General features: G+C 41.3%; 1 protein-coding gene across 5 annotated transcripts; it reads left to right on the top strand.

Annotated features, from left to right (window-relative positions):
* The first annotated feature begins 17,871 nt into the window (after positions 1–17,871).
* Positions 17,872–50,316, top strand: LOC147623657 (BTB/POZ domain-containing protein). 5 transcript variants are annotated; one of them, XM_086820241.1, is made up of 3 exons: positions 17,872–18,170; positions 18,286–18,422; positions 48,736–50,316. In XM_086820241.1, exon 3 carries the CDS (start codon positions 48,853–48,855, stop codon positions 50,203–50,205), a length of 1,353 nt encoding a protein of 450 aa, XP_086676367.1. In that variant the 5' UTR covers positions 17,872–18,170; positions 18,286–18,422; positions 48,736–48,852; the 3' UTR covers positions 50,206–50,316. The 5 variants fall into 5 exon arrangements, with proteins under 5 accessions (XP_086676367.1, XP_086676369.1, XP_086676370.1 ...); XM_086820243.1 differs by having other exon boundaries at positions 17,884–18,170; positions 48,752–50,316; XM_086820244.1 differs by having other exon boundaries at positions 17,897–18,170; positions 18,286–18,406; positions 48,752–50,316.
* Positions 50,317–72,089: the final 21,773 nt, after the last annotated feature.

Genomic DNA, 72,089 nt, shown 5'->3' with positions numbered 1-72,089 from the left:
GCTCATAAAGAGCCTCGTGCATACATAGAGAGCTTTATACATAAGGCAAGAGCCCTTAGACAAATTCATAGATCTCTCATGCATTTGGTAGGAGCCCTCTATGCATTTGCATAAGTGCTCTACCGTATATGTAGATCTCTCATGTATTTGGTAGGAGCCCTCTATGCATTTGCATAACGGCTCTACCTTATGCATTGAGCTCAAAGATAGATCTGTACATAAGGTAAGAGCCCTTATGAAAATGCATAGAGATCTTGTGCATTTGGTAGGAGCCATCTATGGATTGATGTAGAGGGCTCCACCCTACACATTTAGTAGGATCCCTCTATGCATTTGCGTAAGGGCTCTACCTTAGAACTCAAAGAGAGCTCTATGCGTAAGGAAAGATTTCGTATGCAAAAAAATGCATAAATCTCTCATGCATTTGGTAGAGCCCTTTATGCATGCATAGAGGTCATAGAGAGCCCTATACATGCATAGAAAGTCGTATGCATACATAGGGATCTCTATGCATAGACCACTCTATGCATGCATATATTATGTATAGAGAGATCTATCCATAAGGTAGAGCCCTCTATGCATGCATAAAGCTCATAGAGAGCCCTATGCATGCATAGGGCTCTCTATGCATAGAGCACCCTATGCATGCATAAGGTAGAGCCCTTAGTATGAATAAAGCTCATAGAGAGCACTTATGAGAGCTTTGTATACATGTATAGAGATCACATGCATGCATAGAGTGCTCTCTATGCATGCATAGAGAGCATTCCTCTCTATGCATGCATAGAGATCATAGAGAGATCTCATGAATGTGGAAAAAAAAAAGTACTCCCATAGCACCCAGGAGTGTTGCATTAAAGGAAAGAGCATTGAGTTTAGAGCTTACTGTAAGAGACCGTAAGAGAATGGAGAGGGAGAATAGAGACTACGCAAGATAGATTGAAGACTTACACATCAAAGAAACATGAGTTATATGAAAAACATTATGTATAAGAGAGCTTCTGAGAGCTCATGCATATAACTCATGAGATGTTACACATATAACTCATGAGATCTTTCTTTATGCATAGAGAGCTCATGCATAGCTCTCATTATGCATATAAGAGAGCTGATGCATAAAAGAGCTCTCTAGGCATGCCCACCAACCAAAGGAATATAACATTATACTCTATGTATTAAACATCTCTCTTTATATTTTATGCATTCCCCCATCAACAAAAGGAATAGAGCATTATAGTCTATGCATAGAGAGTACAAAGTATAGAGCTCATGCATAAAGCATTGGTAAACATGTGTGCATACCTAAACATAGAACATAAAAAAATTAAAACCATAAAATAAGAGCATTGGGTTTAGGATTGGAGCTAACTCGAGCTAGCTAAAGGAAGGCTAGAACATGTCTTAAAGAGTCTTTACATTAACACAAAAACAAACACAAAAAAGAATATTGAATCAATAGAGAGAGGGATTGTAAAGGAGAAATGGAGAAGAACATAGAAAAAACAAACATTTTGATTGAAAAAACATAGAAGGGAGGAGACACACACAAAAAAGAATATTAAATCAATAGAGAGAGGGATTGTAAAGGAGAAATGGAGAAGAACATAGAAAAAACAAACATTTTGATTGAAAAAACATAGAAGGGAGGAGACACACACCTTGTGATTAAGAGCACTATGCTTGTGTAAGAGCACATAAGGAAGAAAGGCAAATGAGATAAAGAAAGAGGGCAAGGTAGGTTGGTCATGCAACGAGGGTACTGCAATGCATCATGGCCTAGGCAGTAGAATCTAATTTCAAGCGGCTATTTGCATGACTATTTACACATGGCTATAAACGTGGCTATACATGCGATAGCCGTGCGGCCACATGTATTAACAAAATAGCCATGTTAGAGTTGGTTCCATCAATATCAATACTTGTGCCTCTCTCACTATTTTCTCACTACTCCACAGCTAACTTTCATGGTTATGGCCATCATTCTCTTATGGTGTGGCTTTATTGTCTTCTTCCTTATAGAGAAGACAAAAAATGTTGAAACAATATCTTATCTCTTTCTCCCTTATCTTCTACTTAGCAAACAAAAAATGTTAAAATAATACCTTATCTCTTTCATGCTTCATTTTGGTATAAGATATAAAGTTTTAATTGGTATTTTATTTTTCAAAGTAATCTTGTTGCCGAGTGTGTTTTTTGAGGGAGCTTGGTGGAGAAAGCTTTTACTAGCAACTCTTCTCTCTTAAAAATGTGGACATTCTCTCTCCAATCCCTCCACCACTACCTCTAGCCCAGCCCACCACCACCTCTCAACCCAACCCACTTTCTCTCCTCTAGCCCAACTTATCTCCTCTCTCTCTCTCTCTCTCTCTCTATCTATCTATCTATCTATCTATCTATCTCTCAATCTCCCACCCTCTTCCCTCTCTCTCTCTCTCTCAAAAAGCACTTCAAAAAGCAAGCTTAAGGATGGAGAATTTCAGCCTTCCTTTATTGAAGATCTGAATACCATCAAGGAACAAATGAGGATCATTCAAGAGGAGGAGGAGCAACATAAAGAGAAGACATCTTCATGGGTGGAGGTGATCACAAAGACACAAAAGAAGATGGACGAGGCGGAGAAATGGATCGAGGTCGCCAAGAAAGGGAAAGGTAAAGAATCGCCACCCATCCCCACTCCCACCATCATCAACATGACCCTTGAAGAGGAGCAAAGGAGGAAGACCCGGGCCTTACATGCACGAGTGTCCGGTCTAAAAGACCGTGATGATGCGGAAAGGGAAACCAAGGAGCTCTTCTCTATGATGGGCATTGAAGCCACGCACACAAAAGCATGGAGAGTGGGAAAGAAGAGAGAAGGTAGTGGCGAATCTTCTAAGGAGAGAGCACTTATCATTCGTTTCCCCTCCATGGAAGTGAAGAAGGACTTCTTGAAGAGACGTCCTACACTCAAGAAGACGGGAATATTTCTTGGAGATGACCTCACACTCTTGCAACTTGTCCACATGAAAGAAGTTATGCCCGAGATAAGGGCAGCCTGAGAGAAAGGGAAAGTGGCCTTCTATAGAGATGGTAGAGTGGTGATTATGGAGAGGCGCTCTTCATGATGGCGCGAGACCTATGGGACTACACTCAAAGTTGCTACTTGGAATTGTAATGGATCTCTATGCCTTGATGTAGGGGCTTTTGAGGATAGTTTCACTGGGAGGGACATCATCTTCTACTGTGAGACGCATCAGGCTCCTGGACAGTCCATGCCACATGTTAGTGGATACCGATGGGAGACAGCTCGTAGACAGGAGACTCATTTAGAGCATAGAGGACAGGGCTCAGGAGGAGTGGCAGTATTGTTTAGAGAGGAGCTTCAGCCACTGATATTCGCAGCCTAGGTACATGTGGGTTAGACTGAGGGCAGAGACGGGCAGATATCTCTACATTGCTATATGCTATTTTGCTCCTAGTACATCAGTGTATGCATCACCTAGCAGGCAGTCTCCCTTTTCTATTTTGGATGATGACATTTGGGAGTTCTCCCCAGGGATGGTGACATCATTCTCCTGGGGGACTTCAATGCCAGGACCGCCCATAACCAGACAGTATTTTTATGATACCTAAGAGGAGATGTTGAGGGAGCTTGATGTCAGGGATATGGGCCTATCTAGACTCTCACAGGATGAGGAACATACAGTGTATGGGCAGTATTTGATAGACATGGGGACTGCACATGGATTGGCCATCCTGAATGGCCTACAGAGATTCCCAACATCAGGCGGTTTCACTAGCTTTCCACATCGGCATGGTGCTAGTACAGTGGACTATGTTATGGCTCAGCCCAGTCTCATTCCCTCTTTTCAGATTTTATGGTAGGCACTAGGCCGGTTGGAATAGCAATGGATCATGCTATCTTGTCCTTCACTCTCACATTTTAGTTCAGCACCGCTCCATTGGGACAGGTCTCCACACACACTCGTTATACCTTTACGAGGGAGACTGACAGCATGTACACGGATGAGATATGCATACGCTTATGTGCCGAGGAGCCGGGACGGCCATTAGATGAGCTCGCTCAAATATTGATAGAGACGCTTCATGCTACAGCATCAGAGGCATATCCCCATAGTCAGCCTACACGGAGACGATCTGGGAACATGCCCCAGAATAGTTGGTATGATGAGGAGTGTAGAGAGATGAGGATCAGATTACAGAGAGAGGTGCTCATGGGTGTTACCACTCACAGACAATCACGGATTACCTTCCGGCACCTAGTGCAACGGAAGAAGAGGGCTTATCTTGCTCAGTTAGAGAGGGATTTGTATCAGTTATTTATGAGTCAGGACTCAGGCGAGGCATGGAGACTATTCCATGAGCATTCACCATCACCAGCCATTACCTCCACAGAGATTGGGGTGAGTATGCAGCATCCCTATACACAGCACCAGGACAGCCACCCCTGCCAGACCCATCGGCCCAGAGACATGTGATTTCTTGATTGCTGAGATGGTAAGGAAAGCTATTGACAGGATGAAGACTGGGAGAGCATATGATCATGATGGTTTGGTAGCAGAGCACTTTATTCATGCCAGAGATATGCTTGCAGAGCTTATTGCTATGATGTTTAACCGAGCCATGTGTGAGGGTTTTCCTGAGACTTGGAATATGCCCACGATTGTGCCTATCTTCAAGTCAGGGGATCCCATGCTTCCTGGGAATTATCGTACCATCATGATTGGTCACACATTGGCTAGATTATATGCATCTATTCTTGAGCAGGAGTTGAGTAGATGGGCAGAGAGAGAGGGCATACGTGCATCAGGGCAGGCAGGGTTCAGGAGAGGTTTCTCCTCTCTTGATCATATCTTGACACTCAGAGCTATTATTGAGGAGGGCAGATTATATGGCAGGAGGATTTATTGTTGCTTTGTGCAAAGCTTTTGACACAGTACTGATAGCCAGACTGATGCGCAGACTACAGGCGATGGGAGTGCCCACAGAGCTAATTTGGGGAATCATGGCTTTATATAGGACAGTTGTGGGGCAGGTACGTACTACTCAGGGTATATCTCAGATGGTTCACTCCACTATTGGGGTGAAACAGGGCTGCCCCTTTTCTCCCACCTTATTTGGGATGTATGTGGATGAGGTTTCGGACTATGTAGAGCAGGAGGGTGACAGAGGAGCACAGCTAGCAGGAACATGGATTCCGCTGTTATTGTATGCTGATGATATTGTGCTGATCTCAGATTCTCCAGAGGGGATGTAGCGTCATTTGGATGCATTGCACACGTTTGCACAGGACAGTGGATTGTCTGTTAACCTTGGTAAAACCAAGGTGATGGTGTTTAACACCACAGCACAGTGGGTTAGGAGGTCAGTACCCACCTTTACATATGGTCAGGAGATAGTGGAGTATACAGATGCATATACTTACCTTGGTGTGGTTTTTAGTGGCCCACTATTTTCCTTGAGGAGAGCAGCAAAGACCAGATTGACCAGAGCTTATGCAGCATTGGGGAGACTAGAGAGGATGTGTTCACAGGTTAAGTTTCAGGAACCTCGAACAAAGCTCTGGCTCTTTGACACTTTGGTCACTTCAGCCATGTTGTATGGAGTGGAGATATGGGGACCCTCAGTGGATCACCACAGCCGAGCTGGTAGCACTGATGGATGGAGACGTATGGAGAGGCCCTTGGTTTCTATGATTTCCCGGATGATTAGGGCCAAGGCCTCCGTACCACATGATATTATTCGTGCAGAGATGGTTGCCCCCTCATTGGTAGTAGAGGCACTCACTCGATCAGTCTCCTTTATACATAGCACTTGGACTCTCCCTAGAGACAGATATGCTCGCTTAGCCCTAGAGTCTTCACGACAGTTGGCATCACAGGGAGACGGATCATGTTGGTATGCACAGATGACAGCTTGGTTCCAGCTGCATGGCTTTAGTATGGACAGGCTACCTCCATTTCAGTACTCCCCTGGTGGATGCACCCTCCCTCTCTCTCACACGGGCAAAGATTACCAAACTTATCAGGCAGGACTTGATTCAGCTGGACACTAGGAGGACATGGATACAGCCGACACATGAGCTTGGTACGAAGATGGCTTTCTATAGAGATCATCTTCTCCAGCTCACGCAGGATGGGTTTGTGATTAGACCCAGCTACATGGATACTCATCTTTCTCATGGGGTACGGTGTGCTATTGGTCAGATGCGCACATCCTCACACCAGCTAGAGATTGAGACTAGTAGATTTAGAGGAGTACTAGCTAAGGCCAGGATTTGTCAGCTGTGCCACATGGAGCCAGAGACAGAGTTACATTACATATGTCACTGTCCAGTATATTATGAGATACGAGGCTGTTTTCACTGCCTGTTAGAGGGTTTCGGACCACTTTCTAGAGTCATGAGATACCAGGATCAGAGATGCCTCGGATTATACTTGCTGGAGCTTCGTAGACATAGAGAGGGTCTCTTGAGAGGGAGGGGATCAGAGAGGGAGAGACACCTACAGAGGTAGATTACAGACTTCTTTCGACGAGAGATTGAGCAGTCAAGCCAGCAGGCATTGCAAATAGCCCCAGAGTATAGCCGCACCAGAGGTACACTGATTGATCGGGCTATAGAGTTGGGGCGGTCCAGGCACCCCAAGATGAGAGGCCCATCTCGACATCGGCGGAGACTACAACAGAGGATCAGGACCATACTAGCACGGCATGGGAGACGTCCAGTCAGAGTACTCACCCCATGGAGGACATTGAGGATATCCGCCATCGACCGATGAGAGACATCTTTGGATAGTGATGTGTATGATGCTTACCTTTGTTGCTGGAGTGTTCCTCCCAAATGTTATCCATTAGGAGCTCCTAGTACCGTACTTTTCCTCATAGTTGTTTCAGTTTCAGTTAGTTGTTTAGTTGTTTTTAGCTTTTCTTACACAGACATTGTATCAAATCCACCAATTGTTGTAACCTTTTTGGTCTCATAGGTCATTTTGGCCTTCTGCCTTCCCCCTCTCACTCTTTCTCCCTTATCCACCCTCCCTCTCACTCTCGCTCCTTCCCTCTATCTCTCTCTCTCTCTCTCTCTCTCCTAACCTCTTCCCTTTCTCTCTTCCTCTCTCTCTCCTTCTCCCTCTCCCACCCTCTTCCCTCTCTCCTTCCTTGCCCTCTCCCTCCCTCCTTCTCCCACCCTCTTCCCTCTCTCCTTCCTTACCCTCTCCCTCCCTCTCTCACCCTCCCTATGCATAATCTCTCCTTCCCTCTCCCTCTCTCTCCCTCTCCCTCCCTATGCATAATCTCTCCTCTCCTCTCCCCTCTATCTCTCATCTTCCCCCTCTCACTTTTTCTCCCTTCTCCACCCTGCCTCTCAATCTCTCTCCTTCCCTCTCTCTCTCTCTCTCTCTCTCTCTCTCTCTCTCTCCCAACCTCGTCCCTTTCTCTCTCCCTCTCCCTCTCCCTCTCCCTCTCCACCCTCTTCTCTCTCTCCCAACCTCGTCCCTTTCTCTCTCCCTCTCCCTCTCCCAACCTCGTCCCTCTCCCTCTCCCTCTCCACCCTCTTCTCTCTCAACCTCGTCCTTTCTTTCTCCCTCTCCCTCTCTTTCCCCTTCTCCATCTCACACCCTCTTCCCTCTCTGCTTCCTTTCCCTCTCCCTCACTCTTACTATGCATAATCTCTTCTTCTTCTTCTTCTTCTTCTTCTTCTTCTTCTCTCTCTCTCTCTCTCTCCCTTTCCCACCCTCCCTTCCTCTCTCCTTCCCTCTCTCTCTCCCCCTCTCCCACCCTCTTCCCGTTCTCTCTCTCTCTCTCTCTCTCTCTCTCTCTCTCTCTCTCTCTCTCTCTCTCTCTCCCACCTGCTTTTTGGGAATCAAGAGATTCCCTCCTCCCTCCATCAAGAGAGAGAGGGGTAAAGGGAGTTGAAGAGGGAGAGAGAGTCATGACATAATTATTTGAGAGGGAGAGGGCGAGAGAGAGCGAAAGGGAGTGAGAGTGAGAGAGAAAAATGACATTACATCCTCAAGATCAAGGTTATTGTTTCCAGGTGGAAATAAAACCAAGTTCATTCACATACAACTTCCAAATAGAACTCTTCTATCATAACTATTGTACACCATCATCTTTACTTTTATGGGCATCGCTTGTCCTCCAGGGTGAAGGCACAAAGTAAGCAAAAGATGTTCGTTCCCTTCTACACTTCCTCAAGCAAGAGACGCTCAGACACATCATCAATAAAACCATAGGTTCACCATATGCCAATTAAGCCCACCACTTTGGTCTTCACTTGAGAAATATCATCATCACTACCAGGAAGTTGTAAGGATGTGAGACCTTTCCATGCTTGTGCACCATCTAAAACGGTCTTTTGCTTGACCTCCGCATTGGTGGCCTCCCTAGTGATATGCGCAACAACAACTTCAATGCTAATATTTGATGAGCCCATCATAAATAATATGGAGGGTTGTGGGTGGTGTACTCTACTAAGAAGGCTTAGCTAAATGGTGATTAACAAAGTTCTATGGAGGTTATCTCTATATTTATAGTAGTGGGAGAGGTGTACCCTACTTTTGCACACCAAACAAAAAAAATACCTTGTTTCTTTTTTAATGTCAATAATAAAGGCATATTCCCTCAAATTTCTACACCCCAATAATGAAGGCATCTTTTCCTACTTTTTTGGGAAAGAGCAAGTATGTATTTTTTTTAAAACATCCCAAGCTTCGTGTGCTTCATATACATAGGTGCTCATAACACGAATACCATTCATTTTATGCACTTCAGGAGTATTGCATGTCATTATGTGCCTGCACATGTCATTGGATACCTTTGTATGTTGTTACAACAAACAACTTAAAATTTGACAAGGCGATTTAAAAAAATGACAAGGTGAATTATAGTTAAAAGAAGACTTTATTCCATAAAGGTTGTTACATCCTCCTTGCATGAAAGACAACATGACAGCCTCGCGTAACTACATAAAGGTTCCTACAACTAAGTACTTGTAAGGGCTACAGCCTTAAATACTGTTTATAAAAGACAACTTGACATAAAGGTTCCTACAACTAAGTACTTGTAAGGGCTACAGCCTTAAATACTGTTTATAAAAGACAACTTGACATAATTACATAACGGTTCCTACGCCTATGTGCTTGTAAGGGCTACAGCCTTAAATACTGTTTATAAAAGACAACTTGACATAATTACATAACGGTTCCTACGCCTATGTGCTTTGAAGGGCTACTCCATTCTTCAACTTCTCTTGAAGGGACTCCTCCTTTCTTCAACAATGTAGCCATAACTCCGCCAAGTGTCGATGATGGCACTTCTAATCTTCATATTCCAAACATATAGATCTCCGGAATCAATGGGCTCATCCGCTAGAAGCTTGCTCGAAAGATTATGGGTCTCTATTGTGATTTTCAAATGTTCTTACATACCTCCACAGAGAAATACAATGAGAGAGAGAGAGAGAGAGAGGCAATGAGATATGGGAGTGAGGGTTAGAGTAAGAGCCACGGGTCATATATATAGAAACATCATGCTAAAAGCAAAAAGGGATTTTGCATGGATATTTCCTAAATTTAAAAAAGTAATAGTATGGATAAGTGCAAAAGTAATTGCATTAATTAATACTATATTTAAGAAAATCAATGTAGACATCAACATTGAGAAGTCCTTAAGATAATAAATGAAGATATTCCAACCATTGAAATATAACCATATTGATTGTTCTACTATGACATTAAAAAAACGAAAGGTAAGTAGACCTTCATAGAGAATTGATAGAACCATGATATAAATGACATTTTATTATTGCAAAATGAAGGAAATTTTCAAAACAACAGCACAATGTCATCAACAGTATACAAGATCCTTTTTGGATTGTTCTCCTATTGCTGAACATTATCATTAAGTCCTCCTTTTTTAGAGTGGGTTGATGTATAAACATATTATGGTTCGCATCTAACCCAAATAAACAAAATAAAGGTGCTTGCATATGCATAATATGGTCTACCAGCCCCTACCCTGATTTGAAAATCAAGACATGTACATGATAGATTATTTCCCATAGTTACCCTATATTTTTCATTGCGTAGTAGTGATTCCTCGGTATCAATTACAAACACTTCCATCTTCCAACCTTAATGACCAAATGCTCTCAAAAACCGTAAGCTATGTTTGAAATTGCCGAATCTATTCTCTTGGCCGCTATTCAATATGCCACTTCTATACTTTGTTGACCGATGGGCTGTATGATTTGCTTCTTGGTGTAGTCCCTTTTACAACACAAATCTACTTTCCTCCAATTCTCGGATCTCATCCACATTAAGGTTTGTACCTCGTCCAACTGGCATACAACTGAGGGTCTAGTAGGTGATTTGACAGATAGTATTACATACTCTCCAAGTATGATTCATGTTGTTGTTTACAAAACCACATGAACTAACGTCTCTATCCCCCTAAACACTCTCTCATACCATAGAAAGATGGAGGTAGAACACATTTCTCTCGCAGTTCTTAATGCTCTTCTTACACTTGCTATCTTAACCACCTAACCATTCTTGGTAAGTGACCTTGTTGTGTAGTGGAGTTTGACATATAGCCCACATTGAGTTGTGTATGCCATTCTCCACAATTTCCTACACCTCTGCTTTAGTTTCTAATCCCTCTGCATTATGCTGACCACCTTCTGTAGAGCTAAAGGAATAGTGGGTGGAAAGTTTAATCCATTTTTTTTGTTTCTTACGTGGCTGGTTTTCTGTGACATACTCTGGATTATTGATGACTTGTCTTTCTCAAGCTTTATAACTGTGGGTTTTTTATGCCGGCTAGCTGTAATGTTATCACTAATATAGTTTGGTTGTACATGCATTGGTGTGCCACTCACTACTTCCCCCACCAATTTGTTAGTTTTTGATGAACTTGGATCTTTTGATGTTCTAGCCTTCTCCATCAACTTTATTATTGTATGTACATGTAACACAGCTCCAAAATCGTCCAAATCTTGCCTAGGAAATTTATTACCATGGAAGAACTTAAAAGTGCATTGTCTCTTCAATTCTAGGATACTGGACTCTACACCTTGCACTGTACTATGGATTCTAGAAGCACCCACCATCCTCCTGAATCTACAAGAGAATTAGATAACAATCTATGTAAAATTAAGTTGATAAGAACAATAACAAAAATTTAAAATCAATATGGAGTTAACATTACCTGTGACATTGAATTAGGGGATGCATGTGTTCAAATAATAGTGATCCATGTTGCTAATATTTGATCCATCCTTTGTATGCTTCCTAACAACTGCATCCAATACAAGTTGTTTAGTGATAACCATTTGTGTCTTCCTTGGACCACTTGTAGCCACCTCTGAAATTGCCTCTTGCTTAAGTTCTCTTAGCTTTTGCAATGCTTGCCTTGTTGTGCCCCTTTGCACCTCATGTAAATGTTCCCCTTGATGTATCATCAATCTGGTTGTCAGATGTGGGCCATCAGGCATATAATAGTACATTATAGCACCACACATGCTTCTACATATACAGGTTTGTTCTTAAGTAGAAATACACCAAAGAGCTATATCCATCCGATGTCAAGCCCAGGGAGGGAAGCTTCTGTGTGAGCTTGCTTATTGTTTTAAAAAACACAAAGTCCCAAATAAATACTCTTATTAATCAAGATTTATTGAAATTAAGCTAAGATAATAAGCTTACCAATCCATGATGTTGTATTCGGTGTGCATTTCATAGTCCTACTTCCACACAAGGCATAAGTGCACTCAAACAATCCTCCACAAGAACTCTGTCGGACTAGAAACTTTACATGACTCTCCCACAGGTTTCACCCAACAATGGCCATCATGTGCTTGCTCCATTCCTTGCATCATTGGAGAGGCTGAAGGATCATGTACATAGTCAGTAATTCAAAAGCCACATTGCCATTGTAAATTTAAGGAATCTCTTCCACCTTCTCAATAAGCATGCATGCTAATATCATTCTACGAAGGACACATGCATGAGATTCCTCAGATAATAAGTATTTGACCACGCTCTTCTGATAGGGTGTACCTGTGGGAGAATATTTTTTTATAAGATCAATTAATGACTTGCTCTGGTGTGCTTGTTATAGTGTTGCTTGACTCTCCTTTTTGGAACAATAAGGTATTTTGTTGTTATATCTTTATCAAAGATATAACATGGTTTCTCTCCAGCGAGTCTAGCTAATTGGATAGATATAAGATGATCTACATCATCATATTGTGGTTTGATTGCAAAAATTTTCAATCTAGAATAAGTAGATAACATTTCAACATAATCATCAAGTTTAGTAATATAAAAACGTCCCTACACATTCCTAATAATAGGATCACTCTCTAAGCCTTCAAAAATGTGAAAAGTATTCTCCATGTCGATAAACAAAAACACAAACTAAAAGAAGATAGAGGAGAAAGAGATCTCTATTTACAAAGTATAATATCTCACAAAAATAACTCACAAACAAACACACAACAAAGCAATGAAAACAAATTTGAATTTTAAACACTTAATCTATACATATTAAAATAAATTTAAAAAATATATTTATTTTTCATAAAAATATATTTATTTTTCATAAAAATATATTTATTTTTCATAAAAATATATTTATTTTTCATAAAAATATATTTATTTTTCATAAAAATATATTATTTTTGACAATCATAAAAATATTCTTCAATCATTATAAATAGTGTCATTAATACACAAAATCTAAAATTCATTTTCAATAAGAATATTTGATAATAAATGCTTACATAACTAACTCCCATATATAAATTATTCAATCATTATAAATAGTGTCATTAATACACAAAATCTAGAATTCATTTTCAATAAGAATATTTGATAATAAATGCTTACATAACTAACTCCCATATATAAATTATTTTAATTATAGATAATATTATTTTATCTTTAATATTTTATTTAAATAACTTTAATTAATAAAAATTTAATTAAAAATTTAACATTATTAGTGAGGGGGGTGAGTCACCCTTAGTGACCTTAGTGAGGGGGGTCACCGCCCTAACCAGTCACCCTTAGTGAGGGGGTCCACCCTCCACTCCCCTCACTAAGGGCGACACCCCTCTCATTAGGGCGACCACCCTTCTCAGCATGCCCTTAGTGAAAGGGCACACCTCCCTCGCTCGCTCTCTTGCTTGCCTCCCTCTCTCACTCTCTCTGTCTTGCTCGCCTCACCTCCCTCCCTCGCCTCGCCTCCCTCCCTCCCTCCCTCCCTCTGTCTCTCGCCTCCCTCCCTCCCTCGCCTCCCTCTGTCTCTCGCCTCCCCTCTCTCTCTCTCTCTCTTTATGAGTGGCAAGTACAACCTCTGTGTGTACATTATAGGTGAAGAAATCCACTCCTTTACCACCTATTCCCTTGTGCAGACCTCGTGTAGACTTGTGCCTAACCCCTCTATACGAAGAGTGCAGTTTAGGTACAAGAAGCTGGCAAGGGAATTCTTCACAAATGCCTATGTTGTCGATCGATGCAGGTTCATTTTCTCTATCTTTGCATCCACAATCCTGTTAGAGAAATATCGCAGGATGATGTTATTAGATGGGATGACATATGGTGAATGAAAAATGAGGAGTTCAAGAATGTGATTAAAGACACGGAGTGGGCATTCTTGTCCAACAAGATGATTTATGTGTGGGATGGTAATCATCGCGTTGTGGCATGGATGGAGGAGATTAGTAAATGTGAGTCATCTTAAATTGCTAACTTTTTGAATGTGGCATTAAGTTTTTTAAAATAGCAATGAACTAACTAGGTTTACACTGAATATAGCATTCGTATCAATACATCCATGTGTTGACGCTATCCTTATTGAATTTAATGAGGATAGCAAGGGGGAGGTCCTCATAGTCATAGCTCGCTTAGATAGGTAAGGGAATGTACACAGTATGTTCTATCTTTCTTCATAACTCATAATTTGTTTGCCATAGGACGAATGAAGTGGGCTATGTTTCATCGTCTCTTGTGGACAAAGTGTGTCTCATTAGGGCGCTCGGATTAGGAAATAAAGAAACAATTATGAATCACACATGAGCGATGAACAAGGCATGGATGGAGAAGCATGCCTCGATGTAGAAAAAAAGGGTCGCCCATCCTGGTACAATTGTGAGCTTTTAGAACTATCCTAAATAGTATTTCAGGTACAATCTCCAATCTTCTAACATTTGCAATATATGATTAGCATCTATATATTGCCATACTAATGTAGTAACCTATGAATAATAGGATGAGAACCTCACACAGCCACCTAAGAGATTGATCCCCTAGTAGATACCTTGCCTAAAAATGAGTTCGAAGACAAATGGAGAACTACATTTTACAAAGATGAGAGAAAGCGGAGGCATACTACTAGATGATTGGTTGTGATTTTGCAAACCTTGCATAAGGAGAAGGTCTCTTTGACTAAGAAAGCCTACACTCTTCCCTCTTAGTCTTTTTGATAGGCAATGACATATTTTGGTTTTAATGTTGCGGTTTGATTTTGGTGTTGTGTGTTACAGTCGACTAGTGCAAGTAAATTGGGATGAGAAACCAGATTGTTTGACGGAGAATAGGCTGTATAGCTTGGCATCTAGCTCATTTCCAAATGACTAGAAAGTAATAATTTTACATATTTTGATTGATGGAGATCCGTAGAGGTTCAAGGACTTACAAATCCCAAAGGACAAGTAATAATAATTTTCCCTACTTTCTTGATATATACAAAGAATTATATCTTGTATTAATAACAATTTTAATGGCAATGCAACAAATGCAAGTTTATTCAGAGGTTGGCTAAGATGAGAAGTGATATGGCATGAGATTCGAGCATAAGGTGTGGTAGTCCTTGTAGAAATGACAGATATTGGGAAGCTGTTTGGGGAAATGGTGGGGTCCCTGAAAAAGTAGGACATGGTAGCTTCAAATCCTACTAAGCGTGTTGTGTTTAGGTGCGTAACAATTTAGAAAGACTACTTACTACTTTATTGTGCTCTTATATTTGTAATCTGAACGGAAACAATTATATGTAGATGGATTCGTAAGTGCCATGCTGAGAAATATAGTATAGCTATGCATGCTATCGTAAATGAGTGGTGTGATCCAGGACATGAGAGCACAATGTATACACAACAATAACTTCGAGAACTTTGGGATGCAAGGATATACAAGAGATGCCTACTATTCCTTGACTTTTCAAATGGAAAATTTTTCAAGAGCGAGAAGAAGATGTACATACACTCGGGTTTGTAAATCAAAGCAATCCAAAATGGTATCTACTATATAATTAGATATTTCAGTTCATTTTCAATACTATATCGTATATCTTTTCAAATTGTGATTTATATTGTGAAGACTCGAATTCTATGTGACCAATCACATTTTCAAGACAAGGGCAAAGGGCTTATGGAAGATCAAGGGGCTGATGGAGATGAAGAGAATGATGATGATGAAGGTAAAAAAGTGCCAAAGAACAATGCCACAAAGGAAGAACAAGAAGCAAAGGCACGAGGGAAAAAAGATGACTTTGATGCATTAGAGTATGACGAAAGTGATTCCGAGGATAACACTTGGCTCATCGAGGTAACCCCAAAAGTTGACGAAGTGGATCATGCAGCAACACAAGTAGGCCACTCTTTTACTCGTGATTGATTATTTTTATTATTAAATAGTTTAGATACTAACGTACATGATTTAGTTATGGGTTCATAGATGCTTGGCAAGAGGTGAGGGGGGGTTGATTATTACATAGTTGGTATACTAATGTAGATGAATATCGATGTTTCGAGCATGTTGCGACATCAAAATGCTAGTTTCTCTATTGTTATAGAAGCCTCGGCGCTGACATGTGTACTAATTAATTGTGAATACATGTGTAAGGACAGTAAATGTGTGTCTTTTATATCATGTGATGATAATTAATGTGTAACTCTTCTCAATATGGTATAGTAGGACATGATTTTTTGTTTGAGGGCAATTCAAAACCAGGAGTGTCCAGAGGAGCTAGTACATTTTTTTGATATGTTACAAATTGTGAAAGAGGCAAATTGGACCTTTAATATTAAAGATGTCAATACAAGCACATGGTGTAATTGTATTATAGTGAGGTTGCTCATAGGACCCCGATGACATTATCCCATCATGGAATCTCTGTACATGTGAGTGATCAAGATGATTTTTTCAACATTAAGACCTTAGGTGTTATTGTGTATACATTGGATACAAATTCTCATGTTTTATGTCTATGCCATGTAGATGGAGACGAGCCTTTATTGCTTAAGATTTGTAAGACCATTCTAGACGAGCCTTTATTGCTTAAGATTTGTAAGACCATTCTAGACGACAACGGCTCGCTTATTGTCATTGGTACTATGTATCACATGACAACCATGATAGTGCAAGCCGAGCAATATGGCTTCGTATTAGACATCCTACTAAATGTGCGGTGTAGAGAGAGAGGGTAGCCAAGAAAAGCTCCCTCCACCGAACTCGCTTGGTGACCATCCCACTTGTTGCCCTCTTCTTTTTTCTTTTTTTGTAGGTTCTTCCTTCAAAGTTTTCTCAAGCCCTCGTGTTAAGGTAAAGCTCTACACTCTCCTATTCTCCTAATGGCTCTCTATGATAACGCTAATCGAGTTCTATTTCCCTAATTGCCTTTATGTTGTATTTTGCTTGTAATTTCACTTGATTCGACTCCATTTAGTTTTTCCAATCTCCAACCACAAACTCACTAAGATGTATTTTTATTTATCCTTGTGCCTTTTTTTTTAATGCACTCTCGAGTACTATGGGTTCTATTCATAGAGCTATGTATGCTCTATTTATGAATACATTTAGAATAGATAGTTCTTATGTATCCTCTATTTATGCATACATAGATCATGCATGGCTCTATGGCATGCATACACAGAGCACACATAGTTCTATGTATGCATACAAAGAGCTTTATATGCTCTAATCTATGCTATGTATGCTCTATGTATGCTATGTATGCTCTAATGAGCATACATAGATAGAGCTCTAATCTAGTTCTATGTATGCATAGATAGAGCTCTATATGCTCTATCTATGCTATGTATGCTCTAATGAGCATACATAGAGCATTTATACATAGTTCTACATACATAGAGCTATGTGTGCTCTATCTGTGCTACTATGGCTATGCTCTAAGGAGTATGCATAGAGCATGCATACATAGCTCTATGTTTGCATGCATAGAGCTATGCATGCTCTATGTATGCACAAATAGACTGTAGTCTTTAGGGTCAGGGTTATATAGGCCTAAGCTAAGGAGGATGAAAGATGTCCATGGTTGTGGTGTAGACATAGAGAGAGAGGTAGAGAGAGAAAGAGAACAAAGCTCAAGAGAGAGATCATATTTTGCACATACAATGTATTGCTTTATGATTGATACATTAACCTTTGAAGTACAATGCCTTTTTATAGGATGAATGCCTTATCTATCTGAATACTCTACTTATGGGGCAATGACACTTGGCTAAACCAATGACATCACTACTTACACACACAAACACACTAGTGGCTACAAGCCCCTGTTCACACATACTTACACACTTTCACCTCTAAGAGGTGTTCACCGATTTTCCCAACAATCCCCCCTTTGAAGTTAGGGTGGTGTTATGAAGAATCCCCCCTTTGGAGTTAGGGTGGTGTTAGCCTTCATACTTAAGATGATTTGGGCTCACTGGCACCAAGCTATGCAAAAGATCACAGTGGCTATACTTGATAAATCATAATCAAGCCTGCAAATGGAGCTTAACCACACATAAGATTCTTCTCCGTTTATAAGGGAGAAAACATAAAGATTCTTCAAAAAGCCCATCCAGGGAGATAGAATGTGCTTTTTTGGGTATGCGTGTTACACGTGATTCTCTCCCAGTTACCGAGGCACAACTCATGATTGGGCAGCGCAACCTGACGACGTTTTCTCGCTTATCTTGATGGCATACTCCTTTCGCTCGCTAAAATGTCGTCGACAGATCCGATTGCTTTCTGCAACAATCTACGCTGTCAGCGCTTCTATTTGTATAACATGAAAATCTGCCGGTGCATATTCGGATGGACTTTCGTCAGGTAGAAAAAGGGCTTCTACTCTCCAAAGGATGCGCTCCTTCAACTCTGCAGGTGGGATTTGTTATTTGGCTTTAGCATGGTTAATTGATTTGAAACTGGACATGGTCTTCACCATCGAGAGAGAGAGAGACAGAGTGTTTTGATGGAGTGGTTTGGAGAAATGCAGGTACCTTCGTCCCTCTGTCCACCAACAAGCGAATCACAGCATCCAAGGTGCGCTGGGCTACTTCCCAAGCGTCACACAGGCTTTGTCTAGCAGGCGGACGGTGTGAAGCATTGTGATTCCTGTGCTACTCTCAACGTGTAGGCTTTCTCTCCTCTCTCTGGTTTGTGGTTTTTTGCCTTCGGAGATCTTTTGCACATATGGACATGCATGAATGACTTTCCTCTCCCATTATCACATGGGTTTATTACCATATATATGTGTGGGAAGGAAAGAAGAAAGAAACAAGCACTATAGGAACGGCTAGAGCTCAAGTGATCACTTTGTTGGAGTAAGTGAGCACTAGGGAACCGTTCTGGGTGAGTTTGTAGAACTCATCTTCAAGATTTGTCACGTACTGTGGAGGGAGAAACCTGGTCTTCAAATGAGAAACCTGGTCTTCAAATCTAACACAAAAGTGTTTCAATCATAGTTCGGTAAGCTTGTGTAAGAATCTGTGTGCAAACGGGATCAATGTTGCCACCAAGTAACTGCATCACTTGTGAGGTGCGGAACCGGCATATGGACTTTGTCTTGGGGTTTTGTGATCTTGGAAAGAGGAAAGTGGGCAACAAACTGGTGAATAAACTAAGTGACAACCGAATGGTCGCACTTGCCGTTGTACTTGGTGAAGTTCGGTGAGGCACGGATAACTGTTGTCGAGGCTATGGCTGGGATTGTGGAGGATTGAGAAGGGTGGAAAGAAGTTACTAGAGTCCGGAGCGTCTGATGGAACTGGTCCCTCAAGTCTTCTCGGGCTTGTTGTTCGTGGTTTGTCTTCGGTTCGAGCTCCGCCCGCAACAATCACTCCTCTTTGGCCTTGCGTTTGGCTTTCTCTACCAGTTGTTTGGCCAGTCTTGCTTCACGTTCTCGCTCTTCCTTTTTAGTCATCCATCGATACCATTGTTCCATTGAGGAACTTTGTTCTTTAGGTGTCTCCTGCCTGGCCAAGGTTGCCTGTAATTTTGCCAATTTTTTTTCCATCCGCACTCTTTTCAGTTGAATATGGAGTTGTCGTATTTGTTCCTTTAGCTTTTTGTGGTCTTCGTCGTCATTTTGCAGAAGCGTTTCTTCATAAGGTTCTTCTTCTTTAGTGATGTCTTGACTCTTCGGATCTTGAGGACCCCTCTACATGAAGTGCATCTACATGCTCTAATGCTTCTATTGCTATGGTTGACATCTACATGCTCCTGAATGATGAACGCTTTCTGAATTCTCCACAATGGGTTAAGAGGACTGACCTGACACTCAAGGCTGGGAGATTGACCTATGTAGCTCATGCGTGACATGTCCCGAACTGGGCTCACAAAGAGGTCATGGCATACGACAATAAATCCTAAAAGGTACTACTTTTGTACATGATTCTTGCACTGTTGATGAGCCAGTTTGTCCTGGTGTACCGCAGTGCATGGGTGCACGTAATAGGATGGCTTCATACTAAGTGAAGCAAGGCTTTAAATATGAGGCATAATTATTAAAAGAACTATGGAAAAGCACTTATAATAAAAGAAGGGCAAAGTTTAGGGCCCAGGCTCCTATATAAGTGAACCCAAGGCATAGTTCTAGGACACAATCTTCTTGTCTGACTCGTAGCCTAAGGCCCAACAAGATTGCTCACTGCAAGGACACCTGTAGGGTGTGGCTTGGTGGTATGGGACGTGCCAAGTCTTACGGTGGGGGAGCTCTGCCGAGGGTGTAGCTATGGCCTCCAACTCCGGGGTGATTTCAAGCAGGTGCACTTAGTAGGATACCTGAAGTTGATGCTCTCTCTCTCTAGCTGAGATCTTGGCTGATCTCTATCTTTCTCTACAAGGGCTTTGCTAAGGAGATAGCTTCGATCTGGCGCACTGGAGGCAATTCAAGAGATTTGGGAACTCCGGAATCCTAGAGGAGTCCTGCCAAAGAGAAGATAACCCACCAGTATTCTTTTCGGAATGGGTGACTGATAAGAAGTAAGAAAGTTTGTGTCTGGGACATTGATGACATTTGGAAAAGGATACTTTTCGAATGTCATGATGTTTCGAGTGCATGGCACCCAAGAATTTAAAAAACTCTTGCGTTAGTCAAAAGAAACTTTTATTGGCCACATATGAGGGCCTATGTCGAAGATTATATTAAAGAGAGTAGCCAATGCCAAGTGAATAAGGCTGAATGCCTTAGGTAAGGTGGCTTTCTTCATCCACTTGAGATATTAGAATTTAAGTGGCAGAGTATATCCATGGATTTTATTGTGGGACTACCTAGAACAAATTGAAGACATGATTCTCTTTGGGTAGTAGTGGATAGACTAACCCAAAATGGTTAAGTTTATTTCCACATGGTCAAGTTTATTTTCACATGGTCTACGATTAAGAGTCATGAGTTGGCTACTTTATTTGTAGATCAGTTATAGAGGCTTTATGGATTGCCTGAAGAAATAGTCAGTGATCGGGATACAAAATTCATTGCAAGGTTTTGGCAATATATGTTTCCTAGATTGAAAACTAAGTTAAGTATGTCTTTCTCAAATCATCTAGAATCAGATGGTCAAATTGGAAGATATGCTAAGGGCTTATGTATCCAAAATACAAATCGAGTGGGCAAGGTATCTCTCACAGGTAGAATTTGCGTACGATAGCAGTAAGTATTCGGCTACAGGATTTAGCCCATTCATACTTATGTACGGATTTCTGTTGGGATATTCGGAGCTTCACGTGTGTGTTCACCGTGTGCTTGTATAACCATGTTTGTGTATCTGCGTGTGTTCGTGTGTACAACCGCTAAAAGGGCTAAATGTATGTATGTCCACCTTGTTCATTTATGAGTGTGTGAACACCTGCTTAGGTGTACGCCCTCTTATCCGGATAAGGTAAGTATGTGCTATGTGTCATGTGCCCATTAGTACTTGTGATTTGTGTGAGTCATAAGATAAGGTCCTACACCTACAAAAAGGGCATGTACTTTCATTTTACATCAATCAAGCATTATGTGAGTTTGTGCCTAACACTCGTGCATCATTGTCTCTCTCTCTCTCTCTCTTCCCTCCTCGCTATGGAGTTTCACCCCCCATCGCTGTTGGAGCCATTGCCTAACTGTTTCTTCATTTGGTATAGAGCTGGCTGCTCGCATAGACGGAGGTAGAGTTGGTCATCCTTTCAACAAAGAAGAAGGCGCTCTATACCCATCAGCTACCACAATCGTTGCTAGCTTTGCAACTCCCTCTTCACGGTTGCGCTCAATTCCGACATCACCTTGGCTCAATCACTAGCAGTCAACTTCATCGTTTAGTTGTCGGCTTTGCTTGGGTTTGTGTATCTGCGTGTGTCCGTGTGTATAGCCTCTAAAGGGCTAAATGTGTGTATGTCCACCTTGTTCATTAATGAGTGTGTGAACACCTGCTTAGGTATGAACGTCCTCTTATTTGGATAAGATAAGTATGTGCTATGTGTCATGTGTCCATTAGTACTTGTGATTTGGGTGAGTCATAAGATAAGGTCTTGCACCTACAAAAAGGGCATGTACTTTCATTTTACATCAATCAAGCATTATGTGAGTTTGTGCCCAACACTCGTGCATCATTGTCTCTCTCTCTAGCATATCATTTCTCTCGCTCGCTCGCTCCCTCTCTCCCGCATTAAAGCATTCGATTTCAGCACGCTTGTACATCAGCTGTTTTAGTCGGCTTTGCCCGATCAGCCATTCAGCATTTGGATTTCCTCATTCAGCCATTCTGCTTAAGGCATTCCGCATTAAAGCATTGGACTTTAGCTTCAGTTATTCAGCTATTTCGACTTCAGCTTTGAGCATTCAGCGCTTGGCTTACGGCATTTAGCGTTCGGCTCTTTGGCTTTCGATTCAGCAATAAGCTTTCAACCATTAGCGTTCAACATTTGATTACGGTTTTCGATTAAGCAAGTAGCTTTTAGTCTTTGGTTGTCAGCATTTAGGAGTTGCTCGAGTTTTGCTTCCTGGGTCGGAATTACTCCATTGGCCGGGTTTAACCATTTAGCAGTCGCTTTCAGCCTTGGCACTTTGCTTTCGGCATCCGGATTATGGTCTTCTGCCTTTGGCGCTCGGCATTTGGCTTTCAGCTTCCTCAGTCAACTGATTCAGATTCCGTTTGTCAGCCACTTCAGCGTCCATCCGTAAGCTGATTCCGTCTTTAGCTTCAGACCTGCTGTTTCAGATCTGATTCCGTCTTTAGCTTCAGACCTGCTGTTTCAGATCTGCCGACGCCATGTTAGCATCAAGATTTGTTGTTACAGAACTGCTGACTCCACTTCAGCATCAGACCCATTGACTCCACGTCAACATCGGATCTGCTGACTCCATGCCAGCTTCGGATCTGCTGACTCCACGTCAGCTTTGGATCTACTGATTCCACGTCAGCTTTTGGTCTGCTGATTTGCTGATGCCACATCAGCTTCTGACTTGCTGATCTGTTGATGCCATGTCAACTTCTGATCTGCTGACGTGTTGATGCCACGCCAGCTTCTGGTTAGCTGATTCCGACCTGCTGCTTCTCCATCCGATTCCGCACCATATCCACCGATTTTGCCTGTAGCTTCCAACTTGTAGATTGTTGATTTGGTGAGTTTGCACATGCATTGAGCAGATAGTTGAGGTACTCTGAGTCACTCGAAGCTACTGGTTGTGTTAGATATACTTTAGTTTGCCCATTTCTTTACTGTGTAAAATGTCCGACGACTTATCAGTCGGATGCAGTGCTTGATCTGTTTCTTGTTCATCATTGTCGGATATTGATTGGTACTTTGATTCGGGTGCTACAAAGCTCATCACTTTCTGTAAGCAGTTGTTTGCCACCTTGAGAGATGCTTCGTCAGGTGGTGGGGGAATACTTGTCACATGCAGGAATGTCAGTTAGTGTTGGTTCATCTGATGCAGAATTACATGATGCTACTATGCGTGACATTGATCTTACAAATGATCCGTATTTTGAATCAGGATTGTTAGTTGGTGCTATGCCTGACATTCATCTTGGTTATGATCTGTCCTCAACTGATTATGCTTTATAGCAGTTGTCGGCAGCGTTGTCTCTATGGCAGTTGCATTTGAGGGGGGACACGTGATGTGTATTGCTGTTGGTGATGTATGTGGTCATGTAACTATTTGGTCCTCCATACTCTTTTCACATGATAGAACTCATGCCCGGACACATGGATAGGATGATGGACACATGGAAACAGGGTTCCTAAAGTTTGAATTGGAAAAAGCACTCGTCTGGGTCAAAAAGCAAGAAAAAGCAAAAGTCAAACTTTGTTGACCAAAAAGCCGAGGGCACCGTTGGAAAGAGTGCATCAAACTGAGTCAAAAAGCTAAAAGACGCTTTTTGAAAAAGCGGCTCCAGGCCAAAAAGCAAGGCCTTGACGTTGTAAAAGCATAAATCAAGAACTTTGACTATTATCAAAACAAAAGCTAGGGGATAAAGCAAAAGCTAAGTGGTAAAAGCAAGCACCCCTTCAAGTATATAAGAATCATGGATTCCTTTGATGAGCCATGGAAGAGACTTGTGGAGAACTTTGAGAGAGAAGTTGCGAAGGACCGGCATCCACTTCATCTTCTTTCTCACGCCAACTAGCTCTCTCACCTCAGCCGGTGGCAACCACCTTGCAACGCCCTCCTCAGCCGGCGCTCCACCTTGCAACGCCCTCCTCAGCTGGTGCTCGGCCACCTTGGGCCTCTTCTTGGTGAACTCAGCCTCTATCGCCGCCTTTATCTCCTCAGCAGCGCTTTGCTTTGTGCCTCTCTGCCGCCTTAGTCTGAGTGCCACCTGCACCTTGATCACAGCCTTTGCCCTAAGAAGAAGTGCAGCCTCTGTACCGACTGTAGCCGCTTTTTTTGCTGCTTTCAGGTGCTGCCAGTAGTCTGTACAGCCTTTGTCATGTGCACAGTGTGTATCTACCGTGTGCTACACGCACGCAAGACTAGCTTTGAGGTTTGGGGAAGCTTGGAGCTAGGCAGGCTGTTTGGCGAGTTGAGTTAGGGATAGACTAACGGGCGGGAACCCAAGTATGGACGGACGGGCGCCCAAGTGTGGACGCCCGATTACCGGCCAAGAGCCTATAAAAGGGTGGCCAAGGTTAGTCATTAGTCATATAGAGTCTCGCGTGATTTGTGAGAGCTCTATGGTCTGGAGCCTGGATCTAGTGCAGACGTGCACCTGCTTTACGCAGCCGAGGCCAGCAGCAATCTCGAGGCCCAGCTTCGTGGCGGTATGGGACGTCGCGAGGTAGAGATTGGTCGGTACGTCAACCTAGTTAGCTCAGCTCGTGGCTCGGTGGGGACAGCCAAGACTGTGGGGTTGCCCACGGCTGTCTCACGGTTGGGAGGTGAGTCAGGCATGCACCCCCTTCTTGTTTATTTGTTTGTTTGCAGGTTTCGAGTCTCGAACCAGGAGCGTTCTACGAGGAGATCCGGTGGGATTTGACAGTGGTATCAGAGTGTGCCTCGTGAACGAGCAAGTCGGTAGGTAGAGAAGATGAGGTCGAAGAAAGATATGTGTTCAAGAAGCTTGCTGTTTTGTTTATGCATGCTGTTGTTTTTTCAGATAGTATGTGCTTTTTCATCAAAGAACCCGTGATGAGGGTGTAGGTGGTTTGGTAGGGTTGTTTTGCTTTGCAAGAAGAAGGCTGAAGATGTTTGTGCAGTTGCATGAACAAGTCGTGAGAGAAAACAAAAAAAGCATGTTCGCTTTTGGTTGAACGAGAGAGAGAGAGAGAGAGCGCAAGATGGGGAACGTTGGCGGTGCTGGTCGAGTATTGCTGGCTGGGTACAGTTGTACTGCTGGCTGTTGGAGGCGCACGCATGAAGTCAGCGAGGCCTACGTAGGCAGGCGCCTACGCCTACGCAGGCAGGCGCCTAGGCCAGGCTGGTAGGCGCCCAGGCCTATGCCGGCTTGTGGCTAGGCCTACGCAGGGCCACACCTACTGGCGCAGGCTGCCACGCATCCTTGCATGAAGTGGCGCTGGCAGAAAAGCAGGCGACAACAGCAAGGTGGCGAGGCAGCATACAGCGGCAGCGCTAAATCCAGGGGGGGAGGGAAAAAAAACCCAGAAAAAGCATTCACGCCAAATTCGTTGCTTTCGTTTTTTAAAAAAAGATTAAACTTTTTTAAAAAAGAGTTTAAAGGTCCCTAAGGTTTAAAGGTGTTTAAAAAAAAAAAAGAAAACATAACATATATATATATATATATATATATATATATAAAACACAAAAGCAAAAGCTCAAGCTGCTTTTGGGGAAGGTTATATAAACCCTTAAGTGGGCTTCTTGCCACACATCTCTCAAGTTTTCAAGCTCTCAAGCTCTCAAGTTCTCTCGCCCTTTTATTTTGCAAAGATCGAAATTTCTCTCCACTTGCCCTCTTCAAGATGTCGACCCAAGAATCAGAGTTGGAGCCCCTTGTCGAACGCGAAGGCTTGCCGGCTATGGAAGATACCGATGCCGATCTTTTTGACGATTATGTGTCAAAATTAGATTTCCAAGAGTTCAGAGTTGCTCTCAAAGCTTCTTCTTCGGAACGTCAGGCACAAATCGCCGCCCAGATGCAGGCCTTGCAGAACTCCATCTCTCGCTTGACCACTACCCTCTCTACTCTTTCGGATATGGATATCGTGGCCTCTGATTTAGGCCCCAACATTACTCCGGAACCGTTCGGGGGCGAGCAAAAGCAGCGTACCAAGGAGATCGTGGACACTTGGCTACATAAGTGGCAGGTCCATTTTCAGTTTCATCCATATGATGATGGAAAAAAGATCCAGTTAGCAGCAGGTTTCCTCTCAAGCAAAGCTTTGCTTTGGTGGAAGGAACTTAACCCTAAGCCAACGACTTGGGCACAATTTGAAGACGTCTTCAAGAAGGAATTTCTCAAGAAAGAGGAGGATTATGATGTTGTTGCCCGGTTTACCGCTTTGACCATGACCTCGCAGCACCTCACTTATGAGGTCTACCCCCAGAAGTTTAGGGACTTGCGGATGAAAGCTACAAAGATGGATCCCACTACTCTTTTGGGGTTCTTTGTAGTTGGTTTACCAGACTCATACCGTTTACAGGTTAAAAATAACAAATGCAAAACATTGGACGAAGCCATTCATTCAGCTCGTATCTATGATGATACAATGGTCTCTTCCAAGTCTAAACCCGTTACCGAGCAGGGGAACAAGCATAAAAGAAAGTTCTCCGCACCTATGGCTAACACGACTGAAGGAAAATCTTCGGACCAACCTTCGAAGAATCCAAGCTCGACTCCAGCGAAGAAAAAACGACTCCTTAAGGCTTTGAAGCTCAAGAAGGAGGGACGTTGTTTTATCTGCGAAGCAAAAGGACACATGCGTAACGAGTGCCCGAAGCAAAAGGGTGCAAAGACCAACGCAGGACCCAAGCCAAAGGCAGCTAACCAGCTGTCTTTGACAGGTATATCAGTTACTGTACTTTCTCGTCCTAGTACATGTTCGTAACGAGTGCCCGAAGCAAAAGGGTGCAAAGACCAACGCAGGACCCAAGCCAAAGGCAGCTAACCAACTCTCTTTGACAGGTACATCAGTTACTGTACTTTCTCGTCCTAGTACATGTTCTGATTGTCTGTTCAACTCTAAAGTTTTTGGCTTGCATGAACTTCTCCGAGTTTATGGAGAAGTGAATGGCCATAGAATCCACATTCTTCTAGACCGTGGCAGCGCACATAATTTTGTTAACTACAAACTTGTGCAGAAATTGAGTCTTGATACGACACCCAGCGATCATACCTATGAGGTACGCCTACCTGCGGGAAGGCAAGTATGGGATCGAAAGGTGGAGATGCTACCAATCTAGATTCAGGACTACAAAGATACTCTGGAATGCTATATTATTCACCTAGAACATGTAGACTTGTTATTAGGGATTGAGTGGTTTAAGACTCTTCAAGTCCAGATAGATTGGTCTAGTCATACTTTTCTTTTCAGCATAGCGACATCCACTATAGTATTTTAGGTGATTGTATACATCCCTCTCAGGGACCTCTTGTAAATACAGTTGATTTTGGAAATATAATGGATTCTTCTTTGTATACCGCTTTCCATTGTGTATTGATTTCACTTTCTTCATTTCTCATACCTTCCATGGATGTCAATGAATTAAGTGTGTTTGAAAGCAAAGAATTACAGAAGATACTTGATTCGTTTCAAGATGTATTTTCTAAGGAACTGCCATCGGGTTTACCACTTGAAAGGACAATAGATCATCATATTGACTTGATCCCTGGTGCTCATCTTGTCAGTATTCCACCTTACAGGATGAGCCAAGCTGAGGAAGATGAGTTGGCTAAATCACCTTGGGGTGCACCTGTGTTGCTTAGGAGAAAGAAGGACAACACCTGGAGAATGTGTATAGATTACAAGAGATTGAACAAGCTGACACACAAGTAAGAACCGTTATCCTCTCCCTAGATCAGATGACTTGATTGACCGGTTAGCAGGAGCGAAATATTTCACGAAGATAGATTTACGTACTGGCTATCACCAGATACGTATTCATGAAAGGCATGTCGAGAGAACCGCCTTTCGGACTAGGTATGGCCATTACGAGTTTTTCGTATTACCTTTTGGGTTAACCAATGCTCCAGCCACTTTCCAGCAAATGATGAACGATCTTTTTCGTGAACATTTGGGAAAATTTGTGGTGGTGTTCTTGGATGATATTTTGATATATAGTCGTACTCTTGAGGATCATGTTAGACACCTCACGATTTTCTTATCTATTTTAAGACAGAATCGACTATATGCTTTACGACGCCAGGCCTTTCATACCACTTGGCGCTGCGGCCCGTTCTACACCCTACACACGGGATCCCCCCGTTGGCACTACAGGCCACCTGTTTGGCTCTTCCCCCCCCCCATTGTATGATTTAGCCGCTCAGTCCTTTAGACTGATGCTTGTATTTTGCAGCACCTAGGGAGAGTCTCCCGGGCTGCCATGATGTATTCACTGCTCTTCTCTCTGTTAGGAGCAGGAGAGATCTCTTTTGTAGCCCTACGGGCGTTTTTTTTACATAACTAATGAAAGGATCTTTTCTCGGAAAAAAAAAAAAGAATCGACTATATGCTAAATTAAGTAAATGTGAGTTTTTTATGACAGACATCATTTACTTGGGACACAAGATCACTAGAGATGGATTGAGCATTGACTATGACCGAGCTCAGAAGGTTCTGGATAGGTTCTGGATTGGCCTATACTGCGAACAGTGAAACAACTTCGTTCTTTTCTTGGTTTTGTTGTTTTTCTTCGGAAATCTGTGCGGGAGTACTCTCAGCTCACACTACCGATGATCGACTTGTTGAAAGGTCGTGGACGTAAGTCAAATCAACCTATCACTTGGAATAACGATTTGGATATGGCCTTCAGACTTTTGAAAGATAAAGTCAAGGAAGCACCTATCGTAGCATTATCCGATCCTAGTCGGCCTTATGTTCTTGAAACTGATGCCAGTGACTATGCCATCGGGGCTGCTCTATTTCAAGATTGTAGACCTGTTACTTTTGAAAGTAAAAAGCTAGACGACACTCAATCTCGTTGGCCAACCCTTGAGAAAGAGCTTTATGCTGTGATTCACGCTCTCAAGGTTTGGAGACATTATTTATATGGCTCCAAGTTTGTGGTATTGATTGATCATCAGTCAATCAAGTATGTGTGTGATGCGGATGATTTGAGAGGAAGGAAAGCTCGTTGGGCTGAGTTAATGCAAGATTTTGATTTTGAGATTCGTTATCGGAAAGGGTCCATGAATAGTGTCGCAGATGCGTTTAGTCGAATTAGAGAAGTGAATACTTTGTCGTTCACCGAGATTTCTACTGACTTATTTCAATCATTGAGAGGGATTTGCAGGACTGATAGTTATTTTGGTCCATTCTAGCAGAAGATCCAGGACGGGAGCTCATTGATCGACCAAGACTCAATGACTGAGCAGTCTACCGTTCAAGCTGCAGGAGGCCAGTGGATGATTCGGAATGGTTTACTATTCCGTAATGACAAAATTTGTGTACCACAGATCCCGGACATCAGGTCCAAGATTTTTAAAAGGAGTTTCACGACACCCCTTCTGCTGGACACCCTGGACGCTATCGTTAGTGAAACACACTTTTTATTGGCCAAAGATGAAAGGGTATGTAGAAGATTATGTTCTCAAGTGTTAAATTTGTCAGGCAAATAAAGCTGAACGCTTTAGACAGACTGGGTTGTTGCATCCTTTGCAAATCCCAGGTAATAAATGGGAAAGTATTTCCATGGATTTTATTACCGGATTGCCAAGAACACATCAAGGCCATGATTTTATTTGCACTACACGCCCACTGGGCTTACAGGTCACTTATGCATTGACCCCTTAGTTGTCCTATGTCATGGATACATATCTGTATGCAGTGCTCTTTTACTTGCTGACATGTGTTACTCATGCTGACCCAGCTCCTTGTTTGAGTTGCCTCACCTTTGCAGCTCATAGACATGGATGCTAATGGAGTCAAACTGTTACATTATTCAGCTTGGTGCCTTGTCACTATGCATAATTCAGGGTTTCCTTACATCAATTTGTGTGAGATTACGCATCCTTTTTACATTGCCATGCAGAGAGGTTGCCTTATACTCTCATGGTTTGGTTGGATGTATGCCTTGCAACCCCCACTTGTTAGATTTGTTCAATCAGCCCACTCCATTGTTGATTCCGCCTTGTCGGCTTTTCCATTGACAAAGGTTATTTTCCTGATGTATTGGCATTCAGTGGACCTTGACAGTTTATCCCTTGCTGTTATTCACAATGCTCGCATTATCTGTTTCTTGCTGACTCAGCTGAGCCTGTTTTGGCTGTGAATCAGTTCTCTATTGCTGCTGCCATTCAGTCAGATTCAGCAACCTAACTTTCCCATGTTGCTCTAATGCCATGGGTGATGCGTTAACTGAAGAGGATGCAGCCATTGTGATCTCCTGCTGACAGCAGTCAGACATGTGCTACCTTTGGTCATGCATCTTACTTTACTGATTCCGCCCTTGCACTTTCCGCATTACATGAAGAGCCACCTCTTCTTGATGCATTGGAAACTGATCATTGGGTTATAGTCATGCATTCAGCCTTCTGCTACTGCTGACATTCAACAGATTCAGTAGAAATTGTCCTTTGATGATTTGCTCGTGACGTTACAGCATGCATTTGATGTTCAGACAATGGGCTTTTGCAGTATTTAAGTATCCAGTTCAAAGAAATTAAGGGGAGGTTTTGAGGCTGACCCTTATCAGCGAACTGTCGGATGCCTCATTACATTTGCAATCCTTGTCTTCAAATTCAGTATGCAGTGTCATAGTTGAGCAGATTTCCGCATTGTCCCAGCTTCGGCATTGGCACGCAGTGAAGCAAAAAAGCATTTTCTGTATGCTTGCCGCCTCCATTGAGACAGCTATCGGGCATGATGATCTGACACTCAGGTGTCAATCAGTGGTAACTGTTTCCGATAGCAGCCACTTCCTGTTGTGAATCTGAGTACAGTAGCATTCATAGCACTTAAGGAATGTGTATGGCTCCGCAGTCAATTGGTAGCTCTTGGTTTTAGGCAGCCATCTTCTACCACCATTTTGCCTTGATTTATGTGCCTACACAGGCCAATGTGGCAGATGGGTTTACCCAGTTTCTGCTATAAACTGTACACGTTCACACCATTCACTTCAGGGGGTTTGTTAGCCTGGAAGTCCCTGGTGTGAACAACCCTACACATGGGCACTTTTTACCTTGTGCTGGCAAGGGTTTTTTCCCGTGTGAACACTCTCTTGTGTGCTAGCCACATCAGGGCAAGGGCTATAGTACTCTTGTACTCCATTCATTTCTTTTCATTATCATCGAGTACTTTCCAGCATTGAGCTTCGTCTCTCGTTCTCTGAGCTTGTCTGTCACTGTGTGTGCATGTGTGTTTGTGTGAGTGTGCAAAGCATCTTCTCCCTTGTGCAACATCTACCCCCACCTTATGGAGTTTCAGCCCCCATAGCTGTTGGAGCCATCGCCTAACTATTCCTTCAATTTAAACCTAGAGCAAGCTTATGATTTTTTGCAACAAGACCGAGCTCAAACTTATGTTAACCAACATAGACCTTCTGGAGTGTTCCCTACTATAAATAGTGGGTGCTGGCCTCTCTTTTCTCATTCAATCTTGTACATATTTTGCTCCCTCACTTATGAGACTTGTATTGTCTCTTGCTTGGGACTGTTTTACTTCAGTAAATTCAACATAGTTCTCTCCATATCTCTCTCTCTCTCTCTTGCACTCTCTCTTCAGCACATTCTAGTGCCACTTTGCTTCCGCTCTGTGCACATGCAAATGCGAAAGTTTGTGAATGGATTGCAACCTAAGCTTATGCAAGCAGTGAACATGGCTGGTCCAAAATCCTTGGAGGAAGCACAAGTCAAAGCTCTACAAGCCAAGGCCTTGCACATGCCTTGGATGGTGGTCAAGATGAAGAATGACAGTCCCAACTGAGTTAGTGTAGTGGTCAAGCTTGTGACTTGTAACCTCTAGGTTATGAGTTCAAGTCCCACTAGGCTCTCTCATGTTATAAAAAGGGACACCTATGCTCGCTTGATGTGTTTGGTTGCTCGGGCTCTTGCCCCTTGAACACTCGAGTGACTCCTCCTCCTCGGGTGGTGGATCACCCGAGATAGGAGGATCCATACGAGACCCCTCCGCTGTTCCAGCGCTCGACTCATCGCGGTGGTCATGGGGGATGCCTAATTCGTGGCTCTTGCCCGATGGTACGTGGCCCTTGCCCGACCATGATAATTGGCTAATTGTTGGAAGGGGAAATCGGCTCCACCCACTTGAGTGGGCCCCGGGTATGTACGGAAAAAAAAAGATGAAGAATGACAACCAAGATCCATCTCAAAAGAAGAGGTTTAAAGCAGGATCTCGACCAAAGACCGAGCCACAAGAGAAGAAGGATAGAAGTGGAAATAAATCTCCACTCTTTTGAAAGAAGTTATCCCACAAGCGACTTGAAGAATATGTCAAGTAAGGAAAATGTTTCCAATGTGGGAATAAGGGACACATGGCTGTAAAATGTCTCGACAACCCAAAGCAAGAAGCCAAGCCGCCTCAAACCAATGCATTACCAAAGGAACTTCAACACCAGGATGATACACCGCCACAGAGAAGGCAACTTCTCAAGGCTTGGGGCAAAGTGGCTAACCAACCCGTGCTTATTCATTTTGATAGTGGTGGTATCCACCACTATATCCATCCCCAAGTGATTGGAGCTATGAACCTCTCTCCAGATAGGTTCGGAACTCCTATTTCTGCAGGTGTTGCTTTCGAGGGAATGTCAACGGAAGTGGCCCCTATCGTGGGGAAGCTTCGTTTATAGATTGGGGATTATGTGGATCATGAGAACTTTGTTGTTGGTAAAATTGGACATTGTGATGTAATTTTGGGTATGCCTTGGCAGAAGAAGATAGATCCAGCCATTGATCGGGTTGGAAACAAGATTAGATTTCCTTTTAAAGACAAGAATGTAACTTTTGATGTAGGATTTGAGGGGAATTCTATTCCACTCATCAGTCGTGTACAGGTTCCTAAAGCAATAAAGCAATCTATTCCTTCATACTTGGTTTATGTTAGAGATCCAAAGGAATCTGAGAGTGATGAATCACTCCCAACTCTTGATCTTGAAACGAAATATTTCTTAAGGAAATATGAAGATTGTTTTGCAAATTCTCTTCGAGGAGAGTTACCTCTGGAGAGACCGGACGATCATCAAATTGACATCATGCTAGGAAGCTCACCTTCTAACCAACCTCTCTCTCGTGTGAGTTAGGCACAACAGGAGGAGATTATGAAGCAAGTGAATGAGTTATTGGAGAAGGGTTTGATTAGACCTAGTTCATCACCCTTTTGTTCTCTAGTTTTATTAGTTCAAAAAAAGGATGGTTCTTGGCGTATGTGTATTGATTACAAGTCTCTGAACAAAATCACTGTAAAGAACAGGTTGCTTATTGCTAGGATTGACGACATCCTAGACAGATTGGATGGAGCCACCATCTTTAGCAGGATAGACCTGAAGAGTGGTTACCATCAAGTCAGGATTGTTCCAGAGGACATTCACAAGACCGCATTGAGGACCACGTTTGGACTCTGAGTATTTGGTGATGCCTTTTGTAAGCCCAGCGGGGCGTGCCGTGACAGTTTCAACCACGTGTCCAAGATATAATGATAGAGAGAGGGGAGAGAGAAGGGAAAAGGGATCGTGTCCAAGATATAATGATAGAGAGAGAAGGGAATATAATGATAAAGAGAGGGGAGAGAGAGAAGGGAATAGGGATCTTGCACAATACACCACATTGAGCGGGGAACATGTCCCACCTCCCTTTCAGGAATTATTCAGGAACAATCCACGGGCACGTTGGCCAAGATCAATATATTCAATGAATACAAAACAAACAAATATGTCGAAGTAGAATCCTAGTTGATGTCGAGGCATAAGATATTTGATGCCGAGCACACCACAGGGATGACCCACAAGAAACTCTCATCGGGCTAGTACTATAAAACCTGTTTTAATGGTTTTCGGGCAATGAAAATCTCCAAAAAGCAGTTTTTAGGGTTTTTGCAGTAGTTTTAGGGTTTTTAAAATTTTTAGGGTTTTTGAAATTTCCAGTCCGTACAGCTCCGCACATGTCCGTACAGCTCCATACACGCATCCGTATCGCCCATGCATATGCCCATACAAGTCTAGGGTTGACCATATATCTGAAAAGCAAGTTGGAGAAGGTGTGGATGGCGAAGAAGAAGCCCTCCATGATCATAATGATGTCCACACACACACTCCACGATCTCCTTCATGATGCTACAAGAGAGGTTCAAGTCTTTTTATACTTGAAGAGGGCTTTGCTTTTTGCCAAAAGCTTAACCAAGCTTTTGCTTTTGCCTTTTTCTCTTTGCTTTCCACTTTATAATAAGATATTACTCACTTTTGTCAAAGTTCTTTAACTTAGCTTTTCTAACTTTAGGGCCTTGCTTTTCGGCCCTGGAGCTGCTTTCTGAAAAAGCGGCTTTTAGCTTTTTGGCCCGGCTCAGTCACCTCTTGTCAGTGGTGCCCCTGGTTGGCGGTCAACCTGGTTTGCCTTTTAGCTTTTTCTTGCTTTTTGACTAGGATTGGTGCTTTTTCTTGAGCAAACCTTACGGTCCCCGTCCCCATGCCTTCTTCCACTTGTCTGGTGTCCGGGCAAGGGTTCTATCATGTGAAATAGAGCTAGGAGGGCCAAATAGTTACATTCTCTCCCTCTTACATCACAGTTGTCCTCAATTGTGGGCTGCAAGTGTTCCGAGCATATCCATATTTTTCCAAGTACATCCATATGTTTCAAGTATATTCGTATGTTCTTGGTACTAGCCCTATCTGGTGATCTTGTGCATCTGGTCTTTTCTCATATATGTGGTGCCTTTTGCTCATTTGGCAACATGTCTATGCCTTTTCTTTGACCGATGTCCTTGTTCTTGATGGTACATCTTCATGGCTTGTTACATGTGGTAGATATAATAAATGCATACGTACCTTCTGCAAAAAGTATACACAAACTAGTCAACAAACAAGTATGCATCATCCGCGTCTATTGGATATTCCAGGTATTGGCCAATTACTCTGGAGCCCAGTGGACTATCACATGCCATAAACCCAAGCATTGTCCACCCATCAAAAACAGTACACAAAGTTAAAGAAATTCAAACATACATCAGTATGCAGTGCACAAGTAATGATCCTCCTATTCATGGATTGTTCGGTCTGGTTTCATCGAAAACTGTACTGAGCTATTTGGCTCCCGAGGGAAACCACTCAGACTATCGCTCAAGGCCATCTGGTCACTGGGACCGCTCGAGAATTCATCAATAGTTAACTGGGCCATTTGGTCGCATTGATCGCCCGACAATGAAATCCAATACAGTCATCTAGGCCATCTGGTTGCAATGACCACCTGACTATGAAATCCAATACAGTTATATGGGCTCATTTTGGCATCGTTGTCGTCAATGGGTCTTTTGGCATCGTTGCCTCCTATATACAAATCTTGCTCCTTGGGCTATTGGGCATCGTCGCCACCCAACTAGAGCATGTCCAAGTAACCATTATAAGTAGAATAATGATCAATTCCAGTCCAATATATATGTACAATGAAGAGGGCTAGAGGTACAATGCCTCCCTCTTGAATCTGTCTTGATCGCAAGACATTGATATACCTATACTTCAAATATATCTGAACCAACTTCTTCCTCGTAAGCTTGAAGTATATCTGGATAGTCCTTGAAGAACTTCTCTGGCATCCATTTCGCATCAAATAGAGAATAATTCTCAAATTCCAAGAGAAAAATTTTGACCATGTCTTTTCTCTTTTTCTCACGGAATGAAACACAATTTGTTTTGGCTCTTCCATCCCTGATGGATCCTTCAATATAGGCTCCTTTGGGGATAACCCTATACATGGTTTCCATAAACTGTCATGGAAGGCATTATATATTCTCTAGTGATCTGAAAGGTCCAATTGATAACATACACGGTTGATCTTCTTGGTTTCGTGAAGAGGTCCATATACCATCATTCCTTGACTTTGGCAATCCAAAGATAAAATCCATAACAATACTCTCCCATAGAACATTCAATGGGTGCAATAATCTTGCGAGCTTTTGTCGATCAAACTTTGACTTTTTGACAAAACATTCTTGAACATAAAACTTAATGTTTTTTCTGCTAGGCCAATAGTAATAGCTTCTCCCAAGATTGAGTTGTAGTCACTCTTGGCTTCAAGTCCTTAGTTACACATACACAGGTTTACTTCATAAAAGAGTCTTTCTTGATGACACAAAAAGTCACAAAATTTCCATTCTACAATCTATTCCAATACAATCCTTGAAATCCACATCTAAGACTTTCATAGGCCACACCATGCCCCTCATGGTACAAGACTGCTCCAATACATTCTCCTCTTAACAAACTTCCTGGCAGGATGTCAATTTGATGATCTTCCGATTTGTCTGGCTTCTTGCTTTGGCTTGTCAGGACAATTTGCAGCTATATGTCCCTTGTTTCCACATTGGAAATACTTCCCTTCTTTGGCATATTGTTCACGTTGCTCAAGGGACAATCTTCTTCAAAAGAGTGGGGGTTTGTCCCCATTCCCATCCTTCTTCTCTTGAGAATCGGCTCTTGATGGGGATTGGTCTTTAAATTTCTTCCTTTGAGATGGATCCCAATTGTCGTTCTTTGTCTTGCCGTCCATCCAAGGCATGTACAAGGCCTCGGCTTGCAAAGCTTTGTCTTGAGCTTCTTCCAATGTTTTTGGTCCTGCCATGTAAACTGCTTGAAGAAACTTAGGTTGCAATCCGTTGAGAAACTTACGCATTTCCATTAGTGATGGAATGGGGGTATAAGAAGTAAACTTCAAAGAAACTACTGATAAGGTATGATGCTACATTCTCACCAACTTTTTGCTTTGCTTCATCCCATTCCTTCTGCACATTAGCTTCAAAGTTTGCAGGTAGAAACTTCTTGTTGTTGATGGAGTGGGGGTATAAGAAGTAAACTTCAAAGAAACTACTGATAAGGTATGATGCCACATTCTCACCAACTTTCTGCTTTGCTTCATCCCATTCCTTCTGCACATTAGCTTCAAAGTTTGCAGGTAGAAACTTCTTGTTGAACAAAGTCTTGAAGTCGGTCCACGTCTTTGGCTCGGTCCCTCCTTGTATTACTTTTAGCCACCAATTTAAGGTGGCATCCTTCAAATGCATACGAACCATGCGAAGCTTTGACTTTTCTAAGTAGCTGTCACCTCCAAAAGCAGCATCAAATTGCTTGACAAAGGATAAAGCTTTTTGGGTATCCCGCTTTCCATGAAAAGCATCAAACTTGACGCTCTTCTCTCTTGGCTTGAAGTCCATCTTACCGGTTGATGTAGTCTCCTTTGCCTTCTTTTCCCTTACCTGTCCCAAAGAAGCTGCATCTGAGAAAGCAGGCCTGGGAATAACCTCCCTGTTTCCTCCACGAGAAATAGACCGGGTCGCTCTAGATCCTTCTGCAATGGTGGCTCCTTTGGCCCGAAGATAGGCTTTGGTAGCTTCAACTCCTTTGGCTTCGGTGGCTTGATCCTTGATGAAATCTTGAAACATTTGAGCCCTTCTTTGGTCCTGTTCCCTCTTGGTTCTCCAAGCAAGGACTTCTTCGTCTTTGAGAAATCGCCTGAATTGCTGAAAGTCATGGTACACCTTGGTTCCCATCCTGAAGTCTTCGATCAGCCTCATAGTTGTTCCCTTCATTAGGCCCTTGGTATCCCTCTATTCTTGCCATGGTTCTGCCACTCCAAAAAAGTTTCTTCAAGAGAAATCTTGCTCTGATACCACTGGAAGCCCAGCAGGCCGTGCCGTGACACATTCAACCATGTGTCCAAGATATAATGATAGAGAGAGAGGGGAGAGAGAGAAGGGAATAGGGATCTTGCACAGTACACCACGGTGAGCGGGGAACAGGTCCTGCCCTTCTTCAAGGAATTTATTCAGGAACAATCCATGTGCACACTGGCCATGATCAATACATTCAATGAATACAAAACAAACAAATATGTTGAAGTAGAATCCAAGTCGATGTCGAGGCACAAGATCTTTGATGCTGAGCACACCACAGGGATGACTCACAAGAAACTCTTAGCGGGCTAGTACCAGATCCAATATCCAAATCCAATGAATCCGAGTCCAAGTTTCAAGTCCAAATCCAAGTTCATGTGATATGCAGCGGAAGACTTTGTATCGGAAGATCCTGTCACACAAATCTCACACCGTCTTCTGTATCCTGAGTTTCGTGAGTTTAGCAATCCACTTTAATACTTCAAACTTTAAAGAGATGTGAGAGAGATATATGAGAATTGTACAGTAGATTGGGTCCCAAATTACCCATTGAAGGGCCCCCTATCCCGATAACGAGATAGTATTTGCTTTATTACTTTAGAGAGAATGACTGTGGACTGTAGATAAGCCAAACGCAAGATCTCGGAGGATCGGAAGCTTGGCTGAACTGTACACGGCTGTAGAAACACCTCAATGAACTGATCTCGAGCCTATGCACTCTTCCCAAGGGCATAAGGAAGGGCTGCACACCTGAGGCTGAGAAAAGAGGGCGGTGGACTATTCTAAGCTGTGTTAGAATGCTGTAAATGCTTATGAATGATAGAATACCTTTACCAGATGACTGGTGTATGCCTGGATGATGCACTGAATGCTGGATATTGATGTAGACTGATGAATCAAGGCTGAAACTGCTGGAAATCTGCAAACGCAGGTCTGTAGGGCTGTTTACTGGTGTAGGACTGATGCTGGACTGAAACGCAGACTGTAGGGGCTGATGCTGGACAGAAACGCAGACTGTAGGCTGCTGTAGATCTGTAAACGAAGACTGTAGGGGGACTGAACTGCAGGCGACTGGTTTATATGCAGAAAATGCTGGTGTATTTGCTGATTCAGGCCTGTAGATATACTGTATGGCTGCGCTTGTGGCTGTAGGGATTGCTGAACTGCATGCGTTGGGAACCAGGGCTGGCTGAAGCAAACTCAAGTACTCTAAGGGCTGGATAAGACTAGTCTAGTACTGAAGGCAAGGGTACTCCTAGGGCTGAGGAGGAAAGCTCTTAGCACACTGAAGACTGAATGAGAAACTAAGCCCTATGCAAGCCTATTTATACTAGATAGGGGTTGGTCAAGTTGGCTGGTCATAATTTAATAAACTTTATGTTATAAATGACAATAAATGCCAAATAAATACCATAAAATATGGGAAAAATACCAGATAAATCCTAGTAAATTTCCTAAGGCTTCTGGGACGTTCTAAATGATGCACAAGCATATGAATGCATATTATGCAGGATGCAGAGTGCTTTCTGATGCAAACCCTAAGGCTTCTACTGACTCTACATGCATGAATGATTCTCTCCAAGTGGGTTAAGGGACTTGATTGACTGTGTGACCCGGTAAGGCTGAGGAATGACCTACGTAGCTCGTGCCTGCCTTATCCTGGACTGAGGATGTACAATGGGGTCACGGCGTACGACAATTATCATCCTACTGGGTTCTAATAATGTACAAATGTTGCACTGCTGATGATGAGCCAGTTTGTCACCATGCACTGAGTGCAGAGTGCATGTGACATTCCCTCCTGCTTAGCTTGGCGGCAGGTTCATGGTTTCCAAGTAGTCCGCCAACAACTGGGGGTACTCTTGGAAGAACTCCTCGTCGAGCCATACGGCTTCGTGGGTACCTCGATCTCGGAATTTCGTATAGAACTGACATATCCGTCGACCGGAACCTTCATTTGAAACATCAAACACTTCTGGACCAACATATGGTTTTAGCCAAGAAACATGGAAAACATCATGCATTGTCCAACTGGTAGGCAACTTTAACTTCATAGAGACATCACTTAACTTCTTAACTATTGGAAAAGTGCCAAAACTACGGAAAGAAAGCTTGGGACAACGTTTGCCTACTTGTTTCAATCTCTGTTTCATGATATGCAAATAGACCCAATCTCCTTCCTTGAAGTGGACATCTCGTCTAGACTTATTTGCCTGTCTGCTATATGCTTTCTGAGCTTTGGTCAAGCGGTCCTTGACTGACTCAATGATCTCGGAAAATGCTTCCGTGGTTTTATTAGCCTCTAAAGATGGAGACACCATGCTTCATATGGAGTCTGTTCGACACTGGATGAATGAGTGTCGTTCAAGATAGCTTGGATCAATGGAAGATAATGTTCCCATTTGGACTGCTGGTCATAACGTATGACTTGAGAACATCAAAGGCCAACTGGTTATAAATTTCTGTTTGGCCATTTGTCTGCGGATAGAATGCACTAGACAACTGCAACTTAGTTCCGAAGTTTTCAAATAATGTCCTCCAGAAATGCGAGGTAAACTTGGAATCTCTATCTGATGTTATGGTGCTAGGCAAACCACAAACTGGATACCAGTGCTTGAGAAACAGACGGGCTACGTCCTCGGCTTTGGCCGTATGCTTGCATGGGATGAGCATGTAGAATTTACTAAAGCGATCCACAATGGTAAAACACTGAGTGTTACGGGATCCGGTGGATGCTGGTAGAGGTCCTACAAAGTCCATAGATATGTCGATGAAAGGTTCATCGGGGATAGACAAAGGTTGAAGTAAACCTGTCTTCTTTGTATGGGGAACCTTGACTTTTTGACAAATCTTACAAGCTTGTACATGTGCATAGACATCACGCCTCATCTTTGGCCAATAAAAGGACCGTTCTAATTTCTCGAGGGTACTATTGATACCCCTATGTCCTCCAACTAAGGAGTCATGGGCATCGTGGAGAAGAGCGGAATGCTTTTCCCGAGTAACACAGAGACGGTTCTTGTAGAATAACCAACCGTTCTGTACTGAATAGTGGCCAGGCTCAGAATTGAGGGCCAAACTGTACTGAGTACCAAACTCAGGGGAGTCGACATATTGGTCTTTCATACTATCTAAGTCCTTTCCCGTGATTTCGAGAATGGTAGATTCTTGGACTGCCTGGATGCTGGACTTTCGACTAAGAGCATCTGCTACTGGGTTATGCTTACCAGGGATGTATTCAATCATACCTCCAAACTGTTGGAAGATTTGACTCCACCTGGCCTGTCGATCACTCCACTGGGCACTTGGCATAGTCTGAAGCCACTTAAGTGCTTGGTGGTCTGTTTTCACTGTGAAAGCCTGTCCATAAAGAAAAGGCTTCCAATGTTTGAGCGCTGTGATCACACCCAAAAGCTCTTTGTCATATACCGAATAATTCTTTTCGGCGACATCCAACTTTCTACTGTAATATGCCACGGGTCTATTGTCCTGCTAGAGGACTGCACCTATGGCTACATTGTTGGCATCGGTGATGACCTTGAAAGGTTCGTCCCATGATGCTAACTTTAATACAAGTGCTTCTGAGGCAGCTTTCTGGAGTGCACGGAATGCATCAAGCGCCTTGCCTGTAACTGAGACTTTCTGCTTGCGAGTCTTCACCCCCTTGAGCTGCAAGTCGGTAAGAGGTGCTGCAAGGTTGGAAAACTGATGGACATGGGTACTATAGGCCTGACAAAGACGTACGAATGAGCGGATTTCTTGGGCAGTCTTAGGAATGTCCCAATCTAAGATCTCCTGAACCTTTGATGGATCCAGTCCAATCCCATCGGAACCGATGATGTAGCCCAAATACTGAACTTCCTTAACACCAAAGACAGACTTTTTGGCGTTTATGTGGAGCTGATTATCTCGCAAAAGTTGCAAGACTTTCTCCACATCTTTCTCATGCTGCTCCGCAGTGGCTGAGAAGACTAGTATGTCATCAAGGAATATGAAAACACACTTCCCAATGTGGACTGCGAAAATCCTAGACATCATCTTATTAAAGGTTGCGGGTGCATTTGTAAGCCCGAAAGGCATGACTACGAACTCGTAGTGACCATGCTCTGTCCGAAAAGCTGTTTTTGGAATGTCAGCTTAAAAAATGCGGACCTGATGGTAACCACTCTTGAGGTCGATCTTAGTGAAAAACTTAGCACCGTCTGAACGCTCCAAAATATACTCTATCCTTGGCATAAGAAACTTATTCTTGATAGTGAGTTTGTTTAATGCCCTGTAGTCTACACAAAGGCGTGCAGACTTGTCCTTCTTTTGGACAAATAGGATAGGTGCAGCAAATGGGGAGGAAGAAGGCCGAATGAATCCGGCTCGGAGAAGCTCAGATAACTGTTTTTCTAACTCGCCCTCTAAAGTCTTGGAAAGACGATAGGGAAACCTGCTAGGAGGATCTGATACAGGGATTAAATCAATGTGATGGTCCTCAGGGCGAGAGGGTGGGAGACTGGGCGGGAGATCGTCCCTAAGCATAATGTCCTGATGTCTGGATAGGAGGTTTGCTAAGTGAGGGACTGAAGATGTAACGGATGCTACTAATGAGAGAGGGGCTGTTTGAGCACGAACATAAAGGAGTGCTCCTGCTCTCTTACGGATAGCTCGTCTGGCCTGGAGATGAGAAATCAATGGGATGCCAAGAATGTTTCTATCCCCACGAATCATGACAGGCTCAGGAAAACCTTTACAAATAGTAAAAGTGTCCTGCTTCCAAACGGGAATAGGCTCATACTGACGGAACCACTGAATTCCTAAGATCATGTCACACCCCAACAGAGGTGAGACGATGAAATCTCGTTGAAATGAGGCCTTCTGAACTTCAAAGGAAAATTGTTGTGCCTTCTGGGAAATGTGGGTGCGAAGACCAGGTGTAAACCCGTCCACATCCAGATGATATGGGGCTAATGTGCAGTTCAATTTATTAGCCAACTGGGGAGAGATGGAGTCTTCAGAACTACCCATATCGAAAAGGACTACAAACTGTCGGCCCTGGGCAGAGCCATAAGCTCGGATGGGGCTCTTATGAGCAGCATCGCTCTCACCCTCCTGCTTAGCATCAAATACCACGGATGGCATAGGATGCATAGAAGGTAAAAGTTGAACTGCATTTAAGATAGTAGGCGGGGCTGGAGGAGCTGGGGAGACTGTAGCAGAAGGAGCTTTGGCGGCTTGTGCCGCTTGCCATTTGTGGCAATCCTTCTTACCATGCCCTATAATATGACAGAAAAAACATCTATTTTCTGACTGGTACTTCCTTTGCTCCTCTGGAGGAAGATAACCTCCAGTAATGCCTGCTTTAGCCTTTTCATCAAGGGGTTTTCTTAGGTTTAGATTCTTTATCTTTCTCACCCCTTGAACTGGAGCTATTACTGCCGTCCTTCTTAGCATCTTTAGAAGAAGCGTTACCTTTCCCTGTCTGTGCAGCTGATTGCTGCTGCTGGGGTTTGGTACTGGATGGAGATGATTGCTTGGGCTTGCCCCCGTTCAGCTTCATTTCTTCATTCTGAGCGAGAGTCAGAGCCCGGTCATATGTATTTGGTTCAAAGTTACGAACTGTAAACCGAATGTTAGAGTCCAATCCACCAATGAATTGCTCCATCTTAGCCTACGCTGATAACCCTAACTGCTCTGCTAAAGTAATAACCTTACCGGAAAACTGAAGCACTAGGGATCCGTTCTGTCCGAGTCCATAGAACTCATCTTTCAGACCGGTCATGTACTGTGGCGGGAGAAATCTGGTCTTCAGGTCATGGACAAAGATGTCCCAGTCAAAGGCTGTGACACCTATGGCCTCGTCTATATGAATACTAGACCAATGCTGCCACCAAGTGACTGCCTCACCAGTGAGATGGGGAGCCGCTAAGTGGACTTATCTTGTGGGTCTGTGATCCTAGCTAATGGAAAATGAGCATTAAACTGATGAATAAACTGATTAACTGATGAATGATCACACTTACCATCATACTTACTGAAGTTTGGTTGACTGCGAATGACGGTGGTTGATGCTGCTGCGGGCTGCTGGCTGGTGACACCTATGACTGGGGAGACTGAGGAGAGCTGCTGATACCTCAAGTGTATGGCCTCCTTTTCTCGTTGGTGCTCGAGTAACATACGTTCTCGATCAAGCTCACGTTGGTGTTCCCGAGCGGCGAGTTCAGCCTGACGTCGGTCTTCGTCGATCCTGCGTTGGGCTTCCTCATAGTCCCGTCTTTCTGCTTTTTCTTCTTTCCTTCGGGCCTCATCCTCTCTCCTTTGTTGTTCCATCTGAAAGAAGAGGAAGATGTAGTCGGGTGCTGCTAGAGGCGGAGAAGGACGTGCTGCTGCTGCCTCCAAGAGTTGGAGACGCTCCATGAGCAGGTGGTTCTGAGCTCTCAGAAGAGCTATGGTGTCTGCTGTAGGCGGAAGAGCATGGTCTCCTTCGGGGGAGACGTCGAACTCTCGAAGACACGGTGGAACAATACATCCGGGTCATCAATGCACAGCCTTACCATCATAACTCTTTGACGAGACAGCTTCGTTAAGAACTTCAGGAAAAGGATGCAAATTTGAAGATGTACCGAGAAGATTCTCATGTGAGGACAGTTATGGAAAGCAAAAGGGTTTTGGAGACCAGTGCTACAGATGTTTTCCTTGACGTGGCATCAATGCTGGAAATGAATCCTAGGAAATAGGCTTTTCACTATCTTCTTCAAGAAGGGGATATTGTCCTTGATGCACGGGGCAAGTATCAGGTAAAGCCGGATTTGGGGTTGGTTGAACCTCGTCAGTCTTTGGTTTCCGAGGAAGCTTCCAGGTATTCTTCCAAAAAGAGAAAGATGACTCCTGTTCTGGAACTACCTATTGTTCGAGGTGGAGACGGGCATTCTTTTAGGGAGGCAATGGCTCGGAAGATGTCTTGGAAGGAGCACAACAAACAGAAGACGCAAGTTCCTTTGGTGGAAGATGGACCAACGGGTTGTTCCAAACCAGACTGTTTCAGGAGCCAATGTTCCGGCCACGAAAGGAACAAAGTTTCAGAGGAAACTTAGACACTCTTATGGATGTTTTGGACTTTGGTTTTATCCTCGAAATTTATGGGATGTTATCCCAAAAATTTTGATTGTACATAAATATATTGGCGACAGGCTTTTTATTGAGATAAGTATTTATGTTTAATGCTTTTCTTTTGCCAATATTTGGAATTTTGTACATGTTGACCTCCCTTGTTGATGCAAGTGGAGAGTGTTTCTCATGTCTATCTTGAGATGTGTTTTAGGAAAGATCTTTTCTGAAAGGTGTTTTCGTCGGAAAACATTTTGATTCGGGAAAAGGCTTCTCTATGTTTTTGATGAATAGTTTATGGTTTTGGTCTTGTGTATTGGAGGCATCCTAGTAGTATGGGATACTAGAATTGTCGCCTACACAAGGATCTCATATGGGGAATATTCTAGTGGTATGGGACGCTAGAATGTCTCATATGCGGTTACAAAACTATGAATTATTTATCAGTATCATGGATTGGCTGATTCTAGACTATGAGCTGTTTTGAAACCAACATGGCAGGTATTCTGTGCTCATATGGTTGGTCGAAGATATGCAGGGCTGTCCTGGACAATAGCGTGCTAGGTGAGCTTCCCTGGCTTGTGTGAACATGTGCTTATTCTGGCAGCTTTGCGGAGAAGGATTTGCTCACATCGATCATGCCATGGCACATCCCTTTTGCATGTATGTGGATGGATCCCCGAAGGACTCCGGAGCGAGCCCACTGACATGTCAATAGGAGTTTATATCTTTTGCATGTATGTGGATGGATCACCAAGAAGGACTCTGGTGTGAACCCACTAAGAGAACATGTATGGCTTGTGAGGCTTGACATGATAGAATATGTATGGCTTCTAAGGCTTGACATGAGAGAACATGTATGGCTTGTGAGGCTTGACATGACAGAACGTGTGGCTTCTGAGGCTTGACATGACATGCCATGTATGGCTTGTGAAACTTGACATAACAAAATATGTATGGTTTCTGAGGCTTGACATGATGGGACATGTGTGGCTTCTAAGGCTTGACATGGTAACATGTATGGCTTGTGAGGCTTGACATGATAGAACATGTATGGCAGATACAGCCTGACATGATGTGTTTTTCTCACAGTACATGTATGGCAGATGCAGCCTGACATGGTGTGATCTTTCTCAGGACTAGCAACCTTGGTGCTCACTTCGTACTTATGTTTTTGGAAGGATTGAGCATCCCTGAACATTCTAAAAAGCGACTTATGGATTTATGGATATTTGGGACACCGTTGGCTCTTGTGCCTGTGTCTGGTTCTTATCGGAGTTGTTAACTCAAGATATGGATAAAGTTTCTTTTCTTGATACGGTTGGTTCTTGTGCCCGTATCTGGCTTCGGTTTGTGGAATCTGGATTAATAGCTTTAATGCATAGATTGTGGATTGGCAGTGGATCCGCTATTCTTGAAAGATATCTCAGTGGTATCAAGTTTATACAGTTGCGGACAACTGCTTTATAACACAGAGGGGATGTCACCATTTGGTCCCTCACCCGTCTCGACCAATGTTTTATACACTAGGTGGAGCCAAGGTGTGAACGGGGATTTTCCACAGAAGTAGCGAAGTTACAGGATTGAAGATGCTTGTGTTAAGCCAAGTCTTGTCGCAGAACTTGTGTGAACGCTTATGTGGCGTGTCTTTATCTGAAGGCGGATTACATGACATGAGTTTACAGGATTTTACTCACTTATATGATTTATAAGGATTTTTGTTCACACTTATAAAATTTATAAGTGGGTGGACATATGGGGATTTGGACAAGGAGCATATACATGAGGTGGACCTGAATTTTTAAGCCATGTGTGTGAACACTTCAAGTGGGCGCCTAATTTTGCATGGATCTTGTGAGCTTTTATATATATATATATATATATATATGGCGGTTGTTTTTAACCCCAAAAAGAGGAGTTTTATGGTATTTTTGGAGAGGCTGCCACTTTTAGCGATGGGAAAAGCAAGCATATGCTTGAAATAGAGGGGGTCGACTCTATAAAGAGGGGGAGAAGTGATGCGCATACATACAGGGAAGGGGGGACAGCAGTGCTTTTCTCTGGATTCGTTGGCCATACAGGACTTTCAGCAGCAGACGGTGTTCTCTCTCTCTCTCTCTCGCTTCCCAGTTTGCTGGTCGTATAGATCGTTGGGCAGCAGCACGTTTCTCTCTTTGGAGTGCTGGTGATATAGAAGCAGTAGCTTTTCTCTCTTTTTCTCGTCTGGTTGCTGCAGAGGACTGGCCGTACAGCAACACCCTCACAAGGAACAGGCCGTACAGTGGCAGTATCCTTCCCTTTGTTGGTCCACAGACTAACCGTACAGCTGTGCGCTTTTTAGAAGCTGGACATACAGTTTCTTCTCTCCCTTGTGCCGCCCGTACAGTGTACAGCAGGCTGGACAGAGTCTTTTCTCCCCTTGCTTACAACCCACGCCGTCAGTAACTCTCTTGGAAGTCTCTCTCTCTCTTCAAGTTGACTGTGAGCAGTGGTCGTCTCTGGGACCCGATCTCGGGGAAGTTTCAGGGCTGTTTTGTGGGACTGATTTGGCTTGGTGTTTGAGGCTATCTAAGAACCTGTTGGATTGTTTCTAGGAAAGCAGATCAGGCTTGAGAAGATAGCAGAAGGCTGAGGCTCTTTAACTTTGTGAAGCGATCTTGGACACTATCTCATGTGAGCTTTGTGGAAAATCTGGTGCAAGACTGCACCCGCACCTTGGTTTGATTGTAACCCGTTTACTGGAATACGGGGGGCCGGCTGTTCCGGCTCCGTGTTGTGTTCCCTTTAGCCTTGTTTATGGTTATTTCCGCTACGTTTTCACATCTTTGTTTAACATATGAAGTGTTTGTCCATTGATTTGGGTTCCCGTCCGGTTTCACTCTCTATCTTCTCTCTCTATATTTCTATCTCTTGGATACGGCGTTGAATCTGTCCTCATGACACGCCTTGCTGGGCTTACAGTGGTATGAGAGCATGATTTCTCTTGAGGAATCTTTCTTCGGGTTTGAGGTCATTCCCCTTGATCATCTTCCATAGCTTGTCACACATAAGAGCCAGACACATCCGTTTTTGCCAGCTTGGGAAGTCACTTCCGGAGAATTTATCAATTACAATGAGAGATGAATACTTGGATTCCATGTTTGTTGGCTGTATCAGCAACAAGAGGATACTCTTCAGCTGCTGTGATTACTGAAAATTAAGGTTTCAGCATATTAGGTTGCAGCTGTAGAAGGCCGAGTATGGGGAGGTGGGTCAAAACGGCGAGTCAAAAGTGCCAAGGTGGCACAGCAGTAAGTCAAGGCAGTGGCTGGGTGAACAAGCACATAGTCGCGATGAAGGCCTAGAGGCACGAGCAGGTTTGGACGACGAGCTGGCTACGCTCTGCACATAGGTGTAGGTGGCGTAGCAGTAGGAAGCGATGCCCATGACTGAGTGACTGTAAGCTAGGTTTTGCTTTCAGGGTAGGTGTAGTACAGCTTCCTGGAGGCCATAATTGTTTATCGAGTGCTTGATTTGTGCTTATACATGTTGCTAACAAGTCTTGGATTACATTTATAAGTTTCAATGCAAGTGGTTTAATTAGACATTGGTTCAAAGATAGGCTTTACTGAGCCTTCAGTTGGTCTAAATGATCTGTACATTATGGCTTGCTTTGACAGAGGTTTACACCAGTTCCTGGATCCATTATATTTGAAGTTCATGCTTGGAAGATGGGAATATGATGATACATGGTGCATTAAGCATATTTGTTTGACATATGACATGCATGCACGAACATGTTTTCATGTGTGGACACTGCCTGAGCTTAAAGCCTGTGAATGGGTGGGCCCATGAGCATACATAGGTGTTAATGAGGGTTGTTATGATAGACAGGAAGTTGTCAGTGTTTTTATCCTAAATGTAAGTGTGGTTTTCATGTTGCTTACAGTTGCTTTGTTGATCAGCATATTGGCATTGTGTCACATAGAACAACACTGTTGTAGCTGGATAATATAACTGCCTGATACCACATCTTGCATTGAGTACCGAAAAGAATCTTGGAAGTATGGCCATAGGAAATGATGAATCATGTTGTGTTACAAAACTCGGAGAGCAAACCACAAGTGATTTGATTGTGCGGCTCCGGACACCAGATGGAAGAGATGACTGGATCTATTCTCACTCCAGCGTGCTTGAAAAACAGAGCAAGTATTTTTCATTCCGACTGTCTGCTAATGAGTCGCCTGCACGCCCTCTATTAGATTCAAGAAGCTGCCTGGAGATTGTGTGCAAAGAGAATGACATTGATCATCATGTATCACTTCTTAGACTCCTTTACATGGCCAATATATCCGTGATTGACACTTGTCACAATGTGAAGAATGCTCTTGGGCTTTTGAAAGTTGCCGAAAAGCTGGGGTGCAATGACATCGTTGCAAAGTGTGTTCAGTATATAGAAGCCGTGCCATGGGAAGAGAGTGAAGAAGAGGAGATTATAAAGACAATACCACTCTTTGGAGAGGAGTTTGTTCCTATATTGGCTAGGCTTCAGCCTGTGGACACTGAATCCATTGTTGATGTGTTTCTGTCTGCCATCTGGGCGGCTACTCTTCCAGGGAAAGTTCCAGCAGAGCCTTTCGAGCATCCTTTGGATAGGAAGGCATCAGCACAAGAGCAAGTGGAATATATGCTAGCTGAAGATGACGATGCACCTCTTGTTGTTGCAGATGAGAAGGTGAAGATGGAGGTGAAGAACTGTTTCTTCAAGCTCTTCCAGATGTTTAAAGCTGGAATGCTAGCCTTGCTGCACCAATCTTGTGAGGTGCTACAAGTCTCAGAAGATCATGTTCTTGAGAAGGCAGTGGACCTTGTGTGGGCTTCTCGAGTTCTTCCGAAGCTGGATCTTCTGCAAGAGTTTGTTTTATGTTGGGAAGAAGGAACAGATGACATTATTAAAGTGTTGGATGATGAGAAACTGTCAAATGGTCTCTGGGAGACAAAGCTGAAGGTGATGGAACTAATTCAAAGGGTTATCGAAGCTGTGGGCTATGGAAGTGTGATTTTACCCGTCTTTCAAAGAACACATCTTGTCAAAGCATGGCTCCCTTATGTTAGGAAGACAAAGCCATTGCTTGACCTTCAATTTTTCCATAACAATGTCACTGCTGCCATGGATGAAGAGCTGTCTCAAAATATCGAGGCTGCTTTCGTGTCTCTTGTTCTGTCTCTACCTTCTGGAGACCAAGCTGAAATACTGACCAATTGGCTGCAGACTAATGAAGCACAGTACCCAGATCTAAGCGAGGCATTTGAAGTGTGGTGTTGTCGTACCAAGGTGGCCAAACGCCGGCTTGCGACAAACGCGGATGATGTATCTGAAGGGAAAGCTGTTTGTAGCGTTCATGTATGTAATACATAGATAGAAATAGGCATTGTAACGTACTAGTAAAAGCCAGTGTTCTCATGAAAAGCAATTCATGGACTGCAGTTCACATAATTCTTCACTCTAATTGCCATCTTTAATCGCATACAGATGACTCTTCGCAGGTTCTTGACGATTTAGGAGACTAAAGTTTTTTGAGTTATATTGTCATGGGACCTTATGTATTTTTGAATAATTAGTCAAACTCACATATACATTAAGAATAAACCATAGACTAGAATTAAATTGACAAGATTGAGCATAGCATAAAATAAAACATGAGATAGAGTAAACATTACCACCAACATACTATTGGGTGTAATCTCCTTTCTCATGTGTGTAGCTCCTCCTTTCATGACGTGTGTATTGGAAGAATTGTATTCAGTATATATAGCCTAAGGAGTTAATAATAGTTGTGCAGCAGTATATATAGCCTAAGGAGTTAATAATAGTTGTGCGTAGAAGATTGGGTTTGCTTTCTTACTTTTACAAGAATAGTTAAAGCATTAGAGCTTGTTTACATACTAAGTACCAAAACTTTTTTAACATGTGTTGATAATATAGCAATGTCACGCACAAGCGTACATAGACAATATATGTAATCATGTGAGACGTGGCTAGCAAAATAATACGAAATAAAAATAATTCGAGATGATATAGACAAGATCTTTCATGTGCAACTCACGTATTTTGTAAGACTGGTCATTCAACTACCAATGAACATGACCATAAAAGAGTGTGCCTAAATTGTCCACATCTCTTTGGACCATGGGCGTCTAGTTGTCCACTATCTCGGTGCACAAAACATTGCTGGCTTGGTCTAAATATGTCCTTGGAACTTGTCAATAGGCGGTTGAGGAAAAACCATGTCCATGTGCAACTCGTTTGTCTAAAAAAACCTCAAATCCTCGTTTTTTTATCATCATACTATGTTTTAAGAGAGCTTTTATATGTTTTTTTAATATTTATAATTATTAAAAATATAGATATTTCGAAACCTCAAAACCTTGAGGTTGAGGGACGAAACTTTCGAAATAAAACGAAAAAAACCTCGAAACGTTTCTTGTGACTATATATATACCTTGACTTTCTCTTGTTTAAAGTTCACAAGGTGTGATTTGAAATTGAAGTACTTTTAACATAAAACTAGTGCATGATGGCTTTTGGGTTAACCATTCCGAATGATTTATTACATGCTAGATTGGCAATCTTCTTGGTGTTTGGTGTAGAAACGTCCATATTGATATAATATATACCAACTGTTCATTCAACTATTTAAATTAGTTATTTGCCTCATTTCCAAGTAGGCTCAGGTGGATACCAAGTTGGAAGTACTTTTTTTTTTGGAGGGGGAGGGGATCTTAAGTATTGCCATCTACCTAGCCACCTCTCTCATTCTCCACACATGAACTAAAGACTAGGGATATGCAAGAAGAAGACCCACTCATCACATGGAGTAGACAACAAGGGTGTAGGTCACTATCCGAGAATCTCTAATGGGAGAAACTCACCATGGAAGCTTGCTCAAGGCAAGGTAAGGTCATGTATCAAAGATATCAAAAAAATGTTCAAACTATCCCATAAGTGACTTATATAGTCACTTACTCCTAGGACCTTTCACACATGGGTTGTCCATAAACCCAAGTCTATGCTCCATATAATGTGCATAGGTCCTCATTCTAAATGTGCACATAGTTTCCTACATTAAAAACTATCCTCTCCTACAATGATTTCGTTCTCGAAATCGAAGGGTGGTTGTGCAAAACAAACCAAAACCGACCCACAACATGTGGAGTCATAGACCATAGTAAGTAACAATAGTACATGATCCTATATAATGAGCTAGTATCAAATGGAAACCCTCGACGAATGTTGATGCACAAACTCCATCAAGATTAAAAGGTTCTCATAGCCTCCTAGATTGAATGGAAAACTCCATGGACCAACTCTTAAGCTGTAGAACATGATGCCGCCCAGGTTTAAAAGATGATGTAGCCATGCATCCTCAATCATCACATAATGTCCTGGATCAAATAAAAGTCCAAAGAACCAGTGGTCCAAATGACACATGCATAACCATATGTATTGAAGGAAGCTTCATCCAATAATCTACTAAAATGATGATCCACATGACCGCCGGGATCAAATGGAAAATGTGAAGGGCCATCATCTATGATGAAGATAGTCATGTGCTCTCCATCAAAATCACACTCTGAATGGCACGAAGCACATCCAAAAATGAATGCCCTAACTACATAAACTGTCATCTCATGTTGGCATCCACAAAGTCCAAAGATACACACCTAATAGTTGACATCCGTATGGGCATAGGTGTGATCATCCAAATATGCATACTCACTGTACATATGTTATCTACCCTCATGTCTAAGGTACAACCCTCAAGACCATCATAAGCATGATCCTCATCAACACTAGACTCCGATAAGGCATCCACACATGAAGTGGTCTCATAGAGCTCACAATCATAAACTTTTCACTGCGAGCTTGAAAAAGCATCATAAATTGGAGTCACGAATGTAGTCCACGGACCATCCTTCTTCAAAGCATCCATAAGTGAATCCCTAGTATGGCTGTTCCCACCAATCAATGCATGTGTAATACCTACCATAGGTAGACTAAAATCCAAGTTGTCCACACTATGAGTATCACATATGTCCACATTATGAGCATCACACAAAGTAGATGCACAACTATCCAACCTCTTGTGAACATAGGCATCCATCACTTCGGCCAAGTCATCATGCCCATAGATACATGCATCAATAGAAGGTGTAGTGCCCAAAGCAAATCCATTCACATAACATATATGGACTCCATTATCTCATGCATATCAATATCAATTGAGGATAACTCCATATCAACCCAAAGAAAAGATAAGTCACCACAAGAAACTTGGTGCCAATCCATGTGTATACTGTCCATAACTATCATCAATTGATGCATCAGCAAGCCAAGCGTGAAGAGTCTTTGAAGAAGGTGAAAGAGGCTCATTCACACATTTTGTCATGTATCAATCCATGTATACGCAAGATTGTGGATGAAACTCGAGAGATGCTGGAACCTATTCAAGAGGCACTTGTGGAAGACATGGATGGTGCAATTAACATTGTGAATGATGCATGTGTTGAGCCGATGCCTGGCCTTCCCCTTAGCATAGTTGCAATTTTTAGATTTGAATGGATGAAAGGTAAAAAAGAATTGGAATTGAGTGATTAAGGGCTCTATGGATAGCTAATGATGTGTACTAACAAATATGCAAAAATAAAAAATTTTCAAATGAGGCAAACACTCTGTTTTAGGGTTTATGAAACAAATACTCTCTGTGTTAGGGTGGTTTATGAAACACTACTGAAAACGGAAATTAGGCTATAGAATACTCAAAAATTCACCGGAATTGGATGAAACTTGGTGTGTGAGCTTGTGATGATGAGTACTAACTATGCCTAAGAGGGTTTGACCAAAGTCAAAGTCCACATATACTTTGTTTTGATTTTTTGGTCAAAGACAACCACCTAGGTTTGACCATCCAAACTACGTCGGATTCGGTTGTACTATGGATTGTTGGAAAGCCCTAATGATGTGCAACCATCTTATGATGTCATTTGCCCCAAATAATTTGATGTTTCTATCTGGGCCCAAGTTTGACTTTCAATGAAAAATGATAAGTTGGGGATCCAAATGGTGTCGAAACGGAGAGGTTGAAGGCTTGTTAGGAAGGTGTAAGGGAGTACTAAGAGCCTATATAATCACCTAAACTCCAACCCGAATGTGCTTTTATTGAATTAGGGTTTTGTAGATCTGTAGATTTCACTCAAGTGATCTTTTGGTACCCATTTGCCTTCCGCATGTTCCACCCTTGCTTCCAAGCAACTTTGGCATCCAAAAGCACCTTACATGTGTCCACAAATTCCCTGAATCCAATCCATGCATGTAATTTTTTTTAAAAATTTAGCATAGTCTCCTTTGTATTTGGAACCAAATCCCAAGTTTCCCAATGAACTCAATCCAACAATCAATGCTCCCTTGGCATTTGGTATAGAATCAAAAGCATATCTTTATTGCATCATACATTGACCAATGACATATTGCATCATACATTGACCAATGCAACCTTTGTGTCGATGAAGCAATGTAATCTTTTTGCTGATGAAGCAATGTAATCTTTGTGCAGATGAAGCTTGAGTGTTGATGTGGAGAGCTTTGCTTGCTAATCTCTTAACCAAGCCTTCCCACCCCATTAGCGAGTATTTTCAAGCCAAGGGTTGGGGCCAAGTCTTCACACGACCAATACCTAATCCTCCACCTTACCGCTTTTCCAAGGCACTCACGACAAGGGATTCACGAAAACACTCCCCTTGGCCTCTCCAATTGATTGCAAAGGTACCCTCACCACAAATCTACCTCTCTAAATGATGCAAGAATGTATGGAAAGCTTAGAAATGGATGAGAGTCAAGAACACGTACCAATGGCATTTATAAAACATGCCAAATGAATACAATATCAAGGTTCACTAGCATTATGCCTCCCTTATGGATCCGGTACATAACCCCTCACCATGGGCTTAAAGGAACACATAAAAGGTATCTGAAGCATAGACATGTGTCATTTCCATCATCATGCATCCAAATAGCTAATGTACTCCTCTTTCCACCATTTATGCATCAAGTAAGCCAAAATGGAGATATAATTGCCATTTGACTCACTAATTTTGATGTAGATTCAAATGCAATCCCATATTTGCATGTATGGCCATGATGAAATCAAGAAAGTGGCATGGAAACTCCATCACTCTTGTTTCTTGATCAGAGAAGCTTGCAAATGCATCTTAAAAGCACTCACCATTGATGAAAGGAAAACCCTAAAAATAGTTGGCAATTGTGATCAAAACTATTAAATGTAAGCTTAAAGGAGTATTAAGCCTTGCTAAGGATCACTAGCACCATTGTCAACACTTGGATTATTGATAAGAGAGAAGATTAATGATCATGCTTGATGCCTTGGATTCCCAAAAAATAAAGGAAACCCTAATTTTTCCCTTGAGATTCAAGAAATGCAAGGAATTGAAAAACCCCATGCTCAATCAAAAATTGATCACATATGTGAGTGTAACTAAGCATGAGAGAGGAGACATGACAGGGCAAGTATTTCGGCACATGACAGGGCCTCCATAGCCATCACAGATCTAGCAAAAAGAGGGAAGAAAGAAAAATGTTTTGATTAAGAACACTAATCAAGATTAGGGAAAAATTCCCCCAATTTTGGTCTCCAGATTCAAATTTTGATGAGGCTACCCCAAAAATTTGGTCCAAGGTCCAAAATTCGAGCCTAGTTGGTTAGAATGAACCATAATCCCTAAGGATCTAATCGAATCTCAACAAAGCTCACTAATCCTTGAAGATTAAGCATTCTTGAGTAAGATTAGGACCAAGAAAATCAAGAAACAAGAAAATTCAAGAAATGTCGAAAATCAAGAAAATTCTTGCCATGGCCAAAACATGAATCAAAGACCAAGCTTTGATACCACTACAAGAAAAAGGCCCACTCATCACATGGAGTAGACAACAAGGGTATAAGTCACCATCCTAGAATCTCGTATGGGAGAAACTCGCCATGGAAGCTTTCTCAAGGAGGCAAGATAACCATATGGTCTTGTATCAAAGATATCAAAAGGTGTACAAACTATCCCACAAGTGACTTATATAGCCACTTACTCCTAGGACCTTTGACACATAGGTTGCCCATAAACCCAAGTTTGTGCTCCATATCATGTCCCTAGGCCCTCGTTCTACATGTGTACATGATTTTCTACATTACATGATAGCTAGCAGTTCTTCCAAAAGCGGATGTCCAAGTAATCGATCTTGTCATCTTTGTGAGCCACCCACATGGGAAAATTATAAAGAGAATGTGAACATGAGGGGAGTATTCTATGCTGAGTACTTTGGATAGATGGAGGAAGGCCCTTAGGTCTTCAAGAAAGTTAGAGAGGAAGGAGGTAGCGTGGTCCGTGCAAAGAGTACGAGTGATTTCCACTTGGGGGTGGATTACTATCCCTTAAAGTAGTTGTTATAGTAATCCACTTGGGGGTGGATTACTATCCCTTAAAGTAGTTATAGCCACAACATATTGGATAAGGTACAAGAGAGATGCCTTCCATGGCAAGTAAGAACAGGTATGGGATGAGATGATTTGAACATGGATCATAAGGCATGTTAAAGTTTCATCATTGGGCATGACATAACACACAACATTTACATGCAAGTGGTTGGATTCTTGTAGTAGAGTGACAAGTGAATTTCTCACTGATGTTAGCCTTTGAACCACTGCTGCACAAGCCTTCTTCAAGCTTGTTCTAAATCATGTCTGGTTATGAGAGCCATAGTTCACATACCAAATACATGTTTTTGTGTAAACACTCCAACACACCAATGCAAAAACTTATATAACACAACCTTAGAAAGTTGAGGATGCTGGCTGAATCCACAAATGCCCAACATACTTGTGGTTCATTCCATCCATTCCAAGAACAACAGATCCCATTGTTAGTGAAAACTTAAAATTAACATCATCTTCATAGATTTTCGAAAGCTTTCACTTGTGATACCTTTGAAATTTGCCTAGCTGGCTTTCTTTCACACTCCTCTTTGGCCATTAATATATTCTATAGCACTTTCTAATTTCAAAGTTGGACACACTTGCAACTTTGGATTTTCTATAGAGATGGGGTGTGTGTCGATGATAGTGTCAATGCCAATAGTGTTGCTTGTGGCATTGCTTTCGAATCCCATATTGGACTTTCTAAGTTCATATAATGATAGCTACTTAAACATTTATCCATTGTACATCTAGAATTTACCTCAATTAAGTTCCATTAAGATTGAAATGGTCCATGCCTTCTATGTTGTGTATAGAGAAAGCCTCTCATGAAGTGTATCTCTATCTTCGTAGACAATAAGTGTGTTAATGAAAAATTAAACCTTAAAGGTTCTAGTTGATGATAATCAAGGGATGGTTTGCTCATCACAATGTTTTTACCATTGTTCAAAGGAATTTTGAGAGGCATATTGGGGAAAAAAGTGTAGCTTCCATTGAAGAAGATGGACAATTTAGAACAAGGAAATCCTTGCCCAAGGTGCATATTTCAGTGTTGGCCTACATTGAGTTGTGGAGAGAGAGAGAGAGAGAGAGAGAGAGAGAGAGAGAGAGAGAGAGAGAGAGAGAGAGAGAGAGAGAGAGAGAGAGAGAGAGAGAGAGAGAGAGTAATGTAATAAATCTAGATTATATAGATTAGATGTGGATAATTTCTATGTGAGGGATGAGAGTTTGGGTTTACGATTATTTTTTTACAGACATTACTCGTACATGAAACACTTTATTAAAATAATAGGGTAAAGATTTATTACTGTATTTTAATCTTATTTAAGGTTTATAACAATGAATCAATGGTTAAAAGAAACGAAATAAGAATAGACTGGATTTCTCTTAAAGTCTAACAACGTTGAAATCTAGTTGTTTGAAACATGTCAAGGGAGGTTAGCGTGTAATTATTTGTAATTTTTCTTGTAAAACTAAAATTACAAGGACATAGCGGTGGTGGGCTAGATTACATGGAGAGGGCATGCATCCTGAGGGGGACTTGTGGCACATTATATTCACTTTCGAAAGCCTCTAAACTCCTTGTTATGTAAATTTATTATCTTCTAATAAGTCACAAACGTTTGGATATTACATCTTGGTTTGCAAAGCTACAAACCTAGGTTGCATTTATTCTTTCAAAACTAGGTTGCATTTTGTATCTATAAGTAATTATGTTATAACATTGTTGCATTTATTCTTTCAAAACTAGGTTGCATTTTATTCTTTCAAAACTAGGTTGCATTTTGTATCTATAAGTAATTATGTTATAACATTGTTGGTCATGATGAAGTAATTTTTCATGGATCAACATACATGAACTACTAAGGAATTTACATCCCCTTTCATACTTAAAAAAAAAAGCTTGAGTTCAAATTTGATTGAAATAATAATTTGTCTCTTAATTATATTACATAGATACTTAATCAATTTTTTTCTCTTTGTTTAAATAAGAAAAAAAAAATATAATATTTAATAAAGCAAGTATTTAATATTAAAAAAATTCTTATATGTGTCGAACAAATTTTGCATTTATAAGTAATTAAGTTATAAAATTGTTATTCACGAAGTAATTTTTCATGAGCAACATAAATGAATTACTAGGGAATTTACATCCCCTTTCATACTTTAAAAAAAAGCTTGAGTTAAAATTTGATTGAAATGATAATTTATAAATCATTTGTCTCTTAATTATGTTACATTCTTATACAACCTTTTCAATTATTACTTAGATACTTAATTTATTTTTTGTTTTTTATTTAAATAAAAGAAAAATATATTATAATATTTAATAAAGTAAGTAATTTTTTTATTTTCAAAAGAGAAGTAGATTATATATCATAAAGAAATTTTTTTGAAGAAGGTAATGTATAATTTTGTCAATCTAATTATTCTCATGCTATTTTTCATTTATAAAAATATATTTATGAAAGAAAGTGAGAAAAGATATAAAACTTTAAAAGAATAATTATATATATATATATATAAATTTTTATCTAAACTATTTTATAACCTTATTGTGAACATTTATAATATTTTTATTATGATTTAAAAAATAATATTAGTAATATTTTCTTAATATTACTTTTAATCTTTATGATATTGTGATGTCCTAAAAAAGCACTAATTAAAATATAATTTTAGATTTTTTAAGTAATTTATATTTTATGTTGTAAATAATACATGTGTTTTTTATGTAGTAACCATGTGTCTAGGAGTAGAGTGGAATTATGTTATCGAATTACAAAAAAACACTACAACTTCTAAGTTGCGCTATAGATCTTGTAATCAGGCGGTGCAACTCATATTAAAGAACATCTATGTAGGATTGGAGTAAATGTGGAAAAATGGTCCAAATCCACTATATAATTTTGAAACAATTCGTCTTCTTACAACGATGATACATTAAGACAATTTGTGATTGAAGAGAATGAAGGTAATATAAGTGCAAGTTCTCACTCTCAATCCAATGCCCGAATAGAAGGTGGTATGCCATGTGATACTAATAGATTTATAGGACAAAGCAATTTGAAAGTTGGCTTTGACAAACAAAATAATTTACAGTTGCATTTAAACTGGATACAAGAATTTGTAGCATATGGAATTCTTTTTAATGTGATACATAATCCTATCTTCCAAGATGCCTTAATGTCCATAGCTAGACTCGGGTTCACAGTCCTTTACTATAATAAAGCGATAACTGAATATTTAGACAAAGTTAGAGATCAAGTAAAGAAGACTTTGAAACATCAAATGTTTGATTATATACCATCATATGGATGCACCATTGTTAGTGATGGTTGAACTAATAACCAATGTAAGCTATTGATAATGTTAATATGTGCATTTGTCTGCGTGGCACTATGTTTCTGGAATGAGAAAAGACTACTTTATATATTGAAAAAACATATGATTGTTCTATTGCAAGATTAGGTGGGCCCAAAAATGTAACAACTATTATATTAGATAGAGTTTCAAACAACAAGCTAGTAGGTCAAAACATAATGATAAAATACCCAAGGTTCCATGTGCTGCACTACACATACATTAAACTGCTGAAAGATATTAGTAAGTTTAATTTCATATAATAGACATGGTTGGATGAAAACTTTGTGGCCAAATTTATTAAAAAGTATCAGCTTATGAATGCTTTATTTTGTTGTCATTCAAATTTGTGACTTGTGACCTTTTGTGCTACTCAATTTGTCACTGCTTTTCTTGTGTTAGAGCGTTTGGTAAAAATCAAAGCTAGTTTAATTAAGATGGTGGTGGCTAATCGATATTTTGAGCAATGGGTGGAAAAAATGGTAAGTTTGCTGAGGCTACTTGCAAATGCACTATCTTGGTGCAAAGTCTAGTTTTTGAGAGAAACATTGAGAAGATTATAACTATTATAAAACCATTTATTATGTACTTATGCATGGTTGATACAAAGAGTTTTGTAATTGGTAGTTTGTATTAGAGGACCCACAATGCCATTAAAAAAATGAAAGTCAAAATGCTTTACTAATAGAGAAAGAACTATGATTTGTCTGCCAAGCAGATTTTCATTGGAAGTAGATACATACACCTATTCATGGAGCTATATTTGTGTTGGACCCGTAGTTTTAGCTTTACCAATAGTCTAACAATGCCAAGGTAATGAAAGACTTCAAGAATATTTGTGCGAAATTATCGCCTGGTGTTTAAGGAAAAGATGCATATGTACAACGTGTGAAGTTTGCACAAACCGTGAGGGAATTTTCGATGATCCATGGCATCTTGAAGATGTAGATAAGATGTGCATCCCCACATGGTGGAAAGAGTTTGGAAGTGAAGTCATCAAACTTCAACATGTTGCAACACATGTGTTAGCAGTGGACTATAAGATCTATAGACCTTGTGTATGCTTTCTCTAATATATGTATCTTGGAGAATCCGTGCTTAGTGGCATTTCATGCAGCTAATGTAGGCAATGTAAAAAGGTTGATCAAATATAACTATGATGCAATCTTAGAAAATGTAGTAGATGAAGATGAAGATGAGTATGAGTTGCAGTCAGAATGCAGTGACATCATGGAAGATGTTGCTGATCTTGTGCTAGTCCTTGTAGATGAATGATCTTCGCATATGTACAACATGCGTCTACTCTTTTTCATGTGGAAAATTTTGGATGTTATAAGAGATTTCCTTAAACTAGAAATTATTATAATATTTGGTGTTTTTCTTTGCACAGTGTATGTTAACAAATAGACACCATGCTTATGGTTATGAAGAGATTGTGTACAATAAATGTTTACAAACATTTGATCCTCAAATCACATTAATATAAATCTCATTTACAAAAAGGAGCTATGCATAATGCCATCAACAAAATGTGATTTGATCCTCAAATCACATTAATATAAATCTCATTTACAAAAAGGAGCTATGCATAATGCCATCAACAAAATGGTTTACATCTCATCCACGAGCCTGAAGTTTAACAAATAGAAAGTGATGCTCATGCTTCTTTCATTGGTGGGATGGCTTGGGTTACACCTTCAGTCTGGCTTGCGGAGGTTCAACAAGAGGTTGAGACCTTCTTGTGGAGTGAAATCCAAGTTCTCTCCTAAGAAAACTTCCAAATACTCCCTTGAAAGAAACTTAAAACGTTTCCTCTTTTCATAGCCCTCATGCGACTCTTCAAGTACAATATGTAGCTGTTGATTCTCTTCTTGAAGTTGTGCATTTTTTGCTTCCAATGCAATGATCCTTGTCTGCATCTCCTTTACACTTACACCCATGTTTGCAAGTTCAGCCCCTTGGGTCTCTCATTGTACCATGATCTCATGGGTGTCGAATGTCAAAGTGATGAAAACACTTTGATCTGACTCTTTGTGCTCCTGTCATGTGTGTATCCAAAGTAGCTTGCACATCCCCTTAACGTAAAATCTTCATCGAGGGAGCTAAATTGTTAGCTCGCATGAAGATTGGTTCTTGAGGCAAGTCACTCTATTCTCTATGCCTAGAGCATGTAGGCTTAGTAGGATGCCCACTTTGATAGCTCTCTACTTGTTGAGAAGGGACAAAAATAGAGGAGGGAGGTTCTCCCATTGCGGCTTGGGGTTTGACGGTAGAAACATTTGATATACTTCCCTAAGCCCATGCATTGGCTTGCAAGGTATCAATGATCGTGTTTGAAAACTTTATTGCATCTAGTTGTCTCATGATCCTTTGACACTCCCCCTTTAAATGTGATTCTACTAATCCGGGCTTTTCCAAGTGTCTTAGATACTTGGATGTCATGAATGCAAATCTCTCGTGGCTTAAATCAACCAAGAGTGCATTGAAATTGTTGGCTCTCTTGAAAGCTTCTGCTAGTCTAGTATCCCCCTTTTCAGAATAGAGTCTACAATAGTGTCAATGAAACATCTAAGCTCGGGCTTAGATAGTTCTTGCTCTTTCCTATTCTCTCTAGTGTGCGCCATGACCTATTATAAATACATAAGCTTCTACTAGTCTAGTATCCCCCTTTTCAGAATAGAGTCTATAATAGTGTCAATGAAACATCTAAGCTCGGGCTTAGATAGCTCTCGCTCTTTCCTATTCTCTCTAGTGTGCACCATGACCTATTATAAATACATAAGATAATTTAGAAATTCTCTCTAGTGTGCACCATGATCACTAAAACATGTTTAACAGCTTGATAAATTATGAATATGTTTCTAAAATAAATGTGTACTAACTCAATTGAGAAGTGAATATCTAATAGGATGTATCTAAAAATAAGTCAAAGTGAATATCTAGTAGGATGTGTCTAAAAATAACTCAATTTGAGAAATGAATATCTAGTAGAATGTGTCTGAAAATAAGTCAAAGTGGAAACTTTTAAATTTGATAAATTGGATTACGCAACACATAAAAATACAATGAAATTTCAAAGAATAACATTGCAATTTATAAATATCAATCCAAGCTAGAAGTGTAACCACATATAAACATATGTGTATGTCTTAAATTTTTTTATATGATAAATAATCATTTTAAAAAAAGATAATAGATAGTTTTAATGATTCCTTGCAAGAGGACAAGAAAGGTTCTTTGACATGAACAAATAGCATCACTCTACTACCGGGGAACAAGAGGGAAGGAAGTAGAGCCATTCTCTTCTAAAAAATCTTTTATTTTTCTCACTTTGTCTTTCCCTTGGATACAAATGCTTGTCTATTTTTGGGGAAATGTATTCTAGAGTAGGTATTTAGTAGATTAGAGTGTTAATGTATGTGATTTGTGTGTTTGTGAGTGGATTTGTGTAACCAATTCCATCAAGCCAAAGCATGCGTGAATTGATTAGATTTGAGAGAGGATGAAGTGTAAAGAGAGAAGAAGAAACACAACCAAGCTCCCTTCTTGTTGAAATCCTAATATGTGACTGATCATGGTGATTATTAACCAAAGATTACGCATAATTAAGATGGGTTATACCACACCAAAAACTCCATGACTAGAGAGAGTGAGAGTAGCACACTCAACAACCAATTCTATTGCATATGAACCATATAATGGGGCTTCTAATATAGATAGCCCTCATCTCACTTTACATGTGTGCATCCATGTGGCACACTCTTTTCCACTCTTTTGGTCAACACTCACACACTGTACACTATCACATGTGGCATTCTTATCTTGCCACAATATCTTGCACCTCTAGGGTGCTTTTCCGCACATGCATAGACCGAGCTTACATATTTTAAAACCCCCTCTTAAGTGAGGTTATGCTATGGAGTAGAAAGGTTATAGATGTTATAACCCTACCACTCGTGAGATGCAAGTAAGTAGAGATGTTGTCTTGTGACGAGATAAGTAGCTGGTATGCACCAGCAGTGAAGGCAACAGAAGATACATATGTAAGAAGTGCTGATGTTGCACCACATGTAGAGCAGCAATCACAAGTGCTTAGTGGACCCGGAGAGTCCTCTAGCAGTGGATCCAATGTTATCCCATGGTCAGGCAAGTTGAGGACAGATGTAGGTACACATGTATCATGCAAAGAGAAGTAAAAGGTAGATTAACCTTTTATGTTGGATCTGTCAGCAGGTCACTCATATGTGGATGGTGACTTTAGTGGCTCTAGTGGCTCTAGTGGCTCTGAGCAGAGCCTTGATGAGGAACTTGGTATTCCATTTGTGGTTACTGAGAACCAGGGCTACCTTGAGGACACTTGGTAGTGATCCAGGTGTATGCAGGTCTACGAGGGTTTGGTGCTTGGTTGACAGGTTGAGATATGATGGATATACAACCCATCATTATGCTTACATGGTTAAAGAAATACAAGAATTTGAGCCCACTTGTTTTGAGCAAGCACTTGGAAATAAGAAATGGGAAGATGCCATGAATGAGGAGATGGTAGCATTGCATGCAAATGCTACATGGGAGTTAGTGCCTTTGCCTAAGGAAAAGAAGGCAATTGGATGTAAGTAGGTATATAAAGTCAAGCATAACGCTGATGGTTCAATGAGTAGGTATAAGACAAGATTGGTTGCGCAGACTTATGGCATTGACTATAAGAAGACATTCAACTCGGTTGCAAGAATGGCAACCGTGAGAGCTGCCATTGCTATGGTTGCAGCAAAGGGTTGGTCTTTACATCAGATGGATGTAAAGGATGCCTTCTTACATGATGATTTGCAAGAATAAGTATACATGATGCAACCATCAGGTTATGAGAGTGATGTACACCCACATTTCATGTGTAGGTTACACAAAGCCCTGTATGGCTTGAAGCAATAATGAGGGGAAGTCCTTTATAGATGAGTCCTAATTGTACAAGGGAGCTTTCACCAATGGTTTCAGCCTTGAAAAGACTCAAGTTCTACCAAGAACTCCACACTCCACAAGGATGAGAAATAGGTAACCCACAAAGCCTTGAAAAGACTTAAGTTCCACCAAGAACTCCAGAAGGATGAGAATTAGGTAACTCACAAACTTTTTATGGGTGTTTGTAAGAGGTTCATTCGTACCACTTAAGGTGAAATCCATAAAGTCAAATATTCAGATGTTCCTCGCTTCTCAAGGGGATAGAAAAAGGGGAAAACCTTTCTTGGTGGTTGTTGTGCCCCAAGAACCGATTGCCTTGATTTGTGATGTAGCTAGGAGAACGCTAAGATGTTTGTAGAGAAATGCTCCTAGAACTAGAGTGTTTGCTTGCTAGAAAGGAACCCCCTCTAAGCTAATCTATGAGATTGAACTTGAGGGCTTAGCTACACAGAGAATGCAGCCTCAAAGAAACTCTCTTTTCTTTGAGATATGCATCCTATAGGAGCATGAAGACACTTCTACAGATTAGTACAAAGTAGGGAGAACATTTACAATTCTATTTTTTGCTAAGTATACCTAGCTTTCAACTCAGAGGTAAGTATGCCTAGCTTTTAGCTCAAAGTCTTCAAACAACACAAGCTCTAATGAGCTTAAATGTTGTGATCAGAATGGTGCACAAGAACTAGTAGTAGAGATGGGTGCAAAAATCAATATAGCTTATGGTTTCTTAAGATTCTACAAATCAATGAACATATGAGTTAGGTCTTTGATGTAGCTAAGATCTTTTTTAACCTTGAAAATATCTCAACATTTGTCCCTATTCTCACATAGACACTCATAGATTTGTCTCCTCAAAATGCAAGAAGTAAAGAGAATGAGGGGGAGAGGGAGAGCTTGAGATCCTTTGCAAGCAAACACACACACACAAGAGAGAGAAAGACACTGGAGAGAGATGGATGGCTGAATTTTCTTCTATCTTCTTCTCTTTTCTACAACCATATATCTAAAGATAAGCGTACATACATAAAGGAAAAGTACTCTCCTACAAACAAAATACAATGGTTAGTCCATAGTGTGAACCCAACTATATGAGCTGGTGCTATAACTATGCCATAACTCTAGTACTCCAAAGTGGTTGTCACACAACTAGTCATCCACTCGCGGCATATCAACCATAATCTCACCAACCATACCAGTGGTGTAAGTGAGGAATCTATCACCCATGCGGGTCATTAATGTCCGTCGTAGCACTAGTTGAGCTCGATATCTCAACACTCCCCCTCGAGCTCAACTCCACACACTACACTCCAAGTAAGCTCCTAAACATGTGGAGCTTCTTTGTGCCCAATGCATTTGTAAAGATGTCAGCCACCTGATCCTATGTGATGACATATACTAGATCTACATCACCTGCTAGAACCTTCTCCCTCACAAAGTTATAATGCACCTCAATGTGCTTCGTTCTAGCATGGTATACTGGGTTACTAGCCAACTTTGTGATGCTCATGTTGTCACAATATATAACAACTGCCCTATCTACTATAGGCTCACCCATATCACCAAGTATGTTCTTGTACTGTGCCTCTGTACTTGTTGATAAGGCAACTATTGGCTGCTTCTTATTGCTCCAACTTACAGTAGCAACACTCCCAAATGAGAACATAAAACCACTGGTAGATGGCATGTCTGCAATACTACTAGCCCAATCAGCATCTGTGTACCCATACAGTTGTATCTCTATACCAGCCTCATAGAAAAGTCCATAATCAGCTATGTGAACTTTATGTATATGAGAATCCATCTAGCCACATCCAAGTGTGGCTTCCTATGGGCTTGCATAAATTGACTCACAAGTCCAATAGCATAGCTCAAGTCTAGCCTAGTAATGGTCATGTAGATCAAACTATCCACTATGCACTTGTATGTAGTGGGGTCCTCTAAAAGGTCACATGTATCAGCGAAAATATTTGTGTTCTGCTCCAATGGCACCGAAATAGGCTTACATCCTATCATACCATACTTGGACAACATGTCCAAGCCATAATGTCTCTACAATAACAAAATGCCATGAGGTGATCTCACCACCTCTATGCCCAAGAAATACCATAGCTCACCCAAATCCTCCATCTCAAACTTCTGCTTCAAAAGCCTCCTGACATCATGTATGTCAGCATCACTATCACTAGTGATAATCAAGTCATCCGCATAGATGACTAATAGCATGATCCCTCTATCTGTATTTTTCACATATACTGAAAATTTTGCATTGGAATGGTAACAAGATACCCCCCGATCTTTTTTGACGTACCAAATATAACACTTGGTGCATCAAGAGACGTGGTGAATGTGTTAAGCCCCATTTTGGGATTAACAAAAACTCCCAATTATATTCAACTAGAGTAGCAATAAATGCCATGAAAGGCACTATAAAAGTTGTAAAGACTATGAGAAAAGCTTGCTGATAACCAAGCTTATTAGTTAGCTTTTAAGTTTTGTGTAACTAAATGTAAACAAGGGCTAGTCTTATATAAGGCACTGTCTCATAATGCAAAGACACAATCCCCATTTCTGCTAAGTGAGTTCTTAATATATCCTTGCTCTTGCTCTTATGTGTGTGTGTGTGTGTGTGCATCAAACCTCTTATTGACAGCAAGAGGGAGGCTTGGAAGCTTGGGAGAGGTGAATCCTTTCAAGGAGTTGCATTAAAACTTTTGTTGATAGTAAGAGGGAGGCTTGGAAGCTTGGAGCTAGAAACCACTGGTGGAGCTTGGAGTTCTTAAAGATCCTAGGCTCAGAAGCAAGGTTGGAATCCCATGATAGTTGTCTGTTTCAATACTTGCGTGAATGAGGGAGAGTTCTTAAAGGAGTAAAAATGAGCTAAAACTTTTTTGGTGCTATTGCTCGGGAGCTAATCTTGCTAATTCCTTCTTCTTAGAGAACTTAGCTCCTTCCTTGCATGCTTAAAACTCTATAATTTTAGCTTTGGTGAAGCTTTGTGTTAAGACTTGAGTGGATAAGGGTACTCAAAATGATGAAAAGTATGGTGAAGGTTTATGTCAAGACTTGAGTGGATAAGGTTACTGTAAAATGGTGAAAAGTATGATAGAAGTTTGATTTTTTGTTGTTTTTGGTTGAAGGATTGGTTTATGAGTACTTGGGAAGCCTGAAGGGAAGCAATCCAAGACTTGAGTGGATAAGGCTAGTGCAAAATAGTGAAAAATACAGTATAAGTTTGATTTTTTGTTGTTTTTGGTTGAAGGGTTGGTTTTTGAGTACTTAGGAAAGCAATCCAATCAACTTTTTACTGATTTTTATATTTGCAACATTTTTTCTTTTTTACATGAAAAACTAGGGTGTTGTGTTTTTGTTTTTTTATAAATTTACAAAATCTATAAAAAATATGTTGTTTAAGTCTTACTGTAGATTTCATTGCCTTAGCTATAATAAGAAAGCTCAAACTTCACCTTTTGAGCAGGTAAAAATATGATTGACCCCCAAATTTTAGATCAAACACAAAAATTGGTTTTTAATGCCCATGAGTTTTTCACACTCCAGAGTTTTTCACAGTAATGAAAAACCAGAGAAATTCATTCCAACAAAATTTCCAAAGATCACACCTTGATTTAAGAGATTGCTGTGATAAAAATAAAAAATCGTATGCCTGAAATCTTATCCTCTTATCTTGAAAATATTTTAGCAAAAAGAATCAGAGTTTTTCGACACCATGGCTATCTTGAGTTTTTCACGCATGACTATCTCCTAGATATTCATGATGTGAGCTTCTTAAGAAAATCATGTAAAAAAGAATCAGAGTTTTTTAACACCACATGGCTATCTTGAGTTTTTCAACACCATGGCTATCTCGAGTTTTTCACGCATGACTATCTCCTAGATATTCACATGATGTGAGCTTCTTAAGAAAATCATGTCAAAATAATTTCATCTGTTAAGGTTATGAAGGTGACTACAGGAGATTGTCTAAGTTCATTGCAATTGCAATTTGATACCAAAAGAGTAAAAAAATTGGCGTGAAAAACCATAACCATGAAATTTCTTACGAAAATCATGTCAAATTATTTCATTTATTGGATTGCTAAGGTGACTATATTAACGCTTTATTGTGAAAGTCCATTGATAAAAATATTTGCACTCAAAAGATTGCCCATGTGACGTGAAAAATGTAGCCATATTTGGTAGTGATGTGTGTGAACACACTAGGACCAGCTGTGGCACTTTTTCCCTCTTTAGGGTTTTTTTTCCTCTGTGCTAGTATACACCCATCTTGGGGTATACTTATTATCTTTATGTAGCAAACATTCATTATATATCTATCATCTCATTGTATGCTCTCTTGATCTTCTCCATTGTGTGTGTGTGAGTGTGTGTGCATTCCTGCAACCCTATTTCCAACATTTGGTATCAGTTGCATACGCTTCTCGCCCCTATGCTGCTGCTGCCTAACCTGAGTCGCCTATCTTCTTGAATAAGATCAAGGATCCCTTTTGGGAGAAGAAAGAGGATTGTGTAGTGTTCAATACTTTGTACTAAAGATTTTCGACCAGATTTTTGTTTCGGGCACGTTTTGGGGTCTGTTCGCACGGTTTTCGGTTGTATGTAGCCATCTTCAGGGACCGGATTCGCACTGTTCTTCATCGGATTCTGGAGTAGTCTTGTCGGATGTACCAGATGGGTGTGCAGATACATGAGAAACCATCTATGGGATTCACTTCAGCGACATCAATCTGTCCATCTTACGAGTAAAATTTCTACTCACTATACTCTGCATTTTTTTCATACACCTTGCAGGTCTCCATTGTCAGTGACCTTATTAGCAGCCCCCTTGGTTGTGTCAAAGAGCACTCAACACTTTGCAGGTTACATGATTACTTACTTGGATATTATCAAAAATGGTAGATAGTGATGTATTTCGAATGTTATCCGCTTTGAGGAGATAAGCTTGACGAGACCAACTACCTGTTATGGTCCTATATGATGTGGTATTATTGGTAGCAAAAGGGCTATGGAATGTTGTGGTTGGTATTGAGAAATGTCTTGGTTCCTCTCATGAACATGATGGAGAAGGTACGTCTGCATACACGGACTTAATTTCACATGGTGCATTACCACAACATAGTATACCTCCACCTAGGAACAAACAAAGTCGGATGTGCACAAGCACATGCATTGCTTGCTTTGTCAGTAAAGAGGAGTATCATTCCTCACATTCTATCATGCAAGATTGCTAAAAATGCTTGGGATGCACTTGCGTCATTGTACCAAGTACGTAATGAAGTACTTGTTGCTTATATATGCAAGCAATTAGTGTCGGAGCATATGGATGAGGGAGACTCCATGGATAGTTTCCTTATAAAAATCAAGGATTTTAAGGAGTAGTTGGCCAGCGTTGATGAAATATATCCTGAAAGTTCATTGGTGCCTAGTGTCTTGAATGCGTTTTCGGACTCAAGGTTTTTCTTCTACCATCAGTGAAAGGTAATCCAAATGCCTTGAAGTTTGAGGAGTTGGTTTCTATGCTCTTGTAAGAAGAGCAATCTAGGCAAAACATATTTGTCATGCATACAGGAGATCAGGCTTTTACTGCTAGTCAACAAAAAGGTAAAGGTAAATCCTTTCCTCAGGTAGTTACAAGCCAAAATTAGAGTCATTGGGCAAGCCGATAGATAAAATGTAAATCCTTTCCTCAGGGTAGTTACAAGCTGAAATTAGAGTCATCGGGAAAGCCTGTAGATAAGGAAGGGGACAAGCCAAAGAAAAAGGATTAATGCAACTATTGCAGGAAACTTGGTCACTACATTAATGAGTGCAGGAAACGGCTAGAGAAGGAGAAAAAGAAAGACTCAGGTATGGCTGTAGTTGATGCATCAACATCCAATGTAGAAAACAAAGAATCTGCAAACTATGCATATGATGATTGTGCTTTTATTGTCCAATGCAGTTATGATCCTTTACATAAGGATGTACACATGGCTACAAATGTACATGTATGGTATTTTGACAGTGGTGCTAGTAAGCACATTACTTCTCATCACAGTTTGTTCTCATCACTTGAATCTGCTCCATAGGGAAACACTATACCATGTGCAAACAACTCATATCTTGTAAAAGGAGTTGGTAAAATTTCTCACTGCTGCAAATGGTGGAATAATCACACTTTCAGACGTATTGTATGTACCAGGGATCAAGAAGAATTTGTTGCCTGTCTCTGCCTGCTAAGGCTGGCTTAGTGGTTTAGTTTAAGGATGACATATGTATTATTCATGATGGCAGTGAGAACAGCAAGACAATTTGTTGCTTCTGGTGCTTTGTCTCATAGACTTTACAAGCAAGATGCATATGAAAGACAAAGGCATGCTGCATGTACAATTTTTGCTACAAAGGTAATGGGTGATGCTAAGCTGTGACATGCACGCTTTGGTCACTTGAACTTTGGCAATTTGCTGCGTTTGTATAAACATGACATGGTGTTTGAGTTGCCACATCTTGAAGCCCCTGTCAAACATGTTTGTGAGGGTTGTATTCTTGGAAAAATGTAGCAGGCATCATTTCCCAAAGATGGTTCCAGTTAGAGCTTTCTGAAAATTACAGCTTATACACAGTGATATATGTGGTCCTAAGAGGACACCATCTATTGGGGGAAACTACAAGGAAATTATGGGTTACTGGTGCTCATATCGGTGCCTAAAGAAGGCAAGGAAAATACCACAAACACCGATATGCGTGCTGGTATAGGCATCAGTATATAATCATCGGTATAGGCGCTGGTATAACCATCGGTAATCAGACGTTTCCATCATTGATACCGACATGTATACCGACACATATACCCGCACATATAACAACATAAATACTGGCATGTATACCGATGGTTATATTGGCGCTCTGTGTAGGAAACTATTTTGGGTAGAATGGTGCAGCCAGTTGTAGATCACAGCAGCTGGTTACACCATTTTGCCTTCTAGTAAGAGTACTTGTCTAGATGTACTCAAAATTGAGAGAAAACCTACATTTTATATTGATTCAAAAAGATTTACATTTTTCATGATTACATGCCGGTGTTGATCCAAGGCATGGATACCAACACTTTGTATGTGCCAAACCATCATATATACAAGTCAAAAATGGTAACCCAAAATGGGTGTAACAAAATAATATCAACCCAAAATAGGCATGGATACAACACAACATATGTACAAGTCTCTATGCATAACCCAAAATAGGTGTAACAACACTTTGCTAGCACCACAATACTTTTATCGCCAGGTGGGGGCTGAGGCATATCCTGTATCAATGCATGCATAAGAAGAAATTAGTATTCAATGCAAACATGCCAATACAAATTAGTAGATGGATGCAAGTAGTAGTTTGATGCTTACCACGTTCGCTGCTGCTGCTCCCCAATTGATAGGCGTACCCTCAGACTCCAACT

The sequence above is a fragment of the Cibotium barometz genome, chromosome 26 (genome assembly GCF_041138505.1).
Source record: "Cibotium barometz isolate CiBa-2024 chromosome 26, ASM4113850v1, whole genome shotgun sequence".
Classification (NCBI taxonomy): Eukaryota; Viridiplantae; Streptophyta; class Polypodiopsida; order Cyatheales; family Cibotiaceae; genus Cibotium; species Cibotium barometz.
Note: the sequence above shows the minus strand (reverse complement) of the source record. Positions and strands in the feature narration are given on the sequence as shown.

Coding starts and splice junctions, on each gene's coding strand:
- LOC147623657 (XM_086820241.1), top strand. CDS start 48,853: ATGGCCATAGGAAATGATGAATCATGTTGTGTTACAAAACTCGGAGAG.